The sequence below is a fragment of the Podarcis melisellensis genome (genome assembly GCF_964234715.1).
Source record: "Podarcis melisellensis genome assembly, chromosome: 15".
In the NCBI taxonomy this organism is placed as follows: domain Eukaryota; kingdom Metazoa; phylum Chordata; class Lepidosauria; order Squamata; family Lacertidae; genus Podarcis; species Podarcis melisellensis.
Genome location: NC_138532.1, coordinates 16,459,879 through 16,528,454, shown reverse-complemented (window position 1 = coordinate 16,528,454; position 68,576 = coordinate 16,459,879). Strand labels below are relative to the sequence as shown.

At 47.8% G+C, this 68,576-nt stretch overlaps 5 protein-coding genes and 1 long non-coding RNA gene across 8 annotated transcripts; 1 reads left to right on the top strand and 5 right to left on the bottom strand.

Moving 5' to 3' along the window:
- The first annotated feature begins 10,856 nt into the window (after positions 1-10,856).
- LOC309357624 (uncharacterized protein) lies at positions 10,857-17,429 on the top strand. Of its 2 annotated transcripts, XM_081889950.1 has the most exons (9): positions 10,862-11,148; positions 12,466-12,575; positions 12,694-12,830; positions 13,224-13,401; positions 13,748-13,955; positions 14,980-15,118; positions 15,890-16,075; positions 16,896-17,038; positions 17,161-17,429. In XM_081889950.1, exons 1-9 carry the CDS (start codon positions 11,099-11,101, stop codon positions 17,237-17,239), a joined length of 1,230 nt encoding a protein of 409 aa, XP_081746076.1. In that variant the 5' UTR covers positions 10,862-11,098; the 3' UTR covers positions 17,240-17,429. The 2 variants fall into 2 exon arrangements, with proteins under 2 accessions (XP_081746077.1, XP_081746076.1); XM_081889951.1 differs by lacking the exon at positions 15,890-16,075 and having other exon boundaries at positions 10,857-11,148.
- A 2-nt stretch (positions 17,430-17,431) lies between these two features.
- Positions 17,432-27,650, bottom strand: BUD13 (BUD13 homolog). 2 transcript variants are annotated; one of them, XM_081889865.1, is made up of 11 exons: positions 27,479-27,650; positions 25,295-25,391; positions 24,934-25,018; positions 23,656-23,713; positions 22,207-22,670; positions 21,727-22,079; positions 21,204-21,312; positions 19,947-20,085; positions 19,405-19,589; positions 18,836-18,917; positions 17,432-18,481 (listed from the first exon to the last, which is right to left on the bottom strand). In XM_081889865.1, exons 1-11 carry the CDS (start codon positions 27,625-27,627, stop codon positions 18,388-18,390), a joined length of 1,815 nt encoding a protein of 604 aa, XP_081745991.1. In that variant the 5' UTR covers positions 27,628-27,650; the 3' UTR covers positions 17,432-18,387. The 2 variants fall into 2 exon arrangements, with proteins under 2 accessions (XP_081745991.1, XP_081745992.1); XM_081889866.1 differs by lacking the exon at positions 27,479-27,650 and adding an exon at positions 26,541-27,197.
- A 2,372-nt stretch (positions 27,651-30,022) lies between these two features.
- On the bottom strand, positions 30,023-39,258 carry ZPR1 (ZPR1 zinc finger). Its single transcript, XM_081889939.1, has 14 exons — positions 39,015-39,258; positions 38,080-38,241; positions 36,690-36,780; positions 35,624-35,694; positions 34,762-34,848; positions 34,500-34,622; positions 34,268-34,321; positions 33,940-34,006; positions 33,575-33,645; positions 33,404-33,493; positions 33,207-33,317; positions 32,739-32,825; positions 31,342-31,407; positions 30,023-30,310 (listed from the first exon to the last, which is right to left on the bottom strand). Exons 1-14 carry the CDS (start codon positions 39,150-39,152, stop codon positions 30,176-30,178), a joined length of 1,353 nt encoding a protein of 450 aa, XP_081746065.1. The 5' UTR covers positions 39,153-39,258; the 3' UTR covers positions 30,023-30,175.
- Positions 39,259-40,705: 1,447 nt separating this feature from the next.
- Positions 40,706-43,838, bottom strand: LOC309357719. The gene is made up of 3 exons (XR_014163193.1): positions 42,709-43,838; positions 40,755-42,489; positions 40,706-40,720 (listed from the first exon to the last, which is right to left on the bottom strand). It is a non-coding gene; the product is annotated as an uncharacterized lncRNA (long non-coding RNA).
- A 24-nt stretch (positions 43,839-43,862) lies between these two features.
- APOA5 (apolipoprotein A5) lies at positions 43,863-48,506 on the bottom strand. The gene is made up of 4 exons (XM_081889983.1): positions 48,327-48,506; positions 48,024-48,087; positions 47,473-47,584; positions 43,863-44,910 (listed from the first exon to the last, which is right to left on the bottom strand). The coding sequence occupies exons 2-4, from the start codon at positions 48,070-48,072 to the stop codon at positions 43,977-43,979; spliced, it is 1,095 nt and encodes a 364-aa protein (XP_081746109.1). The 5' UTR covers positions 48,073-48,087; positions 48,327-48,506; the 3' UTR covers positions 43,863-43,976.
- A 4,151-nt stretch (positions 48,507-52,657) lies between these two features.
- Positions 52,658-56,451, bottom strand: LOC309357420 (uncharacterized protein). The gene is made up of 4 exons (XM_081889557.1): positions 56,322-56,451; positions 55,628-55,722; positions 54,542-54,668; positions 52,658-53,905 (listed from the first exon to the last, which is right to left on the bottom strand). Exons 2-4 carry the CDS (start codon positions 55,674-55,676, stop codon positions 52,948-52,950), a joined length of 1,134 nt encoding a protein of 377 aa, XP_081745683.1. The 5' UTR covers positions 55,677-55,722; positions 56,322-56,451; the 3' UTR covers positions 52,658-52,947.
- Between the last annotated feature and the right edge of the window lie 12,125 nt (positions 56,452-68,576).

Here is a 68,576-nt window from a genome sequence, read left to right as displayed (position 1 = left end):
TTGTTCCTGCTCAGTCACTGCCAGTTCAGACTCCATGGGTTTATATGTGAAATTATGCTGGATTTTCCTCCATACGCATCACTTTATGCTTGCCAACATTGAATGGCATTTGCCCTTTTTCCACCCGTACCATTCTTTTAGAGCTCCTCACAATCATTTTCCATTTTAACCACACTGAACGATTTGGTATCATTATCAAACTTGGCTACTTCACCCCTAAGTCTAGTGGGTTTTTTGGGGGGGTTAACAAGTTAAAAAGCACAGGCCCTGATCCTTAGGTAAAGGGACCCCTGACCGTTAGGTCCAGTCGTGACCGATTCTGGGGTTGCGGCACTCATCTCACTTTATTGGCTGAAGGAGCCGGTGTACAGCTTCCGGGTCATGTGGCCAGCATGACTAAGGTCCTTCTGGTGAACCAGAGCAGCGCACAGAAACACCGTTTACCCTCCCACCAGAGTGGTACCTATTTATCTACTTGCACTTTGATGTGCTTTGGCAGGAGCAGGGACCGAGCAATGGGAGTTCACCCAGTTGCGGGGATTCGAACCGCCAACCTTCTGATCGGCAAGTCCTAGGCTCTGTGGTTTAACCCAGCACCACCCACATCCCTCCTTTTTCAGTGGCAGGGGTTTATACATTAATTCACCTTGGAGAGTTCTGGGGCCTCGGTGCACTTCCTTTGGAAAACAGCAACTCTGGATAGGCTACCCCTTTGCCTTTGGCTCTCAGTCGCTGCTGCCGCTGCCACCCTCTCTAATAGCTCTTGCTGATGTCAGAGTCGGTGGCTCATCAGTCACTGTTGGGAGCAGATGCTCTACAATTACAGCCATGTTAGGGGGTGGAATGCTCCAGGTTGTCATCAACATATCAAATGAGCCTGTGAAGAAATAAGGGATGCTCCAGGAGGAAGATGGATGTTCTGTGTGGGAAGGCCTCCCAGATCTTTTAGGGGGTGCAGGACCTCTTTGGAAAGTTGATGCAGGTCTGGAAGAGCGGTGAGGAACTGGAAGAGGCAGTGGTACCAAATGTGGCTGCTCAGACCTCTCCAACTGGCCCCTCAGGGGTCTCCATGGGCCACACCTCCTCAGCCACATCCCCTCACATTAGCCTGACGGACAGGAGCGAGCCAGCAGTAAATCACACCAGGCAAGTTATTAGCAAAAACAGGCTCTGCACAGGAGTGTCAGTCCTAATGAGCACAGCAACTCCAGTTGGTCCTGCCTCCTTGCAGTCCCTACCTCTCCAGGGTTTTCCTCAAGCAATCTGAGACTGCGCCTGTGTGAAGCCACCTTCTCCTCTGCCCTTTTCATGCGTCTCCTGGTTCTGGGAGACCAGGGGGAAGGGGAGCTTGTCACAGCAGCAGGTGGAATGACATGGGGCTTTTCCCCAGCTTGACCTGCCTGTGCTTCTTGGCCGTCTTCCTCACCTCTGCTTCTGGACTTCTATCTGCTTCAGATGGGAGTCCCTCCTAGTCCTACCTGGAGATAACATGGATTGAATTTGGGACTTTCTGCATATGAACTAGGTGCTCTATTTCTGACCCATGGCCCTTCCTAAGGGAAGTTTTAACTCTTTTTCTTCCTGTCACAGTCATCATAAAAGCAGCCCCTCTGAAGCTGTTATTTGCAAATGGGAGCTGCCCTTGGATGAAAATAGCAGATATTATTATTATTATTATTATTATTATTATTATTATTATTATTTCAATTTATATACCTTTCTTTATCAAAAGATCCCAGGGTGGTGTATAGCATTAAGAACACATTTTATGGAACATCATTAATAAAACATAATAAAAAGAATTATTAAAAGAATAGGCAGTATAGTAAAAAATAAGTGTAATATCAGTCACTCCCCCCCCCCCGCCCCAACTTTAACAGACCATAAGTTATTTAATGCCTAAGAAGAGAAATGTTTTTGCCTGGCGCCTAAAGACATGTAATGATGGTGATTGGTCCTTTTATGACTGATGATTAAAGAAGAAGAGTGTTGGAATAAATGGACAGTTCTCCAAATGGAGGACGGGAAGAAATGCAGTTTCCTAAGGATGCGGGTGGTGCTGTGGTCTAAACCACAGAGCCTAGGGCTTGCTGATCAGAAGGTCGGTGGTTCGAATCCCTGCGACCTTTACCTTTACTGAAAAAGGGTGGATAGCAGGCCACTGAGCCTTGGCCAAGGCTTCCCTGTGCTTATTTCATGCCTGGCTATTAAGCCGATGGAAATACCTTTAAAAATATTAATCGGAGGTTGAGTCTAGAAAAATTCCACTGTATACACTTCACTCTGCTTCTTGAAGTAGCAGATGACCACTGTATTGCCCAGTGCATGCAACACCAGTCAATCTTGCTGGTCCAGATGGCTTGATGCGGTCATCCAAAAAGAGGACCGTTTAAATACTCTGCCATATTGGCTGCTGTTCTGTCCTTGTATTAAAATGTTTCTTCCTGTTTTCTGGCACAGTAGAAGCATTCCGACATCTCAGACGGGCTTCTTTAGTTTGTCAGTAGCAAGCTGACTTTCGGCCATTTGCTGCTGCTTGCATTTCTTTATGTCCCGGTAAGCTTAGACAGCCCTTTCTCTTTCCTCCTGCATGACCCTCTGGCGAGCAAGGGATGCGTGTAATCTTAGCAACTTGGGGGTTCTGTAATCTTCTCTTAACTTTCCTCTGGGATTTAGAGTAGGACTAGTATGGGAATGGTCTCAGAGGCAATTACACCAAATAAATATATTTATATTTTAAAAAATAAAAGGGCAAGACCAAGACAAGACCAGAACTCTGGGTGACAACATCATAGACAATATAGCAGAAACAGCAGCTACGCCGTCTCCCAAGGCAATTCCAAATCAAAGACAGTTCTCCCATGTTGCCATATAGAGTTCCCAATACAGTTTAGAGGTTCAATTGCAATTGAAACATTGAAACTGGGAGTCGCCCCAGACAATTCCGGTTGGAAGGCCTGGTTGAGACTAAGGGTGGGAGATATGTATCATTCAAAACTGGTCTGAAGTCCATATTGCGATATCGGTTTCATAGTTTTTGACCTGTGAAACATGCTGTTTGTTGGGGCTGGGCAGGATATAATCCAAAACCTGTTTCAAGTCCATATCGTGATACTGGTTTCACAACCCAGCAGTAATCATGATGTGTGTGTGTGTGTGTGTGTGTGTGTGTGTGTGTGTGTGATGCAAAATTCACAATGTGGGGAAAACCATGAAGCAAGTCAATGCCTCTACATAGCTCCATCCTTATTTCAGACATTGTAGTATATCAGTATATTGTGGTGTTTAGCTGGTGATCTACCATGATGATGAAAACCAGACATTGCCCAGCCCTAGTTGAGACCTAGGAAAGATGTAGGCCCAGCTGTCACAGCTAAGCTGCACATCTGGGCTGGTGGTCTCATCCCCCAAGTGTCTTCTCCTAGCTGAGGCACAGGAAACATCTGTTGTCTTCCAGGTGGTTCTGGGCTCTACAACTCCCAACAGCCGACCTGACTCAAGATCCAGACATGATGGGAGTTCTAGTTCAACAGTATCTTGGAGGACCTCTTCTGTCCCACAGCCCTGAGCTAGCTGGCAAGTGGCCTTTCCCACTGTGTCCTGCCTCCTGCATGTTTCTATGGAGGTGGTTTGGAGAAGGAAGATGGTGATGGGGGGGAGGAACTCTGGGCGATGTTGTGCACTGAGGACTAAGCCCTTAATCTTAACTAAACACATTACTGATGAGCTCATCAACAAAAATCTAATTATTATGTGTGAGGCCAAGCTTAATTGCTTGTCCTTGACATGCATAATGTACCACATAAGCCTATTACCCAGTGTAAGCCTATTATTATTATCATCCGGCTTCCTGTCAAAAGTATAAAAGTAAAACAGTTAAACATTGGGGGGCGGGGGCGGGGAATAATGCCACACAATTAGCAGCCAAGCCGTCATACAAGAGATCTCAATTCTCAATAGCGCCTGGCATCCCCTCAGGTGCATCAGACAAAATGAGGAACAGGAATACCCTAGAGCCTCTGTCATTTACCACACACACACAACCCCCAAAAATACAGAGTGGCCAAGGAGGTGCACTTAAGCTCTCACACCCCTCAAGTGCAGCAGAGTGATAAATCCAGGATGACATACCATCTCCTAAGTTCTGCACTAAGGCAGAGTAGAATCTACCCACAAACATGCCTAACTCCCTTCCTGATCGGATTACCCGGTTCTCAAGTGTACAGAAGTGTAGGCAAGGTGTATTGAGGGGCACCTAATCCACAACATGTGAGATGGGGCATGCACCTTAATGAGCTGTTGGCTGTTTTTCAGTCCCATCAAGTTGGCAGACAGGTCTTGATAACGGGACAGCGCAAGGGGGCTTGGGAAGAGGGAGGAGTTTGGGGAAATGATGTCACAATGGAGAAACAAGACCATCTTTGGTGGGGTGCCTCCAGTGGCGTAGCGTGGGTTGTCAGCACCCGAGGCAAGGCAAGTAATTTGCGCCCCCTAACCCGTGGATTTGCGCCCCCTAACCCGTGGATTTGTGCTCCCTAACCCCCAGATGTTGCGCCCAATGCGGCTGGCCCCCCCTGCACCCCCCACGCTACGCCACTGGGTGCCTCTTCTAGCCGAGAGGGTGGTTGTTTTGAGGTGGGGGAGCAGGTTGGGTGGAAAGTCGACCCTTGGCTTCCCCTCCTTCAGCACTTCCTGAGATAACCTCTTCCCTTTGTTTTAATAAAATTTATTTGGTTTTTCAAATTAAAGTTTTACAGAAATATATCAAACATAAATCATAAAAACAAGATTCCAAAGAAACTCCTAGACTTCCATCCTCCCCTTTGTGCGTCCTATTATTCATCCTTTCCTCCCGCATCTTTTATGATCAACCGAATCCTTTACCTCTTCCATTATGTCCAGAATTCAACCTTAAACTAAAAGTGATATTCCAATCTTATTACAGTGGTACCTCGGGTTAAGAACTTAATTTGTTTTGGAGGTCTTAACCTGAAACTGTTCTTAACCTGAAGCACCATTTTAGCTTCCGCACCGCCGCTTCCATAGCTGTCAACTTTTCCCTTTTCTTGCGAGGAATCCTATTCAGAATAAGGGAATTCCCCTTTAAAAAAGGGGAAAGTTGACAGCTATGCGCTGCACAATTTCTGTTCTCATTCTGAAGCAAAGTGCTTAACCCGAGGTAATATTTCTGGGTTAGCGGAGTCTGTAACCTGAAGCGTACAGGTACCACTGTAACAGTTTTAACTGTTTACAATGGTCTTTAAGGTAAGTTATAAATCTTCTCCATTCTTTTTTAAACTTCTGGTCTTCCTGATTTCTAACTCTTCTGGTCGTTTTAGCCATTTCAGCGTAGTCCATTAACTTCATCAGCCATTCTTCTCTGGTGGTGATAACCTCTTCCGTCCAGGCCCAGAAATCTTACAATTTGCAAATCTTACAATTTGCAAATGTGGACATTATTATACATAGATTGTAGGCTCAGTGGACAGAGGCTGCGTTGTCTCCATGTTGAGTACAGCACCGAGCGCAAAATTAAGAACCGTCACGTGACGGCTCTGCCACCTTCAAATCCCCCAAGCTTGCCACACCCTCTCCCTCCCATCAGCTCAGTCGCAGACACCCCTCCTTGACCCGCCACCCTCGCCAAGCCCGCCGCTGTGCCCACCATCCCTCTCACACTGCTTGGCTCCTGCTCATCACTCCCTAATTAAAGCGTGCTAATGAGACAATCAGGATGCCAGCGCCGGCTGCACTGCGTCCCCACCCGTGTGCCAGTGCCGTGCAGACTTATCACCACTCGCAGGATGTTTACAATAATTTTTAATTTGTACAATTATTAATCATTTTTCTATCTGCCTCATTTGCATAATGATTAGCCTGCTCAGTGTTTGCTATGACTGTGAATGACAGCATTTTAAATTAAATTAAGATTTTAATATCCTTTCCCCCACTCTCCTTCCTATGGCTAAGGCTAATCAAAGTCGACCGGCGACGCCGGTTTTGAAGGCAGCAGCTGCCTTTCCAAAAATAACACTCAAAGGGACATGGGTGGCAACTGGGCTGGCGGCTGGCGCATGGAAAGCGCAATGCCACCCCAGAGCCAAGGACTGGCAACATCTCTGTGCCCAGCCCAGGGACGGAGGAAGGGCGTGGGGGGTGCGGATCATCCCGGGTGTCACCACTGAGGGGGGTGACAAAATGCTGGGTGGCACTCACCGCGGGGCCTGCAGTGCGCTCGAGCTAAGCATCTCTCCTGGGAGAGATGTGGTGGCTTGGCCACGCACAAACTCTGCACTGCCCAAACGGTCCGCCCACTGCCTTCTCACCCCCCCCCCCAGCATCAGGGCGGCTGAGTGGGAGGAGGCAGGCAGACTCTGGAGGCCCCGCGGTGCACCTCGCCCCTATGGGAGGCTCACACCGCCCCTGGGCACACCGCCCCAGATGCCCAAGCAGCTTCCTCCGCCACTGGGCCAGCCTCTCTGCACAGGAATTTCTTTCCAGGGAGAACAGGGGACCGCAAGGCACAGAGCAAGCTGTCAAAAGTCATGCTACAGAATCAAAGGCCTCTTTCTTTCTTTCTTTCTTTCATCTTTGAAATCATTTTTATTTGATTTTACCAATACAAAGTTATAAAAATCCACATATATATCCATATACAGTGGTACCTCTGGATACGAACGGGATCCATTCTGGAGCCCCATTCACATCCAGAAGCGAATGCAACCTGTGTCTGCATGTCTGCCCATGCGCGATTCACCGCTTCTGTGCATGCACGTGACATCATTTTGACCATCTGCGCATGTGAGAGTGGAGAAACCTGGAAGTAACGTGTTCCACTACTTCAGGGTCGCTGCAGAGCATAACCCAAAAGCGCTCAACTTGAAGCAACTTCAACCCGAGGTATGACTGTACAGATATTTCTCCGAATCTCAGGACTTCCCCCATCCCACCCCCTCCATGGAGTCCCATTTTAAACAATCAAAACTGCATCTTCTTCCAAACTCTTAACTTAACTTTTATTTCAATCCATATTGTCCATAGTCATTTTTACGCTACAAGTAAAATCAAAATCTTGCCAATGTTTCCATCGGCTTACAGTGGCCTCTTAGATAACTTATAAATTTTTCCCATTCTTTTGTAAAGTTTTTGTCCTCACGGTTCCTGAGTTTTCCAGCCAGCTTTGCCATTTCAGCATAGTCCATCAGCTTGGTTTGCCATTCCTCTCTGGTAGGAGGGACCTTGTCTTCTTTCCATCTCTGGGCTAGTAGTATCCAGGCGGCTGTTGTTCTGTACATAGAAAGTCTTTTCTGGTCCTTTGGAATGTTGGTACCTGTAATTCCTAATAAGAAAGCTTCTGGTTTTTTAACAAAAGTTATTTAAAACAAAAGAGCCTCTTTCGATCCATACAGCATTTAGCACCAGGTAAGAGTCCATCGCTGTGGGTTAAACCACAGAGCCTAGGACTTGCCGATCAGAAGGTCGGCAGTTCGAATCCCCGTGACGGAGTGAGCTCCCGTTGCTTGGTCCCTGCTCCTGCCCACCTAGCAGTTTGAAAGCACGGCAAAGTGCAAGTAGATAAATAGGTACCACTCCGGCGGGAAGGTAAACGGCATTTCTGTGCGCTGCTCTGGTTCGCCAGAAGCGGCTCAGTCATGCTGGCCACATGACCCGGAAGCTGTACACCGGCTCCCTCGGCCAATAAAGCGAGATGAGCGCCGCAACCCCAGAGTCGGTCATGACTGGACCTAATGGTCAGGGGTCCCTTTACTTTTAAGTGTCCATCAGTAGCAGGTATGTTAAAGTCCCTGGAGGCAAGAAAAGATCCAGCCAAAATTGCATTCCAGATGAAGATCCAGCCCTACCATTGGGCAGAGTGGGGCAATCGCCTCAGGCGGTAGATCTTGGGGCAGTGGTGGCAAGCCCCCTCCTACAGCTTTACTTCCTAATCCCCTGATTATGGAGCCCTAACAGAGGGAGGGGAGACTGTGACATGCATTCAGCCGTCTTGTGCTTTGTGGTAAAACCTCTCTCTTCAGTGGCAGTTCTGGCCAGGAGAGTCAAGATATCCACCCAGGAAACTGAAACTGGAGGGTGCAGAAGTGCAGCCCCAAAGTTAGGGGGGAAGTCTGTGGCATCATCATACTTCAAGACACCATGCAAACCTGCGCCCATGCCCCTTTCCCTCTGCCTCCCATCACTTACTTGGTGAAAGCAAAGCTGTAAGTTGTTAAAGTTAAATAAATAAATAAATAAATAAATAAAGCAATAGTAATAATGGTGATTGATTGCACTTAGTTCAGCCAAGGCTGCCAGCCGCCAACTCCCTCCCACATACAAAGCATGCAGAGATACACAACGGTGAAGAGAGCAATTCCAAGGTGAGCTGATGGAAAGGAAAAGAAACACACATTTGTTCATCTGCCGAGTATTTGGGGGCCTGACGGAGGGAGGAAAAGGTCTCTGAATACGCCCTGAAAACATATTGTCAGGGGCTCAGGAGCAGAGGCACAGGAGAGGGAGGAAATGGAGAGCGAGGGGGAGGAATCCGAGGGGAGCATAGGCGATGACAGTGGTCTGAGGAATTCCCTGAGTCTCTCCAACGAATCGGAAGATTCACAGAAGGGGGCGCCGATGGCCAGGGCAAGGGGGGTGCCAAGGGGGATACCCCAGAAGGAAGGGGCCAGCGGGGATTCCCAGAGCAGCAGTTGGAAATCAGGACCAGCTTCCCCACCAGAGCGCAGTGGGGGGGAGGAGTCCCAGGGACCAGTGTGCTCACCACCAGCGAGAGGAGATGAGTCAGGATTGACCACGCCTCCATCGGAGAGCGCGGAAACGGTCAAGAGGAAGGTTGCCGGCTGGGCGCGCGTGCCAAGTTCAAAAGTACAGGCGAGCGGCACAGCAGGTAGCCCGGATAGGGAACCAGGTCCTAAAGCCCGCCAGAAGGAGGGACAAGAGTCAGGGGGGTCAGCATCAGAAGAGTCTAGAAAGGAGGAAACCCCGGGGGGCAGACGGACCCAGAGGAGGAAAGAACAACGGAAGAGGTGGAGTAAGGCTAGAGTCTTAAACTGGTGTACAGGGGGTGGAGACTCAGACGGAGCTTCGCCGGTCTAGGTTCTAAGACGTAGAGCTGCACACTGCGGCTTGGAAATGGAAACCGAACTTCAATAAAGACTTTTGTACATTATCACAGACTAGCGTGGTCCTCTGTGAGCTGGGACCTAGAGGCAGCTCTGACACATATGCTCCCAGATGTCCCTGTTTGGGGGGATGTAACCCTGGTCAATCCACACACGTTTAACATTTGACACCTGTAAGCATGCTACAACCGTTGTTCCCAAGGGTCTCTTGCAGTTTCTTCCAGGCAAAAATGCATCTTGGTTTCCAGAGCATATGCCACGGATATGCATGTTTGCCTATGAACACGGAGGTATGATGCAGTTCACCACCTGCTCTTTTACACGCAGCAGGCAAATTTTAACACTGTTGATAACAGATTCATAGGACAGTTGGGTTCTTCTTCTTCTTTGGCGATCACTAGTAGCCGAGTCAGATTGTCTTCCATAAACACGGTTTTAACAATGAGTCCATAAGTGACCGTGGAGGCCAGTTCTGGATCCACACGTCCTTCCACAGTGGGGACATTGGTTTCTGGGCGGGAGTTGATCACAATGTGGATCTGCCAAGCATGCTTTCCTCCTAGCACATTTCTCCCTTGCACCCTGAGTTTGAGTGTCTTCAAAGCCCATGACACCTTTGGTAAAGGCTGTTCTCCAACTGGAGCGCTCGCAGGCCAGTGTTTCCCAGTTGTCAGTGTTTATACTACTATACAGTTGGGTTCACAAACATATGGACTCTAGGAGGGCAATGCCAAGTGTTAGCCGAAGACATACTACTGCCCAATGTAGACCTCAAACAGCACCGCTCCCCCAGTTCACAACGCCTGAAGGAGGCCACTTCACCCCATGCTGCATAGCAGGGCCGGCCCTCTGCAGGAGGAGCAGGTGCCTTCCACAATGTGTGGTTTGATTAGCGAAAGGGGGCTGTCAGGAAGCGATCCTTGGCACAGGGACTGGGGTGTAGCAATCAGGACTTTGTATTTTATTTTATTTTATTATTTTATATATATATATATATAAAATATATATATCCTGGTTTCCCCAGCCATTCTGGGTGGCTTCCAGCAAGATATAAAAACATAAAAAAACATCAAACATTAAAAACTTCCCAATACAGTGGAACCTCAGGTTAAGTATTTAATTCGTTCCGGAGGTCCGTTCTTAACCTGAAACTGTTCTTAACCTGAAGCACCATTTTAGCCAATGGGGCCTCTTGCTGCTGCCGTGCCGCCGGAGCACGATTTCTGTTCTCATCCTGAAGCAAAGTTCTTAACCCAAGGTATTATTTCTGGGTTAGTGGAGTCTGTAACCTGAATCATGTGTGACCTGAAGCGTATGTAACCCGAGGTACCACTGTACAGAGCTACCTTCAGACTTCTTCTAAAAGTTGTGTAGTTCTTTATCCCCTTAACATCTGAAAGGAGGGCATTCCACAGGGAGGGTGCCACTGCCGAGAAGGCCCTCTGCCTGGTTCCCTGTAACTTCACTTCTTGCAGTGAGGGAACTGCCAGAAGACCCTTGGAGGTGGATCTCAGTACGACATACTGGACATACTGTATCGGAGGAAATGCAAACATGGTGTGTCCAAACTTAAGGAAGGCAGAGCATGCAGCACAAGAGAACCAGTTGCAGAGTGAAGGGCCATAAGACTAAGACCAGCTTCCAAGAAGCACACAGGCCCTGCCTGCTTTGTGCTCCAGCTGTGCCACGCACTGGGGCTCTGAGAAATTCCACACCTCTGCTGGCAAATGCAGAAGGCCTCTTGGGGAGCAGCTTTCATATTCAAATCACCCTTGGCAAAGAGGAGGGGGGAGAACAAAAGGAGGGATTTGTGGGCCTTAGCAACCAGCACAAACCCCTTGAGTTGAGTTCTGGCCAAAAGCAAAGGACAAGCCTCTCCGTACAGGAATACGAGCAGCTTCAGTTCTCTCTACAGAGCTCGGCCACAGACTCTGCAACGGTGAAGATCTCTCACACACAACATGGAGAGCCCTCCTTTTAAAGAATGCCTCTGCGAACTCTGCGACTGTGGGTAAGTGCAGTTCCTCTAGCTCATGGGTAGGCAAACTAAGACCCGGGGCTGGATCCGGCCCAATCACCTTCTCAATCCGGCCCACGGACGGTCCAGGAATCAGTGTGTTTTTACATGAGTAGAATGTGTCCTTTTATTTAAAATGCATCTCTGGGTTATTTGTGGGGCATAGAAATTCTTTCATTTCTTTTTCAAAATATAGTCCGGCCCCCCACAAGGTCTGAGGGGCAGTGGACCAGCCCTCCTGATGAAAAAGGTTGCTGACCCCTGCTCTAGGTTTTGCAGGTTAAATGGTAGCCAATGACAAGGAGCAGCTGGCGATGCGTAGACCTTTACCCAGGCCCTGCATTCCCCCTTCCTCACTTCCAGGGGGCGGGTCCACTCAACCCAAACCATTTGGACCAGGTGTGGTCAACCTGGAGCTATGAAAAGTGTTGTTGGACTCCGCCTCCTATCTGTTCTGACAGCCAGTGTGGCCAATTCTCGGGAATTGTGCAAGTTGTGGTCCACCAGCACTTGGGGGGGGCACAGCTTCTCCACCCCTGACACACACCTTCCGTTGCTGGAAATAGATCTGGTTTGGCTTAAGCAAGCCAGCCCATCTACATACAGAAGAAGAAGAAAAACAGGCAGCAAGCAAGCCCAGCTGCATTGCAGCACATTGCAGAGAGGATAGGCTTGGATTTTTAAGGAATGCTCTGTTCCCAAAACCCTCACAGTGGTACAAAGCCTGGTGTATCCTGCCCACTGCACCTTCCATTTTCCGAACCAGGCCTTTATCTATCAAGGCGGGCAGAGAATGTCCATTACAGAGCAGCCTATAAAGCAGTATATGTAAAGGAAAAGGTAAAGGGACCCCTGACCATTAGGTCCAGTCGTGGCCGACTCTGGGGTTGCGGCGCTCATCTCGCTTTATTGGCCGAGGGAGCCGGTGTACAGCTTCCGGGTCATGTGGCCAGCATGACTAAGCCGCTTCTGGCGAACCAGAGCAGCACACGGAAATGCCGTTTACCTTCCCGCCAGAGCGGTACCTATTTATCTACTTGCACTTTGACGTGCTTTTGAACTGCTAGGTTGGCAGGAGCAGGGACCGAGAAACAGGAGCTCACCCCGTTGCGGGGATTCAAACCGCCGACCTTCTGATCGGCAAGCCCTAGGCTCTGTGGTGTAACCCACAGTGCTACCCACATCCCGCAGTATATGTACAAATAACAAAAAAAAGTATCCCTTTTCTCCTTGGCACACAGAGCTGGTGCCAGAGAGACAAGTCCCTTTGATGCCACCTAGTTCTCAGATGCTTGCTTGCTTCCCATGCAGCCGCCACAAGCACCACAGGAACTGCCGAAAGCAACGGGTGCTGTTGGCGCAGCCAAAGACTGGGAAGGGCTGGCTCTCTCACTACAAAGCAACTTACACTTGCCCACCAGGTAAGGGGGAAGGGGGGCCCAGCTGGCCTGGGAAAGGGCTGGGTCAGTCCCTTCGTTTTCCTGATGTCAACCATATCCCAGCACTTAACTGCTGTTCTTTCCCCCCTGCTCCAAACAGCTGTGCACCCGCGCAGCAGCAAGAGGCCCCCCTGCACCCCTCCACATCCAAATCCTCCTCCCATGGACCTCCAGACCACCCAGAGGGCAGAGTTTGTCATCTGGGATCCAGGCAAGAGAACCGAGCATCCCACGAAGGTAAAGACAAGGGGAGGAGATCTCCTGTCACCTGGGGTGAAGAGGAGCTCCTAGTTCTGCACGCAAATACCTACTTAATTTGCCCTCTTGCTTTTAGCACATTTCAGGGGGAAACAGCTTCAAATACCTTGAAGGGAAGAAATGGGAGCTTTTGGTTGGAATTATTTCTGTTAAGGAAAGTGGGAGGAAACAAGGTTTTCTCCCCCGCATCTCTGTACAATACCCTGCACAGGCCAAACCTTGGTTCAGGGTTGCTTGTACATTTGATAAAGCACCCTGCACCTCAATGTAACGTCATCACAGCACTTCACAGTTTTATGAACACACAGGTGGAAAATGAGAGGCGTGCAGGTGAGATTTACTGAGCAAATTGTGGGGCCATCTGCTTTGCAGGAGAGGAGAGGCCAGCACCCACAGGGACCCTTCCAGAGCCAAGCTCTCTGCCGCCTCCCCTTCCCACCACGAGCATCCGACCTCTCGCAACCTCCAAGCAAGCTCCAGCCCTGCAGCCCTGCAGTCAAGAACAGCTCCAGAAGCAAGGGGTTCAAGAGGGAGCTTCCAGACCAGCCAGGTAAAGCTAAAAATGAAGAAAGCAGCAGCACCAAAACTAAGCTTGATAAGGGGACATTCAACTAACCTCAAATACAGTATTGGTTCTACCAAATCAGAGCTACGCTGGGGCAGGAATGGGAAGCCTAGTTGCACTTCTAAGTTGGAGGCTGCGTCAGGTGTTTGAGCTAAAACAAGCAACTGAAATGTTTCCTCTCTTCCTGTATCTGCCCCCACCTGAACACAGTCCAGGTGAGTTTTTCCTAGGATTAAAAGCAGCCTTCCATACAGGGGGAGTTGCAAGGCTGAGAATCTGAACTCTTCACACCAAAATAAAAAGGTATCGTTCACCATTTTCTGCTCTGCAGGAGTAAATGTCGTCACCACCCCCAGCCACCCCTTGAGGAAGGGGCCATTCCTTCAAGAGAAGAGGGCCATCACAAAATCCTCAGAACCGGCAGCAGCTGAATATGTGACCAAGTACCAAAGCGATTTCCCAGAACAAAGGGCCTTCCTTGGCCAGGCTGCACCTGCCCTTCCTCCTCTGGACAACCTGGCAATTAACCCAGCTTTCAGGTGAGCATCACAGGTGCTGGGGAACGATTCTGGTTTGGGACTGAGGAGAGACAGGAGCAGGGACTTCACATGTCAGTCTGATACCAACAAAACAAAACCACAAAGAGGCCAACGGCACCTTAAAGACAAAGCCATTGATTATGGCGTAAGATTTTCTACATTGGGCAAATGTGCCAGCACCAATGGGAAAGAATAAATGCACAGAAATAGGATTTCAGAAAGGAGAACATTTGGACCTACCAGACCACTTTGCTGTTGATCTTGGGGAGGCAAAGGGCCATCCTCAGAGAAAGGAACTTCAGTGTGAATCCGCTGGATTGCGACTCATCAGTAAGTTCAATAAGGTTCATCTGAGTCTGAATAGAGAGCATGGTTTCCTGTCCAGCTATAGGTGTTAACATAATTATCTTTGCAGTGCTGAGTAAATGATCACAAATTTGCTGTGTCAAGGGTTCCTGTGCCTGTTTAACATACCCTCTAAACTCTAACTGAATGATCACTGATGGTACTTTTTGCATCTCATGACTGTTCAACTCCCACCTTGCATTTTTCTTCTTCATCTACACCCGTCAACTGAGATATCACTTCATGCATCTGATAACATGTGTTTTGGTCCATGGAAAGTTATGCCATAAATCAATGAATTTGTTAGCCTTTAAGGTGCCGCAGGACTGACTTTTCTTTGGCAAGCGGTTTAAAGTCCCAAGAAAGGTTCCCTTTCATCCTCTCCCAGGACCCCTCTGCCCATGAGAAAGTGCAGCATCTTCTTCTTGGGTATTGTTACATGAGCACAGGTGTACCCAGGGCAGTTTTCATTGGCCAACCATGAAAAGGTCAGCGAGGTAAGACCAGGCTCTTTTGAGACTCTAAAAGCAGTTCCCAAGAGGACTGAATCACTATTCCTTCACAATGAGAGAACAAATACTGCTGCATGGTGCAAATGGCTTAAAGGCCTTTCGGTAACCCGAGACTTAACAATGGGACTATTCACTGCAGATTCTCACACGCCATCACTTCTGCACAGAACCAACTTCCAGACGGTCCACAGAGAGAGCTACCGTAGCTGGAATGCCTCTGCATACTCTCGTGCCAAGCTCATCACGCTGAAAAAGAAGCGGGGGGCAGAGGAAGGTGGGAAATTTGAAGGAGACGACGTTGCCAAGGTAAGGGTTCATGCCAGCAGCAAAGGAAGTTGGTAAGAGAATGAGGGTAGTACTTTCCTGCTTGAAATTTATCTCCCCTCGCCCCTAAGGCTTAGGGAGGGAAACAATGGAGCCCATTGAATTTCAAAATATGAGGGTCCCACTTCCTATTGGCATCATGTCCAAGACCTTCAGGCTTCACTTATAGGGTAGCTTCAAGTCCTCATTGCTCCCTTAGCTCTACTGGAATGAAGCCTAGTCACATCCCAACCCAGTGTTCCACCTCTAACGTGGGTCAGCTAGTTGGGCAAGCAGATAATTCCCTTCCCTGCCTCCTTCACCCACTTCTGCAGCTACTTTCTGAAGGGTTGCATGTGGCACTGTGGTCTAAACCACTGAGCCTCTTGGGCTTGCCAATCAGGTCGGCGGTTCCAGTCCCCGCGACGGTGGTGAGCTCTTGTTGCTCTGTCCCAGCTCCTGCCTACCTAGCAGTTCAAAAGCATGCCAGTGCAAGTAGATAAATAGGTACTGCTGTGGCAGGAAGGTAAACTGTGTTTCCGTGCACTCTGGTTTCTGTCACAGTGTTTCATTGTGCCAGAAGCGGTCTAGTCATGCTGGCCACATGACCCGGAAAGCTGTCTGTGGACAAACACCGGCTCCCTCAGCCTGAAGCAAGATGAGCACTGCACCCCATAGTCACCTTTGACTGGACTTTGACTGGACCATCCAGAGGTCCTTTACCTTACCCTTTACCTTTACCTGTATCCTTTTTGCATTCCTCTCCTCTTGCAGCTTCCTTATCACCTTCCTGTCCTCCTCAACCATGCGGAACCCATTAAACATCCCGGCACAGCTCTGAAATCTCTGACTGCCCAATTTGACAACTCCACAGCACACAGGTTCTTCTTCAGGGACTGGGGAGCTCAGCCTCGTATTCGATATGGAGACCCTCAGGAAGGAAGCTGCACCCACTCCTTGGTAAGGGACCCTTTGAGCAGAGTGTGCTTTGGGGCAGAGCCGTAGCTCGGGGCAAAGCCATCACTGCACCCTGGAATCCTGCCTAGTCACATCCTGGAATACTTATAAGGCTCCAGGTCCAGTCTCTGGCATTTCCGGTCTAAAGGTGATCAGAAAGATGCATCCTACCTCAGCCCTGTCAGTCACAACAGACAATACTAAGATAGACAGAGAAGTGGCTTGATTTGCTGCAAGGACATTAGAAAGAGGGGTGGGAAGGCTGTCCTCTTCATGGGTCAGGGAAGAAAAACTTGCCCCAAATATATAGCTTCTGTGAAGTAGAATCACCAAAAAGGGACATGTTGCAGGCAAGAGCCTAAAGGCATCAGTAGCAAACCCCAATGTTGCTCAGTAGCTGAACAGAGGTGAAAAAGGCAGACCCCCACCCCCCAAAATTCCTGTTCCCAATCTCTCAGGGCACTGGAGATTTCCCAAGGGAAATGCAACTGTTGTTCAAGCCCAAGGAAGTAGGAGTTGAAATTGGATCAGCTCTTGAGTGAACAAGATGCACGCACAATGCCTAGCATCATTTTCAAATTTCCTCAACGATCTACTCCACTCTCAGTCCTTCCCATTTCTAGTTAAACTACCTCTTCTGCAAGTATATATGAAGCAGATGTGAACGTGGTGGATTGGGCTGCTCTCTCACAGGAAGCCCTTTGTCGGCTCCTCTCATGGCTGTGGCTTAAGTTGTCAGACAAAGGACATTTTAATGCTGTATCCCATCTCTGCCAACGGACACTGAAAGCATCTGCTGCTTGTTTCTGTTTTGTTTCAAAAGGGCCATTTTGGAAGCCAAACCACAACATGCAGCACTTATCTGCTGAAGAGAGCGGAGAAGGCCAAGAGCTACAAGCCAGAACTGAAACCCATCCAGACTGAGGGAGGGCAAGATTTTGCCACCATCCACCGAGAGGCTTACAGGTATCCAGCCAAATAGTGGCCAAGGAAAGCCCCAGGGAGGCATCCAAAAGTTTGGCTGGGATGTTGCAGGGTAGAGATTGGAACAGCAGCAGCTTAAGCAAGCTCTGCATTCTCTTTTGCAGGCATATTCCACTCCCTGTCTGTCGACTGCAAATGTACCTAGCCCAGCAACAGAAGTCTAGGAAAGAAGCAGACGACTAAAGTGTGACTGTGCCAGAAGGGTCAGACCTCAGGGACTAATGGCTGAACATCGTGGATTTTAAAGGGGGCTGGAATCTATGTTCCTTCACAAATTATAAAATTGTACTCTCAAGTTCTGTTCATGTTTGGATATTGCCATAGCAAAAACATACTTGTGTTCAATAAAAAGGAGTAATATAAACTCAAAACAGCTCAAGCCCAAATCTTTCTTGTTCCCTGGTACAAACATGGTGGTAACATAACATTACAAAATGCATACAACCAAATCGGAAAAGGAAGTTGTTATTTACAAACTGTACATCAAAAACACAAAGGGTTGTAAAAAATTTAGCTGCAGAGAATCCCATTTCCTGTGACAAAGTCTTTGCATTTAGCTTCCCTATGTTTTGCAGGAACCGAAGAGACTCCTTCAGTGACACCAGCAGATGCTTCAGGGGAAATGCAAAAGAGTTTCAAAATCTGCACGTTGACTTCCCAACTAGCTCCTTGAGCTGCTGCTGGAGGTGAGTTTATTCTCAAATACAACAGCTGGTCCTTTTAGGAAAAGGTTATGGGAAAGCATTCTCCCTGCCCAGACAAAAACTGCACAGTCCAGAAGTGTGTGCACTCAACAGTGCAAGACAGAAAACACAGGAAGATGTTGTGCTTATGTACACCAGGATGTTCAGAGTCACAGTGGTTTCAACCATGGCCAGCAGCTACAAGAAAACACAGTCAAACCCTTCAAAGAAGCAGAAGGAACATTATTCAATGAAGGGAGTCCTCCTTAACCTTGTCTCTTGCTGCTCCTTACCCAGAAAAAGCACCTGAGGTTTCAAATACAGCTGCAGCAACCTCAACTGCTCCATGAGGTTAATATGGAAGAGTCCAGTTTCTTCCAGCAGTGGATTTCCAGAGGTTTCCATCTGAAAAGGACTTGGGGCTTCTGCACCACGGGTCGCTCTCTCTCACTCCTCCTTGCCCAGTCCATATATACTGCAGGAATTCCATTAGTCTCGCCTTCTGTCTGGAAACGGCAAGCTGCCTCCAAGCCCTTCCAAAACCACCTGGAACAGTCTAGATAGGTGGACCCCTTTAACCCTGTTGCAGAGGAGATCCTTCCATCTCCAGCACTGTGAGGAGGTTCCATCGCATCTCAGGATGGAAAATCACATGTCCTCAACACTCCACTTGTATGCCAGCTCCTGAACTGCCTTCTTGCTTGAGATCCTGGCAAAGCGCTTCTGCTCAAAGCCGTTGGACCTACAGGAACAGAAACAATGTCAATAAGGTGAACCAACAATAAACTGGGGCAGGCAGATTTCTTGGAGGAGCTGGGTGGCCTTCACGGTGAAACCAAGTCCTTCAAATTTCCCAGCTCCAAATCTTGGTCATGAGAAAGTTGCCAACAGCAGCTGAATGGAGATATCCCACCCACCCGCAAACTTCACAAAGAAACCCCACTAGGGATGCTGCTTAAGCGTCATGATCAGGGACAGAGGATGGATGTGAAACCAGAAGTTGTTTCAGTAATAATATTGCATGTAGGAAATGCCACATGGGTACAGCACATGGTTCTTTGTAACTGGAGACCATCTATTACCATTACTAGCTTACCTGTCCACTCCATCCCAGCGATACCCAGGCCAGATGTTGAATCTATTAAGTGGGGGTGCTGGTCCATTGTATCTTGGCTTTTCTGAAGAAGGGGAAGGAAAATAAGCAAACAGTTTCAACAATTATATTTTTTCCAGTGAAGCCAGGGAGTTGTGCTAGCACTGACCCAAAACACATAGAGGAAGTCAACAGTGGTCCTCAAAGACCGTGTGATTTACGGGGAAGACATGGTGCAAGGCACAGGGTTCACAGGAAGACAGAGGCAAGGCAAGAAAGCAGAATGCCTGATATGCCATCCATCACAAAATGCCTTCCTAGAGGAAGCAGCCCTGAACAACATCTCCCCGCCCCCCTCTACCCCAGAAAGCATCCTTTTCAAAAGGCATTGCTGAAAATTCCATTTAGGTGCATCTCTTAGGATCAAAGTTATTTCCAAGCTGAACATTCCACCTCTTAGCTGTAACAGATCAGAAATGACCTTTGGGAAGCATGAGAATTAGCAGTGCTTCTTCCTGTCAACCACAGCCACCCTCCCCACCGCCACAAACCTGGAGACCACAAGTGCTGACCTTTGGTATCTTTCTTCTCCTTGGCCTTCTTCTTCTTAAGGAAATCGGCCATGGGGTCCCCTTCACGCTCCTGCTCCCGCAGCATCTTGTCCAAGTCCTGGTCATCAATGTACCGGGCCAGTGGCTTCTGCATTTCTTTCGCTGCATCTTCCACATTCTGCTGCTGCTGCCGGCTCTGTGTGAGGCTGCAAGGAGAGGCACAAATCAAAGCAGGGCATAAGCGGCTGGACTCAACTTTTTTTCTTGCCTTTTTTGCACAAGACACTACAGGAGGTTTGGAAAGAGAGAAGGGTCACCTGCTGTTGCCCAAGTCAGCAACACACCAAGGAAGGCTTGACACAGCGGCTCTTCTTTTAGGGGGATGATTGTGGCTCAGTGCTAGAGCCCCTGCTTTGCAGGCAGGAGGTGTCAGGTTCAATCTTCTGAGCTGGCGTTAGGACACCTTCCTTTCTCACTGTTAAGTGAGTTTTCCCATCCCCATTTTTCAGTGGTCTGATAGGGAATTGGGATTCTGCCCTGAACACAGGAACCATCCAGCTTACCCCTTTCCCCATTTGGCATACTGCTCATCTCGCTCGGATTTCTCCTCTGCTTTCTTGCGCTGTTCCAGCAACTCCTGCTTCAGGTCCCTCTTGCGGCCCGACTTGTCCCGGAAAACCGTTTCAGCATGTCGCGATTCAGCTGGGGGAGGGAAGAAGGAGTCAGGCATTCAAGCTAGCCACAACAGGGGGCTGAAAAATGTTGCACCATCAAATCTATCTGTTTGGTGAACTCAGCACACCCAGTAAACATTTGATTATTTCTGTAGAAAAGCAAAGCTGTAAATGATAAGTTGAACTGGTATTTTTCTGCTTGCAGGAAATGCGGGTCTCTGGACTGCAGAACTTTGCTTTTAGACTTACAATGAGCCAAGGATGAGACAAATCGTATGACTCACCACCACTACTGCTAGCAGCTCTTGAGTTTCACAGGTGAAAGGTCTATCTGCATTTCCTTTCAATCTGCTGGGTGCTAACTTCATTGGGTGTGAACAATTAGACTCCAAATATCTGTAAAAGGCAAAGGGACCCCTGACCAGTAGGTCCAGTCGTGACCGACTCTGGGGTTGCGGCGCTCATCTCACTTTATTGGCCAAGGGAGCCAGCGTACAGCTTCCAGGTCATGTGGCCAGCATGACTAAGCCACTTCTGGCGAACCAGAGCAAAACAAGGAAACACCGTTTACCTTCCCACCAGAGCGGTACCTATTTATCTACTTGCACTTTGACATGCTTTTGAACTGCTAGGTTGGCAGGAGCAGGGACCGAGCAGCGGGAGCTCACCCCGTCACAGGGATTCTAATTGCCGAACTTCTGATCGGCAAGTCCTAGGCTCTGTGGTTTAACCCACAGCACCACCCGCGTCAAATATCTGTAGGCTTGCACATTTTTCAATCATAGCCCCTCACATCCGTATGAAAGGACAGTGGTTTGCTTTAGAGAATGCAGCAGCTGCAACTACCCATTCCTGCAACTAGCAGTCCCAGCTTATCACCCCTGCATTTGCAGGAGGACCTGCCCAAAACTCTGGTGGGCCCTGCTCCACTATGAAGGGTCACAGCCAAACACTTCCTTCTGAAAGCCGCTTTCATTCCTGCTATGGTAACCCAGTCTTGGCAGGGATGACATGTCCTGATGGGTTTTAAACAGAGGTGCCCATACAACCCAGGGGATGAGGGCTGGATTCATTTGTGCCATGAAGTCACTGTGTGACCCTGAGAAAGTCACATTCTCTACCTCTGCCTCCCACCCCACAGCTCACCTTCCAAATGTTTGCTGCTGCTTTGATGTTTCCTGAGCTCATGCTGCTCCTTCCTCAGTAGCTCAGCTGACACTAAGCCAGCTTTGCCCCCCGAAAGCATCTGAGGGCCCTGCAAGCCAAAAGCAGCACAACAGCTGTGTCAAAAATAAAAATGCTACCCTTGTGCCAGTCCCATACAATTCCAGTGTAGCTGCCTCTGAGGGAAGTCATTCCCCATAGCACTTGGGGAAAGCATACAGGAAATCATTACAGGGTTCCACAGCTCCTTACTTATTTATTTAGAGCATTTGTACTCTGCTCTTCAGCCCAAAAGGCTCCCAGAGTAGTTTAGATATAATCAATTAAAACAAGACATCCCTGCCTGCAGATTTACCATCTATTAAAAAACAACAACACAACACACAAAGAGAAAAGGGGCAGGGAGAGAAGAAGAAAAAGCAAAGTCTGGCAGCAGTTCTTATCATGGTTGTCACACTTACAAAACAGAATCAGCACATTTACTGCTGAATAACGAAGTCCTCACCTTTTGGATGCCATCCTTCCCTTTGGTGTCCTTGGCCCGTCGAGGTGGTGAGAGGTCAGGGGGGCTCTTGGATCTGTGGGCCTTCCTCCTGCCTTCTTGACCTCTTCGGGGAGGGGACAAATCAGAGTCTGAAGACTTGCCCCGTGATCTTCTGGGGGGAGAGAGGTCGGAAGGAGAGCTCGGGCGCTGTGAGTGTGTACTGCGAGAGGCCCGTGGTGGGGAAAGGTCCGAATCTGAGGAGGTTTTGGCACTCCTTCTGGGTGGGGGAGAACTGGAGTCGGATTCAGAATCATGTCTCTGGCGCTTCCTCGGTGAAGGTGCTGATGAATGGGACCGTTTATTGGCTTCAGAGTCTGTAAAGTGGCATACAAGCATCAAAACAAATTACCAAATGTGACTGGATGTTTACCAGGACTTCCAGTAACTCACACTCCCAAAACATACTCCTCTTTGGAGAAAGGCTTCCAGAAATCTACTCACCTCTGGCATTGCTTTGTTTTCCTAGACCTCCAGTGGGCAACTGTCGTTTCTGAGACAGCAACGAGCCGACATCAGAATCACGCGTCTTCTTTTGGGGTGGTGACAGGTCAGAGGTAGCTTGCCACCCTTGACGGGCTGAGGACTTGTCAGCGTAGTGTTCCTGTCGGCCTCCATGCGAGCTTCTGGTATTATTTTTGCCTATGTCAGAATGATGCCTTTTAGGTGATGGATCTGGTGAGCCACGGCGGCCCCTCCTGGGCGGGGACAGATCTGGTGAGTCACGACGGCCCCTCCTGGGTGGGGATTGATCTGGTGAGTCACAACGGGTCCTCCTGGGCGGTGACTGGTCCGGCGAGTCACGGAGGACCCTCCTGGGCGGTGATTGGTCCAGAGAGTCATGACGTCTCCTCGGCGGTGACTGGTCTGGCGAATGCCTTCCTCTTTTCTCTTTTGTGGCGTCTGAACTGGAAAGAAAACCAAAATGCACATTAGTCAAAGCTTCAAACAGGCAAGTCACTTTCAGTAAAATTTTGCTGCCTTATATGGTTTTGACACAGCAGGATGGCAGCAAGCAGGGAGTCGCAATCCTGACCAGGGAACACCCAGAGGGCTGACTCAGCCTCCTGGTGTTGACACTTGAAACTCGGCCACTGCCAGTTTCTTTGCCAATACCACCAGAGTCAGAATGCCAACTGTCCACCATGTGTGCTCTTTCTTTGGAATCCTGTGACAATTAAATATTTATCTTGACACCCCTCTTATGCCGCACTACGGCCAGCCCAGTTCTAACTATGGTCATAAAGATGTTGGGAGGCTTACTGTGCCCTTTTCAACTGTGCAGAGCCTACACAGTCGGTTTTCAATGAGCCTGCAACAAGCTTTGTGCCTTAGCTTCAAAGATTTCATAGAGCTGGTGTGCTACAAACATGAAATGCTAGTCATTCCTTCCACTCACAAACTATGTTAAATAGCTACTCCAATCCAGGAGGTTAAAGCCACTGTCACAGCAGCTGTTAAAATCATCCTGAAGGAGCTTTTCTTCCTCCTCCTCCTTTGGTGATCCCTCGTAGACAAGTAAGATTGTCTTTCATGAACACTGTCTTAACAGTGAGTAAACAACACTGTCTTAACATTCAGTTGGATTTGTGGCAGAGAAGTTGTGTCTTGCTTGTTGGTGCAGCATTTTGGTTTTTGGGATGTTGAGCGATAGGTCAAGCTTTTCGTAAGCTTCTTCAAAGATATGTAGGATGGTTTGGAAATCATCTGAGTGTGCACACACTACATTGACATCAGCATACTGAAGCTCTATGACAGAAGTTATGGTAACCTTACTCTTTGCTTTCAGCCTACTCAAGTTAAAGAGCTTTCCATCTGTTCCTCCTATACCACAGATGTGTCCTAGTCAGGAAAACATGAGCTGTTAAATGCTCAACTAAATACCCTCCTTACCTCTTTGTTGACTTTGCAGTCACAGAATGATCAGATTCTTGTGACTCTTTCTTCTGATCTGAAAAAAGAACGCAATTCAAGCCATGTTTATGTAGACCTCTGAATTGTCTCCATAACATTATGAGAAGATGCAAGTTTTGTGGCTTTTGCAATGGTCGTGCAAAGGACAGCAATGTCTAGAAAACTAACCCAGGAGCGGTGATGTGGAGCGGAACATGTTCCAGTGCTTTATCTTTCTGCTGAATGTATTCCATCTCATATGGTAATTAGTAACAATGAACACCAATTAAAAATACAGTGTTAGGCAAGTCAGACAGAGTCAACCTTTCTAAGAGTTGTTTACTAAATATAAGTAAAATAAACACACTAGATTAGATCACCTTCTAGAGCATCAGAAAGTTTTCCAATGCAAATTACCCCAATTGAAAAAAAATTCTGGAAAATTCAGATTACTGTCCAGGAAGACAGCACATATTTTTCCATGCAAAAGATCCCAGGGATAATACCTGGTGTCTCAAGGTGGGAGAAGAGACTCCTGCTAGTCAGTATCTATAACACTGAGCTGGATGGATCAAAGTCTGACTTGGCATAAGGCAACTCCCTGCATTCCTATGCTCACCCCCTCCCTGAGCAAAAGTAAACCCCCAATAGGCTTTTTTGGCAACCCACAAACTTCTTTTTCAAACTCCACTTCCCACAAACTGTTTCACCCTGCAAATACTGCTGGACTACAACTCCCACCATCCCTGAGCATTAGCTATCTGGCTGGGGGGTGATGTGAGTTGAGATGTCACTGAAGGGTCACTGTTGACCAACTTCCGTAGCATAGTCATGAAAAACGGATTACACTCGATACGTCATAGCAAAAATGTTCACACTAGCTGAATTCTACATGAGATGCCATTACTGACACGGTTTGCATTCTTATGACTCGTAATGTCTTATTTTGTTAAGACCCCAACGAACCTCTACACTGCCTAAACACTAATAAGTAAAGTGTATTTATTTTCCATCTTCATTCTTTTTTGCGCAGTAACCGCTATCTCTTGGTTACGCTTCCATAACATTTACTAAGCTACTTCTCTGTTCACCTAACCTCTCTCTTCTGCCACGCCTACAGAAAGAGAAACAAAACTACACAAAAGAACCCCCTCACTCCTCCCTCAAAAGAAATTTATGCCCATCTTGGCTGTGTGCCTACATGCAGCACTAACCTGATGCAAGTATCTCACAGAGCACAAAATAATCATCCCAGTAGAAGAACTACAGAACACTAACCTCCCAACAGCTTCCACTTGTTACTGGTTCGGAATTCTTCCATCCATTTAACTTCATCTGGCCTCTCATCAATAAACTCAGCCACCTGGAAGGAAAGACAGGAGATCTGGGCAATCCCAAGAGGTACGTCGCACTGCAAAGCCAAAATCTCCCCAACTGAGCAACCCTTGTTACAGTGTGTACTGAATGCATCTGTGCTTGTCTGAACCCTCCAATTCCAATGAGTAAAATGGAAATTATATTGACCTTCACTACACACGACTGAGAAGAAAAGATGATGTACTACTCAGAGAGTTAAACAGTTTTAAATAAGTGATGGTACAGCTAAGCACTTTGCTTCCAACTGCCTCCGAATACTCACCACAGGCAAGTCTCCATCATCCCCCTCCTCATCCTCTTTTTCCTGCTCAATAGGGATATTTTTCCAGCTCGTGTCATCATCATCCACTATGCGAATTCTGGATGTCAAACAGATAGAACAACATGATCAAAGATCAGCATATTGTTTAAATGTATTATCTGAAAAAAGAGCAGCTCTCTAGAATAAGAAATCACATTAGTATCACAGTGTAGCATCTTACAAACACTTCAATTTATTAAGCCATCATACTCATGAATAAATCTTCTAGATGACTGCTAGACTGTTAGAATGTAGTTTTGTTTATCATCTTGCTGCCATAATGAGCCTGTTACAACCCAATTTCATGCATGTATTCAATGGGGCAACCTTAGCCCCTAGAGCAGAGCTTTCCAAATTTTTCATGTTGGTGACACACTTTTTAGACATGCATCATTTTGTGACACAGTAATTGTTTTACCAGCAAACTGGAGGTTAAACAAACCCCTTTCAAACCCCAGGAAATGTTTGTGCGACACACCTACACACTGCAGCCAACACACTAACATATTGCGACAGTTTGGAAAGCTCTGCCTTAGAGCAAGGGTGGGCAAATGCTGCACTCTGCCTAATTTCATGTAGGTGGTAGAGAGGGAAAGATGCCATGCCCCAGACACATTAACCCCTCCCCCAAATGTGGGTCTGAACAGGAAAAGACTCCAAGGTACCATAAGAGGAGAACAATTGCATAAATCTACCTAGTTATTGAGGGACGTGGGTGGCACTGTGATCTAAACCACAGCCTAGGGCTTGCTGATCAGAAGGTCGGTGGTTCAAATCCCTGCAGTGAGCTCCCGTTGCTCGGTCCCTGCTCCTGCCAACCTAGCAGTTCGAAAACACACCAAAGTGCAAGCAGATAAATACCTCCAGCGGGAAGGTAAACGGTGTTTCCATGAGCTGCTCTGGTTTGCCAGAAGCAGCTTAGTCATGCTGGCCACATGACCCGGAAGCTGTTCGCTGGCTCCCTCAGCCAGTAAATCGAAATGAGCGCTGCAACCCCAGAGTCGTCCACGACTGGACCTAACGGTCAGGGGGTCCCTTTACCTAGTTATTTGGTTTCCCACATCCAAGCCCAACATTCTGACTAGTCTGTTAGAAACTCAGAATGCAAAAGTGGGCTGCACCCTCATGTTTCTTATTATGTGGTGTCCACTGCTTTAAGAGCTGAGTAGCATGCTAAAGGCTTCTATGGGCAGCACCATCAATGTACTTGCCATTTTGTAGGATTCTCATACAAAGACCACAAACTGCTGCCTTCTAGGACCTTACAATCTGAAAGCTATAGTAAACTCCTAGAAAAGACGGGGGGAATAGAATGAATGTCAGCCAATGCTACTGAATGATTCTGAGGCTTGGTTACACAGCTGGAGAGAAAGAGGGGAAATGGAAGATTGGTGGAGGCATAAAAAGACTCACATTCCAGCATTAATCTGGTAGGAATAGGAAACCAGAAATTGCATAGACAAGGTCATGAATGCCACAAAGATGATGTGAGCAAGCGGGCTGCCTGGAACGCTCTGTCGGGTGGTCCGGTGGGAAAGAGATAATTGGACTTGTTCACCTTTGTCGCATAGAAGGAGAAATTTCACAGGTACGACATAATCCCAGCATGAAATGCAAGCAGGCTTCTAGAGAGAAGGAATACTCTCCTCCACCCCACCCAGCCATGCAATGCTCCATCCCTCCTCTGCCGCGTTTCAACAAGCAAATAAAAAAATGCTGCAGACCAGTATATTTGGGCATATTTGCAAGGCTATTAAAAACACAAATGGGCGTTGTGGGTTGAGAAGCAGAGCAGACAGTCTGACCAAGCAAGGCTGCCCTGCAGTGAACTTTGGCATTCCACCGTCATTTAATCATTTATATCTCTTTCTTTTTGGCCCCCAAAGAAGCTCAAGGAGGGCACACATGGTTCTCCCTTCCCACAACAACCCTGCGAGGTAGGAGAGGCTCAGAGGCCGTGCGAGGGGATTTGAAGCGCAGATATTTCTATGTGTTCACAACCCTGAAAAGGAGGGGGAAAGGGAGGAGGGTCTCCTCGTCATGAAGGAGGAGAAAGAAGAGGAGGCGGCCGCGGCGACAGAGCCAACAACCACCCCCGGCCCTCCATCCCTCCATTCCTCTTCCCTCCCTTCCTCCGTCTCCCACCTTCCCGGCGGCAGCTCCTTCGCCGCCTTCTTCTTCTTGCGCCGCTTCCTGGCCTCCGAGTCCGCCTCCGGCCCGTCGGCCTCCAGGTAGCGCCGCCGCAAGTATTCGGCCTTGGACAGGCCCGAGGCTGAAGCCGAGGCCGCCGCCATCTTCCTCAGGCGGGAGGAAGCGGAAGCCAGGTCGGCGACGGAGTCAGAACCATAGAGAACGATGCTCTTTTTTCCTCCTTTCTCTATGGTTGGAGCGGCTGGGGCCGTGAAGAGCGCGGTAGCATGGGGCGCCCTCTAGCGGCAACATCTCTGCGCGAGGGATGGAATGCAATACAGTGGTACCTCGGATTACATACGCTTTAGGTTACAGACTCCGCTAACCCAGAAATATTACCTCGGGTTAAGAACTTTGCTTCAAGATGAGAACAGAAATCCTGCAGCGGCAGCAGGGGGCCCCATTTGCTAAAGTGGTACTTCAAGTTAAGAACAGACCTCCAGAACAAATTAAGCCAACGTACCACTGTACTGTAATCCCATGCCCACCAGGCGACCGGGCAAGCGGGGGCGCAGAGCAGTGACCCTTGTTTATTATTGCAAGCCTATCCACACCTTTTCCTTCAGGGTGCTCAAGGTGAATGGCCTGACAACACTTGTAGTTTAATGGTGAATTTTGGATATAATGAAGATGTAAAAAAAAATGAATTATTATAAAAGATGCAGAAGGAAATGACTAACAATTGGACTCATGAAGGGGAGGAGGGAAGTCCAGGAGATTCTACGCAATCTTGTCTTTCTGTTGTGTGTTGGATATGTGATTGTAAAGCTGTAATTTGTAAAACCAAATAAATTATTTTATTTTATTTTTAAAGGTGAATTGCCTGGTTCTCTTCCTCCCCACCACAACCCTATGAGGTGGGCTAGGCGGAGGATACAGGAACTGGCCCAAGGTGACTTTCACAGCCAAGTGAGTGGGGTGGGGAGCAGAATGGCAGAATTGTAAAGTTGGAAGACCCCAGGGGTCATTCAGTCTGACCCCCTGCAAGCAGGAATCACACCTGAAGCATCCCTGATGGATGGCCGCCCAGCTTCTGCTTAGAAACCTCCAATAAAAAAGTATGCCACTTTCCGAGGGAGCCTGTTGCACTATCAAACAGCTCTTAGTGCCTGAAAGTTCTTCCTAATGTTTAGTTGGAATCTCCCTTCTTTTTTAATCCACTGCTTTGGGATAGTCCCAAGAGACTGCAGTAGTAATGCAGTAAAGAGAGAGGAGTGGAGAGATAAGAGACAGAAGCAGACCTACCACCTATTTTAGGATCCCTCATAGGGAGGCATAGGCGCAAACTACCATATTTGAGGGGGCCAGGGGGCCCCAATGTTGATGGGCATTGCTACTCAAACGATGTGCGTGTGACACGTCTTGTAATGCGGGGCAGAGCTTACCTGGCCTCCCAATATTTTATTCAAGTTGGCACCCATGTAGCCCCCTGACCCTCGCCTCTCAAGCCTCTCAATACTATTGCCAGGCTGAGAGGCTTCCACATTTCAGGAACAGAGCAATTCACCTCCTCCCAACTGTGGATTTCCCAGAGGCACTGGGGTGGGGGGAGCACCATTAGTGTGGGAAACAGGACAGCAGGATATCTATGGTCTGATCCAGCAACCCATTACTGTTTGGTATTCTCTATCCACTGCAGCACAGGCCAGAGAGCCAAGAACAATTCCATGTATACACCTTTGGTCAGGTAGAAAATATGATCACAGACACAGATCTTCAGAAGCCCTGTAATTTACAGGAGCCTTTGTCTACCTGGTACCCTCAAGATGTTTTTAGCAGTCACTCCCATCAGCTGCCCTTTCCACCCACCAGGATGATCATCCAAAACAGCTGGAGAGCTTCAGCCTGGCAAAGGCCAATTTACGCCAAGACACCTAGGTGGAGAGGACTCCCTTATACAAACCCTATTACAAGTGTGCAACTTGTCAGCCTTGACAAGTGTTTAGAAAAAAATGCCCAGCCTTAGCTAACACATGAAGAGGAAAGCAGGCTACACTTAAAAGCCCCTACCCTTGCGAAGCAGAAACAATCAGTGCTGCTTGTGTGAAAATACGATTCTTTCAAGGTCAGGTACCAGCTTTTAGTTTAAGAGGGAACTAAGGTCGATGACATCCCTACTGTTCTTCAGGACTTGAATATCCCTCATTTTTCTCCTAAGAGCAGAGTGGCCCTAGCAGAGGGCGAGCAGGAGTTGTCTTTTCACACACCTCACTTTTATTGCTCTGGGGGGAAACAAATGGAAAAAAACCAAACATCCGCAAGGGAACAAAGGAGAAGAGAAGAACGACAATGTTGCCTCCCTTACTGAAAATGCCAGACACTATTCATGCAGGAGGCAGCACTCAATACAGAACCAAGTGCTGAAGATCCTGGGCAATGATATACCTGGGCATCTAACTTTGATGGGCCAGTTGGGGGAGTAAATCAAGCAGAGGGTGGCCTGTGCCGTTTGCGCCAACAGAATCCCAGGCCATAACAAAATGAGCCTCAAACCAGAAGCAATGCTTTTGCTTTTTATGAGAAGCCCTGCTAGCAAGCTTTCCGTGGGTCAAATTCAATCCAGAGAGTCACAAGCCGACCCTTCCTTCGCCAGGCAGGCGGAACTGTTCGTCTTTTTCTGCACAACACTGTCCTGGCCTCTGTGTGGCGCTGCTACCGCTGGGAAGAGCCGTCTGCTTCGTAGCCCTCTGTTTTCATGTCGTTGAGGCCCAGCTCTTCGTTCTGCTCAAACTGCCGCTCGTAGTGCTCCACTCGCATCTCCGGGTCTTCCTCAGGAGCGTAAACGTTCTGCGGGCAGCAAGAGGCGGTTGTGTTATGCGGGGATACGACACAGAAACCCTTCCTGCACAGCCCACAAGGGATAGAAGGGCACCATGGCCTGCTCCCTGTTTAGCTCATTTTAGGAAAGGGATCACATGGCTTGCGCAAGGGCCAAATCTAGAGCAGGTGTACATTGAGATCAGTGACATGGAACATGCATATGGATGAGAGCTATCAGCCAGCGCAGCAGGTGGTCTGGGATGTTGAGAATTAAGTCCAACGTTCTTCTGGAGAACACCAGGTGCCCCATCCCTGACTTGTATACACCTCTCTCTGTCTCTCTCTCTCTCATACTTTTCAAGGCATGCAAAGCTGGGCTTGAGCACAAGCATACTTGGATTCTTCGGCAATATGTTTGGAGGCAACTGGATATCCGATGTTTTTCCCAATCTCAAAACTCCCCACTTCTCCTCAAAATCCAAGATGCTAAGCCAAAAAGATTACAACCTGGCTCAAGCCATTGTCAACACTGAGTGTGTTAGCAAAGGATTCTCCAGCATCAAGCCCCCAATGCACTAACCAGGCCCCTCAAACCCCAAATTTAGGCACTTGCTCTGTTCCTCATCCTGTGTTCTGTTCCTGACATGGGTAAGGAAGGTACAGACTCCCCTGTGGCCCTATAAACATCCCTGTTGTAACCTCCACTCCTCCGGCATTACCATCCCCAACTGTCCAGAGGTCTCCAACTCTGTCAAATGACTCTGCCCTTTCTTCCCTTGCTGTCCCGGGTGCTGAGCTGGGTCACATAATACCTGGGTTGGTGCCATCTTAGCCTGTTCTCAGCAGTGTCAATATCTCGTCATTGCCATTATTTTGTGCTCTTTCTCCCCAAGCACTTTGAAACTCAGCAGCCAGGCACATACATACACCATAGCCTGTCTTTTTTAAATGGGCCATTCTCAGAACTTTCCTGTTCTCAGGAACCAACATGGCCAGCACTTGCTACAGAACTATCTGCTAAACAACCCCTTGTTTCTTCTGCCCCAAGTTCACTGTACCTGGAGGTAACTGTTCCCTGCAGGGTCATCCAGGACAAAATGTATCCTCAACTGCCCATCCACTACCTGGAGAGAAACAGAAAAGGCATTCCCATCAGAGAAGGCTTCACAGCCTCTCGTTGCGGCCATAAAATTAGCCCAAGTACAGGAGAAGCATCAAGCCAAAGAGCCCAAATGCCCTTCTCATCATTTATTTAGCTTATATACCACTCGATATTAGCAGTCTCAGAGAGAGACCTCAGAGAATATAGTGGGTAGCTCAATGAAGGTGTCAACCCAGTATGCAGTAGCTGTGAAAGGGGCAAATTCCATGCTAGGAATCATTAGGAAAGGAACTGAAAATAAAACTGCCATTATACAAATTTATGGCGCGACCACATTTGGAATACTGTGCACAGTTCTCCACCTCAAAAAAATACAACAGTCGTACTTTGCTTCTCGAACGTAATTGGTTCTGGAAGTCCATTTGACTCCGGAAACCATTCAAAAACCAAGGCATGGCTTCCGATTGGCTGCAGGAGCTTTGGACGTTCAGCTTCCGAAAAACGTTCACAAACCACAACACTTCCAGGTTTTCGGCGTTTGGGAGTCAAAACGTACAAGTATCAAGGAGTTCGAGAAGCAAGATACGACTGTATTGTAGAGTTGGAAAAGAGTAAAAAAAAGGGCAACCAAAATCATCAAAAAGAGGTGGAGAAACTCCCCTATGGGGAAAGGTTACAGAATTTAAAGTGAATATGAGCAGACATTATAGAAATGTATAAAATTTCTCACGGCACGAAGAAATTGGACAGAGAAAAAAATTCCTTCTCTCATAACGACAGAACTTCTGGACATTCAATGAAACTAAATATAACTCACACAGTAAACAGCTCACAAATATGAAACATAACTAAAAACCAGTAGGTAAAAAAAGGTAAAGGACCCCTGGACGGATAAGTTCAGTCAAAGGCAACTATTGGGTTGTGGTGCTCATCTTGCTTTTAGGCTGAGGGAGCCGGTGTTTGTCCACAGACAGCTTTCTGGGTCATGTAGCCAGCATGACTAAACTACTTCTGGCGCACAGGACACTGAGGGAAACCAGAGCGGTACCTATGTACCTACTTGCACTGGCGTGCTTTCAAACTGCTAGGTTGGCAGGAGCTGGGACAGAGAAACAGGAGCTCACCCCGCCACAGTGATTTGAACCACCAACCTTCTGATTGGCAAGCTCAAGAGGCTCAGTGGTTTAGACTACAGCACCACCCACATCCCTTTTACTAAAAATCAGTAGGCATATATCAATAACACCATAAAATCCAGCAAAATTTAAATTTACAAGCTACTGTAAAAAAAAAACGTACAAAAAACCAGAATACCATAGATTGCTGAGTTAAAGGCATAAAGAGGCACCAAACCTGTTGCAGCTTCCTGCCAAATGCACAGAGTTTTTCTGCTCTGTCTGATGTTGAGCTGTCCCCCAGAGTGAATGGGTTCTTTGCCACCTGTAAGACACAACTCAGAATTTAGTCCCTGTTCAAAAGCAGGTCCCCCTCCCTAAGCCAGCCAATGACTCTGCTCACATCCAGCAGATTCAGTCTTCCCATTCTGTAACATTATTCCTGTCTCCTGTCCCTCCAGAGACCAATACCTGTTGGCACCTGCTGGCAAGATCCACACCTGTCTAGAGGAAGGTCATTTCTCCAGCTGAAGTGTAGCCAACAAGCCAACTCAAATTTGTTTTGAGTTCCTATTGGTTTAAGGTGTCCCCACCCCCCTTAATTTAACAGCTTCCTTCCAATATCTTTTTTCATTAAGTGCAAGACATTTTGTGACGGCTTTACCTTCAAAGGTGGGATATACATTTATTTTATTACAAAACTCACCAGAGTCTGGATATCCTTTAGTAATCCTTCCAGAGTCGTGAATTTCCCACCCAGGGCTCCCATTCCTAGCTCAAATTCAAGCTCTGGAATCTCCACTCTGCAGGTTTCGGACTGCGGAAGAAGGAGGACATTTCACTTAGTTTCTGGAGGCAGAAATTTGCAAGAAATGGGCAATGGCAGAGAAAAGAGCACCACACCTTGAGGATGTCCCTCGTCATGTCTGATGGGTCAGTCACATGAAGGGTTATCTTGGTCCCCAAAGGCTCTATGGCTCCTCCAGATTTAACCTGTGGACAAGTAGGAAAACTGTAAACCGGACAGAGTTCATCCGAGGAAACATCAACCCTGCCAGACCAAAAGCCGCTCACCTCGTTTGTTCTGTGCCCACAAGCATCACAGTTTGTAGCCATGATAATGACTTCTTTGAAATGAGGGATCTCTGGAGAAGGAGAAGTCAAGGAAACCAACAAACAGCTAAACTCACATGCCTGTTTTACTGATACAGATACAAGACCCACTTCTTTGCTTTGTCAGATCTCCTCATTGTCAGAATCCCAGCACTCCAAACCACCCTTGGCACAGTTCCTTCACCACTAAAAAAAGGAATAAGGTATGTTTGGTTGAACTGCACTCTTTGGTGAAGAGTGATGCATCTGCACGCACACACTTTATTGGCCCCCCATGACCGGCCTGGAATGTGACATGTTCCTTGTTCACAGACTCAAAAGGATACGCACCAGCTTCATGTTTGTACTGGCCGGAGCATTACATTCGGGGCAATTGGTGCCAAACTGCAGCAGCTGGAATACAGGAGAGGGCCACAGTGGTTAGCTCAGTCAGCAGAGCATGAGACTCTTGATCTCAGATTCCTGCACTGCAAGGGGTTGGACGAGATGACCCTTGTGGTCCTTTCCAACTCTACAGTCATATGATTCTAAGTCCCTTTCTGTAGAGTGATCCCTGCTGGGAACAGGAACCCTCCAGAGGGCGCAAGCCAGGCCTAAGCAGGCCACTGAGTGTTCCAGAAGACTCTGCTTAAACCTCAAGGGCAGTTTACTCACTTCATTCCGTAGGTCGTCCACAGAGTCAGTCAAGTCCTCCTTGGATTCCTCAGCCTAAGAAAGAACAGAGATGTTGGAATTTGTCTGCTGCACACTCTTAGGACCTGCAGCACGGCTCAAAGGTCAAGCGATCGACAACAGTGGCACATGAGCTAGAACGCCATTGCCTAAATACTAAGTTACGGAGCCTTCATGAATCCACTAAGGCCAGACACCCTCTAACTCAAGCTACCTCAATTCCAAGCAGAGCAGCCTGCTGAGCGGTTCTCCTGTAGTGGGTCACCACCAGGGCTTCATCCCTCCGTGGGGCATGAGGGTTTTCCACAAAGCTGTTGCCAGAGGGGTCATCTAGGATCTGGCAAAGAGAAAGGAAGTGGAAGGGAAGAGCCATTAGTGGCCTCTGTTTGCTTCTGCAGGGAATAGTTGGGTGCATGCCAGGATAGGCCAAGACTCCCCACCCCACCTAAAGGCAACCCTGTCCTGGTGGTACTTACAAAAGTGAAGGCTGAATCCACATCTTTCAAGCGCTTCAGCTTACAGATGAATTCCTCGATCTTCTCTGCAACGTCTGGGTGGGTTTCCTGAGTCCAGAAAGCAGAAGCAGTTGCTTTTAGCCTCTATTATCCAGACCAGCTTGGAAGAACAACTTGGGAGTCCAACAACAGACTTAAAATCAAACACCACAGGCCACAACTCCCACCACCCCTTGCAGTCAGCAGGGCCAATGATCAGAGAGGATGAAAGCTGAAGTCCAACAACAACCGGAGAACCAAACGTTCCCCTTCCCTGCATTACAGCAAAAAATATCAAACAAACACAGAGAAAGCTGCCTTATATCCTCTGCTTTAGGACCAAGCTCTCTGTTACTTGACCAGCATCACTTGTTGCATGTTATTGCCAGACATATTTAACAAGTGAGTCTTTGTTTACCAAAAGGGGGGCAGGTAAGGTGTTAGCCACCCATATTCTGGACTTCTGAGGCCTTTAACAACACTGCTAGAAATATTTAGGACCAGCTTTACTAGCTCACAGGACTGTGATAGAGCTGTCCAAACCAATAGGGTGTTCAGTGCTTCTAGGCCATTCACAAGTTCTGCTTCCCGAAGGGGGACTTCTAAACCTAAAGAAGCCCAAAATTCATTTAATATACTGGCCATGCGATGAGCACTGCCATAGCACCTGCCAATGCCAGGTATCTTGTTCAATAAGCAAGAAATCATTCAGCAGCTGATGTCCCCAACACATGCATCTTTCCCCCTGCCAGCTGACCGAAAAGCCCCATGAAATGACAGCTCAGCCCATACAGACAAGAAAGTGCTCCCCCCACCCTCTGCGGAGCCCTTGCAAGCAGCTTACCCTACGGAATGACTGGTCCTGCTTCAATCCTTCTATGGCTCTCTCAATTAACCCTTCAATGGTGGTAAGAGCTAGTGAGAGGGAGGTAGAGAGAAAGGGCAGACACATCATTACCCAGCAGTCCAGACTCCACCAGTTATATTCTTCCACACTGGCACGCAAAAGTAACTGTTATTACTAGAAATAATGGGGTTGGCTCCTTTGCTGGCTCTCGTGGACTGATATCAGTCCACCCTGCCAGCGACCAGATCCTCTGCAGTGAGCCAAAGACTGGGTAGAACAGGGAAGGGAGGCCCCAACTTCTGCTTTTCAAAAGGCAGCCTGGCAACACAATTCCTTCTCTGCCTCGTACCCCCATCAATTCCATTGCCCTCCCCCCGCCAGCTGCCCTTAGAAAATAGAGCAGATGGAACTGGCACACTGGCAACCACTGCAGGTGCACAGAACACAGGGTGAGCTGGCATTCCCAATGATTTAACCAAGGAGCACCACTACTTTGGAAAGCAGTCAGCCACCAACTGGGATGGCTTTAGACAAGGGGTAGACAAATTAACAGAGGACTCTCCGTGGCTACCTGCCGCGGTGGCTATGTGCTCTCTCTGCTCTCAGAGGCAGCAAGCCTCTGCATGCCAGTTGCAGTTGCACTCAAGTCCTGCTTATGGGCTTCCCAGAGGCATCAGTTTGGCTGCTCTGAGAACAGGGTGTTGAATGAGACGGGTCTCTGGCCTGATCCAGCAGCCCAACAGTTAATTCTCATGTTAATCAGATCAGGAGGAACATGAGAGCAGACTCTCAGAAAGCAAGAAGCAACTTAGTGGAGATCTGGATTCTATAGGCTGACTGGGCAGGGGGCTTGAGCAAGGGGCTTTCTAGCCCTCTTGTTCAAGCCAGTACAACAAATGCCTCTTCCACACACCCTTTAAAAGCCCCACAGTGGAAAATGTTCCTTTTCACACCCTCAAACAGCAGCTCCTCCTGCGGAACAGGTCGTCAGGAATGTGCTAGTAGCTTCTTGCATCCCAAAGACCAGCTGCCCAAAGACATAGTGAAACGACCATATACCCACCTCCCTTCTGAGAAAAAGCAGGGATTTCAAAGTCTAGCTCGGGTACTCTAGCTGTGGCACAGTCAGTCTTCACCACTTCCCTATTCATATCCTGGGGAGAATGATTTACAGGAGAGATTATACCAGTCTAGAAACCCGGCAGCCCACCTGGTTGGGTGAGGACAAGGACATGCCCAAAGCACACATGAACTAAAGGGAAACACAAGCTGAGTGATAACACCTCCCCAACTAACCCAAACCAGAGCAGGGGTGGGGGAAGAGTCGGCTCCAGCCCACCCCATTCCTTTTGCCTCTTCCTAGAAGCTTGTGCCCATGTTACCATTTATTCCTGGTAACCAGAGATAAAAGGGTGACCAAAGCCAACCTTTAAATGTGCAATGGAGACAGGTGGCAGTTAGTTACCCCACAGAAAATGGAACCAAAACCCAAATGCCTCTTTCAGCTATTTGCAAACAGATGTCAGCAAATTATCTCTTCCAAAGAGCAAGGAAGCTATTTTCCCTTCCAGTTTCAGGATTCCACTTTGGAAGAACGTTTAGAGACCGACCACTGGCCCTACATGTTTGTATGAAACCCCGCCGTGGATGTCACACATTCAAAGGTTGCCCCCCATCCAGTTACCAGTTAATTCTAAAGGACAAACTGGACCCAAGTTCCGATCCAGAGCACACACACCCATTGACTTTGCATGCATGGTTTGACTGAAAACTGTGTGGGCAAAGGAAAACAGGTCACCTGACACGATGACATCGGGTGACTGACAGGTGGGTGGCCCCATGCACCTGTCGAAGTTGGCCCATGGGGAGTGGGGGTGGGGAGTGTGTAAGGATCTGGCTGCTGGCTGGATCCAGTTCCCAAACCCTGCTAGATGCCTAAGTTATGTTTTTATGCAACCTGGGGGGGGGTCACAGACATTTTTGAACTCTGTACTGGAGGAGGGGTGTAAAAGGCATCTCTTTTGGAATGGCAGAGTAAGTTTCTGACAAGGATTGAGTGGTTTTCTATATGTAATCTGGGTTATGGCTTCTACACCGCCTTGAGTCTTGGAAAGGTGACTATTAAATCTTTATATAACATAAGATCACACCGAGGGACCTCAAATCTGGATTTCTTTAGTCTGATTTCTGCAACGTGACATAAGCAGCCCAGCCCACCTACAGCCACACACTGTGCTGCCTTTGTACTATGACAAAGTAAGCTTAATTGATTGAAAGTTTACTTCTCTGCCAATTGTGGTTTCTCAAGCCAGATCAGCTTTACAGCGAATCAGTTCTGTGACGCAGTGGATCCAAACGGGCAGGGATAGTGCCAAAACCAATCTTCAAAGTTACCAAATTTGCTTCTAATGCAAAATCAAGGTCCTTAAGCTACAGCAGACAAACCCACTCACCTGCTTGCTCCGCACAGTCAGCATATAGCATACACCTTGATCCTGGATCCGGCCAGCCGACTGGATCTCTGAGTTGGTCGAGCCACATCTATTGCAGGCGAAGGAACTGACAATGATCTCTTTGAAGAAGGGAATCCTAGTCAGCAACAACCGAGTCACCCCCTAGGTAAGGAAAAAGAAGAATAAAGGCAAAGTGCAAGGGCTCAGCATCCCAAACATCTGGGCTGCTGCCCAGTCACACTTTGCACCTTTCCCCTTTATACAAAGACACCCCAACTTCCCCCTCTGCACCAAAGCTCTGTAACAGACATGCCTTATCCCAAACAAACAGTACCTGCTCCTATAACCCCAACGCTGAATGAGGGTTGTATACGATAGTCCGACTCGGAGTAGACCCACTGAAGTCAATGGGCATGATTCAATTAGGGGCACTATTTCCAATGGGCTTACTCCAAACCGAACAAAGAACAGTCACCTATCCCCCCTCCCCACCTTAAATTTAATAATGATTTTTAGAAACTATATGGCACCATGGGTGGGGGTTTTTTTTGGGGGGGGAGAAGTCCTTGCTCACAGGGCAGCCGATCGGGGGCGGGGGGGGGGAGAGAAAAAGCAAGAGAGCAAGGCCTGAGAGGGGTCGCCCTGCACAAGAAAGGGGTTTCTCTCCAGGGGCAAGTCCTAGAAGAGGAGGAATAGGAAAGGAAGCGATGGAGGCGGCGAAGCGGGGCTCCCATCTTGGCAGAGGGCGCTGTCATTAGAAGGAAAGCCTGCGTCTTAGCAACCCGCCGCGAGAACCCTCTCGCCCCCCTCTTGAGAAGCTGCCCGGGGGGGAGGACGTGTCCCGCCACCCCCGGAGGACGGTGAGGCCCCCCAGCCAGGGGCGGAGAGAGAGAAGGGACCAGCAGAGTGAGGACTAGCATCTTGGGGAGGCTCACGTTGGCGTGACAGGCCATGCAGAGGGACTCGATCTCGGTCGGCAGCTGCTCCTCGTCCTCGGCGCTAAGCGGGCGGAACAGGGCCGGGGTCGCTTCCCCGCCGCCCCGGACAGGGTCCAGGGTCCCGATGGCCGACATGCTTCCCTTAGCAGCAGCAACAGCAGCAGCGACCCACGCACGCTTCCGGCAACCCGGAACTTCCACTCAAGGCATGCGCATTCTCACCCACAACGCCAGAAAAGAGGGCAACCGGCTTCGGGTGACGTCACAGGCGTCGTGTGACCGAATCAGTGCGCAGTACTCCCACGCGGGCTCGCGGGCTTTTCCTAGGCCTCGGCGGACTCAATAAGAGGGCCAGCGGGAAGGCAGAAGTTCAACAGGGGGAGAAATAAGAGGGCCAGCCGAGAGGCAGAAGTTCAGCAGGGGGGAAATAAGAGGGCCAGCGGGGAGGCAGAAGTTCAACAGGGGGAGAAATAAGGGGGGCAGCAGGCGGGCAGAAGTTCAACAGGGGAGAAATAAGGGGGGCAGCAGGCGGGCAGAAGTTCAACAGGGGAGAAATAAGGGGGCAGCAGGCGGGCAGAAGTTCAACAGGGGAGAAATAAGGGGGCAGCAGGCGGGCAGAAGTTCAACAGGGGAGAAATAAGGGGGGCAGCAGGCGGGCAGAAGTTCAACAGGGGAGAAATAAGGGGGGCAGCAGGCGGGCAGAAGTTCAACAGGGGGAGAAATAAGGGGGCCAGCGGGCGGGCAGAAGTTCAACAGGGGGAGAAATAAGGGGGCAGCAGGCGGGCAGAAGTTCAACAGGGGAGAAATAAGGGGGCCAGCAGGCGGGCAGAAGTTCAACAGGAGAGAAATAAGGGGGGCAGCAGGCGGGCAGAAGTTCAACAGGGGGAGAAATAAGGGGGCCAGCGGGCGGGCAGAAGTTCAACAGGGGGAGAAATAAGGGGGCAGCAGGCGGGCAGAAGTTCAACAGGGGAGAAATAAGGGGGCAGCAGGCGGGCAGAAGTTCAACAGGGGAGAAATAAGGGGGGCAGCAGGCGGGCAGAAGTTCAACAGGGGAGAAATAAGGGGGGCAGCAGGCGGGCAGAAGTTCAACAGGGGAGAAATAAGGGGGCAGCAGGCGGGCAGAAGTTCAACAGGGGAGAAATAAGGGGGCAGCAGGCGGGCAGAAGTTCAACAGGGGAGAAATAAGGGGGGCAGCAGGCGGGCAGAAGTTCAACAGGGGAGAAATAAGGGGGCAGCAGGCGGCAGAAGTTCAACAGGGGGAGAAACCCTGGGATGGAATTTCTGTCCACGTGGGCATACTGGAAAGCCAGGCTGCTAGATCCTGTTGCTGGCAGTTAGACCTCAGAAAGGGAAGTGTTCCCCTCCCAATCCAGTGGCAAAGGAACCACTTGGCCGGGTAGGGAGACATGTCTTTGCCAAGGTGAGCCTGGCCAGGCTGCAAGCCCCTGGGAAATGAGAGGCCTCAATAGAACCTCCAGAGCCAGGAGAAGTCTATCTCTGGATACCAGTTGCTGAGGAGGAGCTGCTTGCAAGCATCCTAAAGGGTTGTGCATGTCCAGTGTGGGTGGGAACCTGAGTGCTTGGCTAGACAGGTCCACCTTGGCCTGACCCAGGAACCAAGTTCTTCAAGTTGGAGGTGTGTGTGTGCACAAGGATGGGGTGGGTCTCTACTTTAATGCCTGGACCAGAGTTTTCAGCCCTCTCTTTGCACTGTGGTAGACCACTGCAGATTCAGACAAAACAAGAGGCAGGACCAGTGGAAATGTTACTTTATTACAGACAGTCAAAAAGCCATTTACAATGCAGGACAAGGAAGCCAAGTTTGATGCAGAAAATGTATCGGCAATGCTTTGTTCACAGATTCATACCGATCAGACACACACACATTTATACACAGTCAGTGGGGTTGGAGGGAGATTGGTAAATAAGTGGTGCAAAACTACTTTGTCGCAACCAAAGCAGAGCTTGGTAAATATTTTGTGCTTAGTTTTGCAACTATTGGAAGGCAATTGAAACCTAGAAGTTCAGTTGTTTTGCAATTTTAGTCCATGTTTTCCATTTAAAAAAAAATAAATTTCTATACCACCTTTCATCCAAGGATCACAAAAATGCATATAATAAGGAAACAAGAAACAATAACACTCCCCCTACGCTATTTAAAAGGCCAAATTATTTAATTAGCCAAACGCCTTGGAGAAAAGGAATGTTTTTGCCAGGCCTTTGGGCAAGATGCAGTTTGACTTACTTTCCTTTGTATAAAACAAGCCCAAAGGAGGCCCCCAACCCACTCACAGGTCTTTGTATGACCAGTGGAAACAGTTGTCCTGGCAAGTATTAACCACCCTCAATTCCAACCTGATAATTGCCACCTGCCCAGATTTTAACTTGTCTGAATTAATTTTAAGATGTATTTTAATAAATTGATGGCTGTTTTAATGTATATTGTGTTGTTTTTATGATGTTAGCCACTCTGATCCCAGCTGGGGAGGGCGGGATACAAATAAATTATTATTATTATTATTATTATTATTATTATTATTATTATTATTGTTATTATTATTGATATGTAATGAAGGCACCAGGTGAGACTCCATGGAGAGAACATTCCACAAATAGGGAGCCACTATAGAAAAGGCCCATTCCCATGTTGCTGCTCTCTGGACCTCTCATGGAGGGGACACATGAAGAAGGGCTTCAAATGATGGATGCAGTGTGCATATAGGGAGAGGCGGTCCTGGGTGTATTGCGATCCTGAGCCATTTAAGGTTTTATATGTCAAAAACAGCACTTCACATTGGACAGAAACTGATTGGAGCCAGTGCACTTGGGCCAAGATTGGCGTTATATGCTTGAATAAGCAACCTGGCCACTGAAATTTTGCATTAGACCACAGTCATAAATTGGGTGTGCAAACTGGAGCTGAGGATTCCACAGCCATTTCTCTATTACCTATTCCATTGGCATAGTGGTTCTGCTAACATCTACGAGAAGAAACAGTGGAGGAGAAATTATGTATTTACATAAATGGAGCACCAGAAGTGGCAAATGGTAGTAGTTTCATTCATTGCTATCTTTCAGTCTTTCTGGATCCTACTGAGCACAGTAGCTAAAAGTTGGGTGTCATGGGAGCTGGTTGAACCTTGTTTTAAACATGGCAAAAATGTTTAGGCAAAGTTACCACATGTGCTCACATGATGAATATAAGCCTTTGGAGGTTTCAGTTTTCAGTGCTTCTCTTGATGTGGCAATTTCTCTACCCATTTAGAGTGTATTTAGATGCATTCAGAGTGAATGCAGAAGTGACTAAAATTTGCACTGAGGAGGCACAGTGAACACGAGAGTCTGGCCTCTAGTGAATAAAGCATGGGATGGTAGGGTGCAGTTTATTTATATACTGTACCGCTTTTTTTAGCCAGAGGCCCCCAAAGAGGTGAACAACATGAATGCATATTATTACAAAATGCAGTCATACCTCGGGTTGAAGTAGCTTCGAGATAAGTATTTTCGGGTTACGCACTGCGGCAACCTGGAAGTAACGGAGTGCGTTGTTTCTGGGTTTCGCCGCATGCGCAGGCAGTCAAAATGACATCATGCGCAGAAGCGGGGACGCGGGTTGCGTTCACTTCTGGATGCGAACGGGGCTCTGGAACGGATCCCGTTCGCATCCAGAAGTACCACTGTATATATTTACAGCGTTACTACAGTATATATATACCTACAATAAAAGTACAATACAGAAAACAGTGGCAGGATTTTTAATCATCAACATTGCCAGGGTGGGGGGTGGGGGGTAAAATGTTCTGCTAAGAGATCCAAGGAGGTGCTCCATATCAGAAGCAGCCTCTTAACACTCTTAAAACATGAGTAAAATTAAGATGGGAGCCAGGTCTTAATCATTCTAACAGAGGGAGGTCCAATTTTTCATACCAAGTGGGGCACATGTGTGCTTTGAAACACAACCCATGGGGGACACACTGTCTTGCCACACAGGAGAGAGGAAGGCCAAAATTTTATACCCCCCCCTTGCCCCCCCCCCATGCTGCCTTCCCAAAGCTGGCTAAGAGATGCACTTGGGGACTTTGAGAAGAAGCCACAAGGGCTCTGGCAGGGTCCTAGAGCCCTCTCACCTCCCCAAAGCTGGGGAAGCATTCACTAGGTTTGGGAAGGAGAAAGGAGGACTGTAAGACCCTGTCAGAGCCCTCACATCTCCTTCCCAAAGCCCAGCACCTTCCTTACCTGGCTTTGGGAAGGCTGGGTGGGTGTCAAATGTTGCCGAGGTCCACACTTTGGACCACCCTGTCCTAGCATAACCTTCAGCAAACTCAACTGCATGGGTGAGGAACTAGATGATCTGACCCACTGGCCAGATTCAAAACTCACTCACCTTCTGTGTGCCACCTTTGACAGGTGAGTAAGCCCCACCCTCAGCCCCCGGCAGCCAATGATTCCTTTTCAAGTTGCAATTCGGCACAATTGTCCTTTTTTTTTTGTCACCGCAAAGTACCAAGGTAAAAAAAGTACTGAATTGCAACCAGCGTCTGGAAAGGCAGAACTGCTGCTGGCATCATAAGTTGTCAGGTGATGGACAGGTGGACATGGTTTGGACACACAAACACCATGGACCTAATTGGGATGTGTGTGATTATGCCTGCAAGGTGAAGGTTCCACACCACTGCTCTCAGGGCTGTAGCCTCCTATTTAAATCTTTACCCCCTACCAAATAATAGAGAAAAGGAGAGGGGAGAAAATACTGGTTGCCACAAGAGATGATGTATTGAGCTTAGCTGTATCCAATAATTCTAAGGTCCTGTAATTTTGAAAAGGAGAGCAACGTGCCCAAAAGTCTGATGTGGCAGTCTAGGGAAACCACTACTGCTCAGAAGGGTTTGATCTCCCCCACCCCAAAAGTAGGTTATTTCAAAGAGGCCTCCACTGCCTAATTTGCCTGGGCACAAAACTTCAGTATAAGCTGCTGCTCGGCTCATTGAGACTCTGGAAAATATCCTTCCACAGGGAGTCTAGCCTGGCATGCAAGTCTTCCAGTGGCGTGGAGTTTTCCTGGAACTCTTCCAAATATGAGGGTGTGGGAGACAGCTTGGACTTCATTTCTTCCATCTCCCTGTCCGTGGTCCTTCTGAAGTTGTCTATCTGAAGGATTGTACCTCTCCTGAACTCCTCAATTCTCTCCTGAACCTCCTGAGCCATATTTTCCAGGTCCACAGACAGCTGGTGGTTTTCTTGGCTCCTGTGGGAAGGATGTGCAACCCAGGTGTTGGGGTGAAAGCTCAGCTGCACCTTGAGTTGCTCTAGGTTCCTTTCAATTTGGAGATGGAGAACCTTCACGTTGCGGGTGAGCTTGCCGGAGAATTCTTGTAGATACTGACTGAGTCGCTGGCCCATAACCGCAGTGTGAGGTGTTGTGCTTTTGTGGAGTTCTTCCATGGTACGGTGGATCTCAGTTGCCAACCTGTCAGCATATGGGAGGAAAATCTCCTTCACCTGGTCAATAAAGGTAGCTGCCTTTTCAGCATAAGAGGCTGTAAACTTCTGGAACGCACCTGGAGTTTCCACCAATGGAGCCCCTGCGCTTAGGTTGGGCCTGAAATGCTGGTGCAATTCTCTTGCACATTGCGAGACCTGTTCCATCAGCTGCTCTGTGAGGGGAGTCAGGCGGAGACGGAGACCTTCTAAGTTCTGGCTGATTTTTTGGTGCACCTCATCCATATAAGGAGAAAGTTTCCTCCGGAGGCTTTCGACCTCCCTCTGGATGATCTGCCGAAGTCCATCAGCATCTTGGTAGAACTGGGGTTGGAATCCCCTGTGTACTGGGGTCAACTTCTCAAGGGCGTGTCCCACGTAGTTGGCGCCATCTTGGAGACTTTCCTTCATGTTTCTGAACAAAAGAGAGAATGCACACATTTGCAGAGGGGACACAGACCTGAAAACACAGTCTTGAGTCTGAGAGCCCATTAGTAAATGCCTCGGGTTACAGACGCTTCAGGTTACAGACTCCGCTAACCTCGGGTTACAGACGCTTCAGGTTACAGACTCCGCTAACCCAGAAATAGTACCTTGGGTTAAGAACTCTGCTTCAGGATGAGAACAGAAATCACACAGCAGCAGTGGGAGGCCCCATTAGTTAAAGTGGTACCTCAGGTTAAGAATAGTTTCAGGTTAAGAACGGACCTCCAGAACAAATTAGGTTCTTAACCCAAGGTACCACTGTATTAGGATTGTACCAGTCCCAATTATTGTATCTCATTAAACAGACAAACAGGAATGCAAGTACGGTGGTACCTCGGTTCTCGAAAGTAATCTGTTCCAGAAGACTGTTCAAGTTCCAAAATGTTCTAAAAAGGTGGTCTGCAAATTTGATTGAGGAAATTGAGAAACACACAGTGGAAGCCGTTCAACTTCCAAGGTGCATTTGAAAATGGAAGCATTTACTTCTGGGTTTTCGGCGTTTGAGTTCCAAAACGTTCATCAATGGAGACGTTCAAGAACCGAGGTACCACTGTATATGTTCCACACAACACTGATTATTTCATTTCATTTATTTATTAAATTTGTATACCACCCTTCACCCACAGATCCCAGGGCAGTTCAAAGCACAAAAATACAGGATTAAAAGACAAAATACATAATAAAAACAATAACCCCACCCACCCACACTGCATTTAAATCCCCTCTCGCCAAGTCACTGTCTAGCTGCCTCTGTTCCAAATATGTCCTCCTCTGCAGATCCACCAGGGGTGCCAACTTGAATAAAATATTTTGGGGGTCCAGGTAAGCCCCGCCCTGCATAATTGAATGGAAATACCCATCAACTTTGTGGTGACCCAGCCCCCTTAAATATTTTATTGTGGGGGCCAAAGCCCCCACAGTCCCTAGGAGTTGGCTCCTAGGCCAACCACATCAGCAATGATGCTGTCTCCAGCATCTCCACGTATTGAGGCTGCAAGATACCTTCCCACACCCAGGCCTCCTAGTACCCATTACCTATTCCTGCATCCTTCCTAGCCATTATAAGATAGGCAGCTTCAACTTCACTGAGAAAGGATGGAAGGAAGGGATGGTGGACTCTCCTTTACTTCTATGCTGCTCAGAATCCAGGCAAGCAGTTAAATTAATGATTAAATAAATACGTTGCTATGTATTAGCAAGCAGGGTTTCGTCTTGTTTTAAACGTATTTGTTGTTTTTGTGTTTTAAGCTGTTTTTAATTATCTTGAGATGGTGGTTTAGAAGGCGATTAATCAATCAATCGGGACACAGGTGGTACTGTGGGTTAAACCACAGAGCCTAGGACTTGCCGATCAGAAGGTCGGCGGTTCGAATCCCCGTGACGGGGTGAGCTCCCGTTCCTCGGTCCCTGCTCCTGCCAACCTAGCAATTTGAAAGCACGTCAAAGTGCAAGTAGATAAATAGGTACCACTCCAGCAGGAAGGTAAACTGCGTTTCCGTGCGCTGCTCTGGTTTGCCAGAAGCGGCTTAGTCATGATGGCCACATGACCCGGAAGCTGTACGCCGGCTCCCTTGGCCAATAAAGCGAGATGTGCACCGCAAACCCAGAGTCGGCCACAACTGGACCTAATGGTCAGGGGTCCCTTTACCTTTACCTTTACCTTTACCTTTACCTTTAATCAATCAATCATCATCGTCATCCCCTGTATGTTGATGCACTGGGAGGCCAAACAACAGTGGAAGCCTCTACGGGTGGTCAATAGGGAAGACTCCTTCCCCTTGCTAGTTAATATTAAAGGCTGGTGAACCCTCTCACCTCCCTCTTACCCAAGAACCATTTCTACCTGTGGGGTGCAGATGCACAGTACTTTCTGTCAATTGAGAGGATGTTACAGTGGAAAGGCAGGATACTGTATAATCTTTCAAAATAAAAACTTTAGAAGATCCTGGCTGCTGGGTCAGGCCAATGGAAGCCTATCTAGTCTAGAATCCTGCTCTCACAGTGACAGGCAAGAGGCCCCATTGGAAAACCCACAAGCAGGACCCCATTTCAATCAATGTCCCCAGCACAGTTTCCTTAGGCCTGATCAGGGGCTAATCCTGTTGGCTGTACTTGCTTTCTTCTGCCAATGCATCAGATGATCTCTCCTCATAATGGTTCCCACCCCTTCCCCTACAAATCAGGGAATGGAGGGGTGGATAGGAAAACCCACCAGTTGTGTCCTTTGTTCTGTGAGAGCCAGTGTGGTGTAATGGTTAGAGTGTCAGCCTCTAGGACCTGGGAAACCAGGGTTCAAATCCCCACTCAGCCATGAAGCTCACTGGGTGACCCTGGGCCAGTCACTCTCAGCCTAACCTACCTCACAGGGTTGTTGTGAGGATAAAAAAAATAGGAAAAGGGAGAACCTCCTTAGAGGAAAAGGTGGACGATAAATGTCTGAAATGAAAAAGCACACAATCGTACTGATAAGTTTAGAGTGAATCAGACTCACTTGACCCCTTGCCCTCCTTTCAGCTGCTGGGCTTGCTCCGTGCTGCCCTTGTCATGAGTCAGTTGGCTGAAGTAGTCCCAGACGTGGCTCCGCTGAAGACTGGCTGGAGAAGCTGTGCGGATGAAGCAAAAAGGACAAAAAGAAGAAAGTCTATGGAAAGCCAACTCACTTCCAACTAACAGAGTTCTCTCACGTTGGTGGATTATCATACTGAGAATGTTGCACAACAGTGCAGGCAACCAGGGAGGTCACCTCTGCAGCTCAGGGTCGTTCCTGCTCTTTAATGTGGCTGCTAAAGGGGTCTCCAGGAGGGGAAAAAACCCTCTGTGCCCAGGTGTCCAGAAGCTGAATCTATTTGTCACCCTGCTGGCAGCTCTGATTGGGACTTGTGACTAGACGCAGAGCATTGTAAGCACTGTGTTAAGGCTGTAGCCCACAAACACATGCTCAGAGGTCACTGAGCTGTCCCTAACACAACCCAGAACCTCCCCACTCTCTAAATGCACCTGTATTATTATTATTATTATTATTATTATTATTAGGAGCCTAACCTGAAAAGGTGGCCAGCAGCACTGCTAGGAGGGCAGCTTTGATGCACATGATGAAGCAAGGATTCTGCAACAAGGCATTAAAGGGACATGTTAGCTGTGCAGCCGCAGCAAGCAAGGATCTCCTCCACTGTCAGACTCGGCTGAGGATGGATGATGCTCCTTCCAGGCTGTAAGATGAAGTCCATCTGCATGATTATCCCTCATTTCAATTTAAAAACAGAGGAATTGGTTGAACAGAAAGGTGTACTTTATCTGCTTAGAACCCAAAGTTCACGTGCCAGATTGTAACCACTTTTGCCTTACCTTATTCCTTCAGGTATTTTGCTCAGCTGCTCCCAGATGGTGGGATTGTTCCCCCTGTGTCCTCCTACCTGTATGCTGGGCACTGGTCTCCTCGGGGTTGGCTCTTGTAGATGCCCTGCTGCCGCACCTTTTATATATGCCAGGCAGCATTCGCTGCCTTGCACACGGCTGCAGAGCCAGCCAGCCTGGCCCTCGTTCCGTGTAAACACAACACAAAGGTTGAAAGACATTGACAAAGAGATGACGTCTGCATCTGTCGTGAGCAGAGGACAGAGGGCTTACTTTGATCGGGGGGAGGTGGTGGTTTCTGAGATAAGGGGGGTCTCTTTTGATCGACCCAGCTCTCTATACTTGGGGCGCAAGCAGGAATCTCCGGTGGCCTTTGCCTCCCCATCCCAGTTATTCAGTCTTCTGCAACTCCTGGCCCAAGTACAGGGGAAAGCATCATGGGACAATTAGTCCAAACTGGGTGAGAGTTCAAGGAAAGGAAAACAGAGAGAGTGAACCCTGCGGGGGGTGGGGGCGAACTGCATCCCAGGCAATGCCACCCTGGCCAGGGGAGCGTTGAGATGCAGGAAGGTGAAGCTGGAGAGGCTTTTTTTCGTTGGTGTTGCTCTGCCTTGTTCAAATCTTTTGTTTCTTCACTTCATGTAAAACTATCCCACCAATGAGGCTCGGTGGTTTGCAGTCCAACTAGGCAGGAAATGGCTTTGAAGGAGCAAGCTCAACTCTTTCCAAAGGAGGGTGTCAGCATTGTGAAGGGGTGAGCATGGCCTCTAGCAAGAGATGCATGTAAACCGAAAAGAGGTTTCTTACAAAACATGAAGCAGGGCATAAATTAAATAATAATTACCGTAGTTATCTGTGTATAAGACAATGCTTTTTATTATAAAATAATGTTAAAAATTCGGGGTCGTCTTATACACGGATAGTGCTGAAGGGGGGCGGGCGATTGTTTGCAGCCGCGAGCAGGAGATTGTCACTGGTGATTGGGCAAGTGATTCGTGGCTATGGCAAGGCTTGCTGTTGATTGGCGGCGGCAATTGGGCGGGTGATTTGCGGCTGCTGGCAACTAGCGGACAGACAATTGGTATCCTTGGCAGCACGTGTGATTGTCTGGCGGGGGGAGCAATTTTAGGCAACCCCTAAAATTAACCATTCTGGGCATTTTCTTAATTTGGAGTCTCCAGAATGGTGGTCATCTTACACAGGGGGGAGTGTTATACACGGAAAAATATGGTACCCTGAGCAGGATGGGCAGAGTTACTGCAGGGTAAGGTGATGCTGAGAACCAAAGCTGATACCCTCTCTCCACTGACCACCATAAAAATGCATCTTTCAGGCCATTCTCTCCCGACATTACTTTGAGTAAATGACTTTCCTACACTACAGCTTTATGCCATTTTTGGACTGCCATGGCTTCTTCCCTGACAACATTGCTGTAGATCTCCTGCAGTTCCCCCCAGGGTTCTCCAGGAAGAGGGAACATTGCTTAAGCCAGTTTAAATCTGTAGTGTATTCATGCAGGCATGGAAAGCAGCCTCAGAACCAGATCTCCATCTTGTACCAATGGCTGGGCTAAAGTAGCAGCCCCCCAAAAAGGCTCAAGCAGAGGGAAGAAAGGGCTTATCCACACTTCCTCTTGCAGGTGTGCCAGGTTCTGCCCAACATTGTGGGCATCCAGCATGCATGTGTGACTTCACGCACGCCATGTATGACATCACACACTAGGAGGAACCCCGGTGTGCCCTCCGAAAGGCTCAGTGGGGCCTGCTGCGGCTGCAATGGGCCCGTCGGGCCCACCCGCTGCTGTGACAGACTATCAAAGTCTGCTACTTCAGCGGAAGGGCCCATCGGAGACCGCCTGGCTATAGAATATTGAGGGGCCCTGGCCCCCTCACCGAAAATTTTGTGGGTACTTGGGCACCCACGGCCCTGCCAAGATGGTGCCAGTGTCCTATTGTCCCCAAGGTAAAGCGCTCTTTAGCACTCATTCAAAAAGCACAGGATTGCTGTTTGTTCCCACTGAAAACTAAAGAACAGGTTTTCCCAAGAAGAGGAGTGGGACAATAGAGAAACCAGTCTGACCTGAATTTTCTGGGCATGAGACAAATGGGAGATGAGTGTGAGCCCTAATTCAATGTTCACATGAGTTGCCCTGGCACCAAATTTGTAAATTGACAGGCATGTGGGGAGAAAGAACTGCTTTGAGAGAAAACAATCCAATGACAGCAACCCTCCCCCACCTCTTCCATGTCTGTAGGGAGTTTGGGGTGCACCCCTCTCCAATCTTCAGCCATTCAGAACACATCCCTGGCCAAGGCTCTCAATGACCACAGAGCTATTCCCAGCAAAAACCTCCGTGCGAATATTCAGAAGAGGTCAGAGTGCGCAGAGCCAGCCAAGGCCAGCTTGTGGCCAGGGGAAGTTCCAAGCAGTCATTGCTCCCAAGCTGGTATCAAAGGGCAGCCCAGCCAGCCCCCAATTCTCCCCAAGGGAGAGGCCTCTCCATATGCAACTCACCCCCACCAGCAATCTCTAGCCCATGTCTTCTTGGGCAGAAATGCACTCCCTGGTGCTGAAGGGGAGGTATATTTTCTTCCCTGAAGATGACCTCTGACCTTTCCAAAAGTGGTTTCAACCAACAGATTCAACTTACAAGAAAGAAGATTGCAAAATAAACACTAGGAATAACTTTCTGATGGTGAGAGCCGTTTGACCGTGGAACAAACTACCTCAGAAGGTGATAGGCTCTCATTCATTGGTGGGTTTTAGGCAAAAGTTGAATGATCATCTGTCAGGTATGTTTTAGTTGAGATTCCTGCATTGTATGCTGTTGGACTAGATGACCCTTGGTGTCTCTGGCAACTGTACAATTATATGAGTCTATAGCGCTCTACATGGTCCAGCTCCTTTCACTAAAGCAACCTTCCACAACTTGGTGCCCTCCCTAATTTTTAGACTCCATGTTGGCTTGGGGGTGAGGGAGGGTTGATAGGAACTGCAGTCCCAAACATCTGGATGTCATCAACTTGCAAGAGGTCACACTAAAGGCTGAAGCACCTCAAAGCTCCTTGTGTTTCATCTCCCCACTTTGTCCTTCCCATGGTCTGTAATTAGCAAACTCCAATCTTGCTAGATCAAAGCTATGTGCCTTGCAAGGTTCCTCAAAGGTTTCCATGCTGCTAGATCAAAGCTTTGCTCTCATCTGCTGTCAAGTCAGCTCAGATAATCTTTGCTAAAATGGAGTCGTTAACTGCGGACACGCAAACCTAGTGATAATTTTGCCTTTTCTACTAGCGAGCCAAAATTCTTATTTGAAAACAGAGAGGAGTCTTAAACCTGCTGTTCAAATGCACATCGCAGCAAAAGGAGCTATTTGAAAGATGTTGCTTGTAGCATGGGACATTTTAATACTTTTGCCCATCCATCCACCCATTTCTTTAAAAACTCTTGGATAGATGCCATCTGGACCGAGTTCCTGCTCCCCAGTTCCCCACCCTCCAACCATTGCTGGTGGGAGCACCATCCCCACTCCAATTTTCTGAGGTCCAGCGCCGAGGGCCTCCTGGCAGTTCTCTCGCTGCGAGAAGCCAAGTTACATGGAACCAGGCAGAGGGCCTTCTCGGTAGTGGCACCTGCCCTGTGGAACGCCCTCCCACCAGATGTCAAAGAGAAAAATAACTACCAAACTTTTAGAAGACATCTAAAGGCAGCCCTGTTTAGGGAAGCTTTTAATGTTTAATAGGTTATTTTATTTTAGTGTTTTGTTGGAAGCCGCCCAGAGTAGCTAGGGAAACCCAGCTAGATGGGTGGGGTATAAATAAATTATTATTATTATCATTATTATTCTGCTGAAAGTACATAGATTCTCCCTCTCTAACTCCCATGTAAGCTTTTTCTCCCACCCAATGTGAAAATTTCATTTCAGCTGAAAGAACCTGCACTGTGTCAGACATTGCTATAGTGGCTGATACCTTTCCCTCTAACAACTGAATGCTTGTGAACATTCCTTGGCATCACACTCAATCAATGGTGCTGCAGTGGGGAGGCATTCCCAGAGGGGCAGGTGACAATCAGGTTGCAACCTATTTGTGTAACAGATTTTTCCCAAAAAAAACCACACACCTGTGAATTTATCCTTTTTGCCATTTTTGCAATAAAAGTCTCCCTGGGTGAGGGGATGCTCAGTTCCATCCCCTCCATTCAGCCAAGGGCATTCCCATTTTCCTCTTCAAAAACACTTTCATTTGGGATCAGATTCCTCCATCCCACCCACCCCTTCCCTTCCAAGGTGGACCAGGCATTAAGAGACAAAAGAGCAACTTGCGGGTATTGCTAAGGTGTTCGTTTATTTCAGCAGAGAGAGTGTGTGTGTGGGCACACAACAGTGCATGGAGATTGTTAGCAGCAATGGACAGAGAGGGTAATAGAAATGTGGCCGCCAGCACTGCCCCAAACATTCAGGGGCATTGGGGGCTCCAGTGGGTCACAGCCAGTTCCTCACCCATTTATTCTGGGCTGCAGCATCCTGAATCTTGCCAGGAGTCTTGTTTTCGGTGGTGGCTTCAAGCAGAAGACACGCTGGGGCTGTGGTGTCAGAAATATAAGGTGCCTTCTACTATTCCTCCAAAGCGGGGAGAAGGGCCTTTTCATTGGCCATCTGCTTGAGGCTGTCGAAGAAGGAATTGAACCTGTCCCTCACATCTTTCTCCAGGAAGCTCAAGTGATCCTCTGTCTCACCAGCGTAAGGCTCCAGCTTCTTCTTCATCTCCTCCACCTTCTGCACCAGGAACCTGTTGAAGTTCTCTCCATAGGGCCCCACCACCTGGCGGAACTCCTCGATTTGCTGGTCAATCTTTTTGTTCAAGCCTTCCACGTAGAGCGTCAGAGATTCATGCATGTCAGCGGCGTCCCCCTGCAGCTTCTCCCTCAACTCCTGGGCGAGAGTGCTCAGCTTGAGCCGCAGATCCTCGGACCTCTCCAAGAGCTGGGCCCGCAGATCCTCAATGCTCTTCTTCATCTGGAAAGACAGTCCCTCCAGCTGGCGGTTCAGCTGCTCTTGGGCGTCCTGGGTGTAGGGAGTCAGGCTGTTCCGCAGCTCCGCAATGGTTTGGTCCACCTTGGCCTTCAGCTCATCAGCAATGGGCGTCAGGCTCCCTTTGATGTCCTCCACTTTCTGGTTGACCTGCTTCTGCAGCTCATCGGCGTAGAGAAACAGGGAGGTCTGGAGGCTTCCCATGTTCTCCTGCAGTTTAGCCTGCACCTCCTGGGCCAGAGACTCCAGCTTCCTGTGCAGCTCTCCAGCATTCTGGTTCACCTGGGTCTTCAGCTCATCTGCATGAGGGGCCAGCTTGGCTTGCAGCTCTTGAATGTTCCTGCTGATTGCTGAATGGACGTCGCCGGCATGAGGGGCCAACTGGTCTCGGAGCTGCTGTATCTCTTGCTGGATTTGCTGCTTCAGCTTCTTGGAATCTTCTGCCAGCCGAAGGAACATGTCTGTGGCAAAGGGGACCAGCTTGTTCTGCACCTCCCCAGTGTAGGTGTTGAGGGCTTGGAAGTTGTCCTGGAAGAGGGTGCTGTGGAGGAGCAGGAGGAGAGAGGTGAGCAGACAGACAAGCACTCCTTGGCTCCCAAAACGCTTGGGAGTTTCAGCATTCCTGCTGCTGTGGATTTCCCTCTGGCGCCCAGTGGCCACAGTTGCCCATCCAACTCCACTGCTGCACCACGCAGTGCAGCAGCCGTGACACTTTCTCACCAGGACACCCCCCCAGTGCTTGTGTCCCAAACCTGAGGCTTGTTCCCAGGCTGATGCTGTCCCTTCTAAGCCAGTTCTGGAAGGACAGCAGTTCAGGGCTTGCACCCTACACCAAAGGTGAGGAGCCTCAGGCCCGGAAACTCAATGCATGGTCCCCCAGGCCTATACACCTGGCCCTCAAGAGCCAATGTTCAAAATTAGCTGGTCACCAGGTACATTTTGAGAGGAAGTGAAGATGTTTGGTTGCCAGGTTTGGCACCTAACATCTCCATCTGGCTGGCTGGCCTGCGTGGCTGCGATACCACACCAGTCAGCTGATCTGCGGGGCAGCGCAGCACCCAAAGAGGCATGTCTTTTGGTGCTGCATGAGACAGTGATTCATGCAGCAGTCCCTAAGCCCAGTCGCCATCATGAGCACTCCCCACCTCCGCCGGCCCCAGAGGAAACAGCTACTCACTTGAGCCGCTTGCTGATCTCTGACTGCTGGACTTGTTCCACCGTCTCCTTGGCATTGTTGCCCATATCGGTGAAGTACTTCCAGATGACGTCAGCCACCTGGTCGGCATTGATCTTGGCCTGGGCGCCTGCAAGGATGAGGAGGGAGCAGGTTGGTGCTGTGTGTGACCCGGCTCACAGCCTCCCATCCCAACTCCTCTGCCACTTGCCAATGTCCCACGTGTCTGCAAAGCCACAGCTGAACTCCCATAATTTCTGGAAATACTGGGAGAACCACACAGACCCTTCCCTTTAAGAATGCATGCACCTATCCATCACGTCTGGGTAGGACCAAGACTTCTTCAAACAGATGAGGCATCTCAGCAAGTCTGCCAGGTTTAATGTATGTAGCCAGCCCAGCACAGAAAGGCTAGCCACATGCTTCTTTCTACGCTGCCCAGATTTGCCAGTACTCCTTTGTGTTTCAAGAAGACACCCTGTTTCAGCCTGATCTGACTCCCACTCTGAAATCCAGTCTCTCGGTTTTCTTTTCTCCTGGCCAGTTCATTGAGGCTTCTCAAACAATGTTATTGCCAGGCAGAGGACCTTCTCAGTAGTGATGCCCTCCCTTTGGAACGCCTTCCCATCAAATGCCAAGAAGATAAAGAACTACACAATCTTTAGAAGACATCTGTAGGCAACCCTGTATCAGGAAGTTTTTAATGTTTGACGTTTTGTCATGTTTTTATGTGTTGGGAGCCACTCAGAATGGCTGGGGCAACCCAGCCAGATGGGCAGGGAATAATAATAATAATTGTAACAACTGGGCAAAGCGCTTTAGTAAAAAATCATTCTGCTGTGCGCGACTCACAAGATTTTAGGTTAATCACACTGATTTGCTGAACCTGAGCTGCAAGACAACCATCGCTCGGTACATTCCGAGATCTGAGCTATATAGCATTTCTCCAGCTATGCCTTGGCCAGCCAGCGCAACAAGAAATGAGTCAGTGAGAATTTACAAAGACCGAACAATATTTAGAATTCAACAGTTGGAAATAGGAGCAGAGTGAGTGCAGATAACAGGATCAGCAGAGCCCTTCTGGGTTACCTGTGATAGCCAAGAGGCTGAGGATCAAGGCTGCTGCCTTCAGAGTCATCTTTTGCGGCTCGGGGTTTGCAGACACTGCCGTTTAAGGGACAGATCTGCCAAGAAGAAGAAGAAGGGTCAAAACTAATCAGCGGCATTCCCATAAACACAGCCCCCTGATCTGACTCTCAGCCTTGTTCCAGCATCCCCTCCAAATTCCTGTCTCAGCCCTGTCCCCCTTCCGCATCCCCATCTCCCATGGCTCTTAGACATATTTTCTACATCACTTAGACCACCAACCTGGGGCCCTCCAGATGTTGCTGGACTACAACTCCCATTAGACCTTGCCAGGGTTGCATTGACTGATGGGGGATGTAGTCCAAGAACATTTGGTCGGCAAAGGCAGAATTAGGCAGCTGAAGCTTCACTGCTTAGCCCTGAATCTGAGCTGTGGGAGGTGGGAGAGAGAGAAGAGAGGGGAGAACCACCAGATTAAAATTGGCCAGAAGTTTCCCCTTCTAAGTAGGATAGGAATAAGGAGATCACAAAGGCAGTGCCCTCCCCCTTCAAGTTCCAGTAAGCAAAGCAGCACAAAACCTCCCCTGCTCCATCGTCCTGAACCAAACAGGGCTCCCAGCCCAGCATGAGCACCTTCCAGATCAATGGAAGAGCAGTGCTCAAGCATGGACCCTGCAGGCAGCTCAGCTCAGCTCACCTCTTCTCCTTGCGCTGTCTCCTCAAGGTGGCTCAGCCTGCTTTGCCCATCCAAATTTATAGCCCTCCGAGCAGCTTCTTCCTGCTTCCACGCAGGCTGCTGACACATCCTCGAGCTTTTGGACTTTAGCAGGAGCGCAAACGTGGACGAGGGCTGGATGGCAGCAAGGGTGCCCCCGCGCCCCCCCCCCGTCTTATCTGCTGGGCAAGCAGGGCTCTTAGCAGAAACACCCATGCCAACCTCTGACAGAAAGGCAAAACAATGCTTTGGGGGGGGAGCGCTGGAGTGCACGCTCACACAAAAGATAGATAGATAGATAGATAGATAGATAGATAGATAGATAGATGATAGATAGATAGATAGATAGATAGATAATACTTTATTCGGCTATAAGCCCATAAGGTAAAACAAATCAATAGATAAAATAGCATCTTACAATCTAAAATATCAACTAAAATATTTCAACGCATAATCTCCTTCACATTACTTACAATCTCTAGATGTACCGTGTTATGGCCTTGAAGATAAAGATGGTTCATAGAGTTTACTGGATTTTTAATAGTCATGCAGCATTCCATGAAGTCTTTTATATGAAAGAACTGAAATCAGGAATCTAGCAACCTGTAATGTTCTATAAGAGTCAATGTCCTGGAGTAGATAAGCTAGATGTAATTCAGGTAGTTTAGCAGCAATTTCCAGAATGATTGAACTCAGGATCCTTGATCGGGGAACAATGTATAAGGGGCAATTAAACAAGATATGATAAAGGGATTCTATTGATTTGTTGTCACATGCGCATAAAACAGAGGTTTTACCGTTAGAAAATCTATTGCTCAGCACATTTGAGGGGAGCACATTAAATCTGGCTCTAACAAATGCGAATCTATGCGATGCATCCGATAAAGTAGACAGATATCAAAGTATCTGGGACATAGATGTAATGCCCTGATTTATCGGGGAACATGTACCTCCACCTGTAGTAAGATTTTGTTGCAAATCTACCTCCTCCAATCTTTGTTTGATGACCTTTTTAGCTGTAATTAGATCTAAATTAAGTATATCGGAAGGAGAGATTCCATAAGACAACAGTTTGGAATGGATTTTTGTTGCCCATGGGCTGGTAAATTCATCTCTCCAAAGGAACTGAATAAGATGGTAGTTTGGCAATTTATGCCAAAGGGACAGCCAATAATTAAAGGCATGTCTCCACATCAGAATCTCTAGGGAGGGGGTCTTAAGTTCTAAGCGAATGGCAGAGTTGCTTACACAGGAGGGTAGTTTCAAAAGGTGTCTTAGAAAAAGATTTTGCAATGTCACTAGAGGCAAGAGGTTTACAAAGGCGCCCCATAAAGGGACCGCATAGGCCATAGTTGCAACCACTTTTGCACTACAGTGGTGCCTTGCAAGACGAAATTAATTCGTTCCGCAAGTCTCTTCGTCTTGCGGTTTTTTCGTCTTGCGATGCACGGTTTCCCATAGGAATGCATTGAAAATCAATTAATGCGTTCCTAGGGAAACCGCCTTCAGACCAGGTCCGGGGACAGTCTGTCCCCCGACCTCTTCTGAAGGCTGGGGGGGGGGGGGACAAGGGCTTTTCTTCCCACTGCCAGCCTTCAGAAGGCTGTTCTGAAGGCTGGCGGTGGGAAGAAAAGCCCTTCTTCCCACCTCCCGCCCCGCAAGCTCCGGGGACAGGAGGGCTTTGCTGCCGACCGCCAGCATTTTAAAAGCCCCTGCTGTCCCGGGGCGATTTTAAAATGCTGGCGGGCGGGAGCGAAGTCTCCGCTGCCCCGAGGAGATTTTAAAATGCTGGGGGTCGGCAGCGAACGCTTCGCTCCCGCCCGCCAGCATTTTAAGATCGCCCGGGGCAGCGGAGAAGTCTCCGCTGTCCCGGGAAGGCAGGCTGGGGGAGCAAAGACTTTTGCCCCCGCCTGCCTTCAGAAGAGGTCCAGGACCTCGTTCCGATGCCTGGCGGCGGGGGGAGAGGTTCCCGCCCCACCGCCCGGCATCGGGGCATCGTTCCGATGCCCGGCGGCGGGGTGCGAGGTTCCCGGCCCCCCCCCGCCCCGCTTCGGAGCAGCGTTCCGAAGCCGGGCGGCTGGGGCAGGTGTTCCCGCCCCCCCGCCCCGCTTCGGAGCAGCGTTCCGAAGCGGGGCGGCTGGGGCAGGTGTTCCCGCCCCCCCGCCCCGCTTCGGAGCAGCGTTCCGAAGCGGGGTGGCTGGGGCAGGTGTTCCCGCCCCCCCGCCCCGCTTCGGAGCAGCGTTCCGAAGCCGGGCGGTGGGGGCAGGTGTTCCCTCCCCCCCGCCCGGCTTCGGAGCACCGGGAGAAGCGATCTCCCCACAGCCCCTTGCTTCAAAAGAGGTCCGGGGGCAGCGGGGAAGAAGCGCTGCGCTTCCCGCTGCCCCCGGACCTCTTTTGAAGCAAGGGGCTGCGGGGAGATCGCTTTTCCCCGCAAACCCTTGCTTCAAAAGAGGTCCAGGGGCAGCGCGAAGCGCTTCCCGCTGTCCCCGGACCTCTTTTGAAGCAAGGGGCGGTGGGGAGAAGCGATCTCCCCACAGCCCCTTGCTTCAAAAGAGGTCCGGGGCAGCGGGAAGCGCTTCCCGCTGTCCCCGGACCTGGGGCTGCGGGGAGAAGATCGCTTCTCCCCGCTGCCCCTTGCTTCAAAAGAGAAGACCCGCTGTCCCCTGGGCAAGCTTCGTTTTGCGAAGCAAGCCCATAGGGAAATTCGTCTTGCGAGGCAACTCGAAAACGAAAAAACCTTTCGTTTTGCGAGTTTTTCGTCTCGCGAGGCATTCGTCTTGCGGGGTACCACTGTATAAACTTTTAAGGCGGATGGAACATGCATAGCCCCCTCAGTAAAGAAGAAGCGTAATAGAGCGTAGATAAGGGCTTTAACCTTATTTTGTAAATATGTGATATGCGCTTTCCATCCCATATTATACTGGAAGTAAATTCCTAGATATTGAAATTTGTAAACTTGTTCAATTGGCTTCACCTCGAGTTCCCATCTATATAGTTTACGACTCCTGGAAAAAATTAGGACTTTAGATTTGGAATGGTTAATAGTAAGTAAATTTGTTTGGCAATATAACGCAAAAATCTTAAGGGCCCTCCTCAAACCGATTCTTGAATATGAGAGGATCACCGCATCGTCAGCGTACAATAGTAAGGGGCAGCGATAGTCTGCAAGCCTGGGTGCATGAATGGAGGTTTGGGCCTCAGCTAGGGGCGTTCTCATGTCACTAATATAGAGGTTAAAAAGATAGGGGGCAAGGATGCACCCTTGTCGTACCCCCTTATTTATTGGTACAGAGTTAGTGAGATCGCCCTCAGGTGTTAACCTCACCCTAGCGGCCGTCCCTTCATGTAATTTAATCATAAGCCACAACAGCCTTTTATCTATGCCCCACTTTGCCAGTTTTTCCCATAACAGCTCTCTAGAGATACTGTCAAAAGCCGCCTTCAGGTCTATAAAAGTGGCACATAGAAGACCATGAGTAGGGGAAGAATACTTCCGCGCCAAATGATATAGAATTATAGCATGGTCAATAGAAGCGCGATTTGGTCTAAACCCGACCTGTTCATGGCCTATCAGATTGGAATCTTCGGCCCATTGGGTTAGTCTGGTTAGCAGGAAGTGAGTATAGATTTTCCCGATGATTGATAGTAAACTGATGTTACGATAGTTTCCTGGGTCCTCTGGTGGTCCTTTTTTATATATAGGAATTATGATGGACTCCTTCCATGATCTAGGTATCTGGCCCGTGGCATTGATTGCATCAAAGATTTTTGCAAGAATTTTAGCCCACCATGTTGGGTATTGTTTAATAGCTTCCGTTGGGATCAGATCGGGCCCTGGGGCTTTATCAGTTTTCAGTTTAGCAATTAAATCTACTATTTCCTCCGGGTCAGTATCTGGCCATATGGGCAAGTGACTTGAAAGAGTATCAGATTGAATGTTAGAGATATCTGTCTGGGAGAAATATTTTCTTAGAAATTGTTCCCATGTCGGGGCTGGGATAACCGTCAATGGGTATTTCCTCAATCTTTTGTTGATTAAATTCCAAAAACCGTGAGAGCTGCGAAGCTTAGAGGCAGCAATCAGCGCTTGCCAACGTCTTAGCTGCCGCTTGTGCTTGGCTGACTTCTGTGCCTGTTTGTAAGCAATTTTGGCCTGCAAGTACTCTGGGGGGAGAGTTTCAGCTCCAGAAGATTTATATCTGTTGTAGATACAACAGAGAGAGAGTCTAGCTTGCTTACATTTGGCATCAAACCAAGGTGCACCAAACCTGGGTTGATCTCGGTTAACCAGGTGAGCCGGCATCGTAAAGAAGCTAGTTAAATCTGCAGAGAAGTGGGAGAACCACTCCAGTCTCCTATTTGGTTCAGACGGCTCCGCCAATGAAACAATAAGGGATTCGGAGATATTCCTCTGGAAGAATTCTGCATATTTTTGGGCCTGTTTCATAGACCATTTAATGCCTCTTACTTGAGCTGTGGCATTTAAACCTACATGAATTGGGTGTGTACCACTAACCGGGTGCCAGTCAAGCATTAGCTTGGCCGCTAGAGGTAGGTGGTCACTGGATTGTACATTATCTACTTTGAAATAAAAGAAGTTTGAAAATAGGTCTTCTGAAACTAGAAGATAGTCTAGGACACTATTTGATGTTGTGCCCAAGTGAGTGAATTCACCTGGCACGTCAGGAGGGCAGTTGCCATTTAAAATGTTCAAATTCATACGAATGGCCAATTGATAAAGAAGGACTCCCGCCTCATTCACTCTGTTGTCCTTAGATCTTCTTGATGTAAAAGAGATTAAATCAGATTTTGGGTAGGGGGGGGATACCCACCACTTGGCCTTAATTATCCCATTCCAGTTGGCGGCTGCACGTGCATTAAAGTCACCACCCATTATCGATGGAATATTGGGGTACATAACATAGCATGCCAATAAATGATCTTCCAGAGAATCCCATCTATAATGGAGGTCTGATATAAGACCACCTGGAGGAAGATAAACATTGGTGATTAATAGTGAGAATTTTTCACTTGAAATCAGACCAGTAAAAGCAAAAGGAGGAAAAGTCTGAACTAGTGAGAGTTTAGCTCTAATTTTAAGCGATACGGCGATTGCAAGACCGCCTCTGGACCGGCCACCTTTCTGGGAGGGGATAGCTGGAAGTGATATCAGTTCAAAGCCATTTATATCTATTTTATCTTCTTCCCATGTTTCTTGAAAAGAGTTTATATAGGACAGAAATTCGGGATCTAATCTTTTCCTTTTCCAGCCAGCAATGTTCCTACTTAGGACTGCTAGCTGAGGACTTCTGTGTTGTTCTTTTAACAGTCAAAACGGGGGGGGGGGCAGACTCTCTGTTAAAGACAGAAGGTGTAACAAAAAAGTCAGTTATTTTACTTTGGGAAGATGGAAACTGTGAGGAGCCCTCCAAATTAAAATTTTTAACAATTTGGTTCGACTGTTGGCACACCGTGGATGATCCACTGAAAGTAGATCCCTGAACAGGAAGTCTCTTCATTTCGAAATTCTTGGTACAACTTGACAGAGAAATACCCAGGGAGGGAGAAATTGAGTCCATCGGAGGAAACCCTCTCGCAGATTTATCACCCGACATTCGGATGATTTTATTGATGCGTCCCATCGGGTCTTCAATCGTTTCCGACGGCGGGTCCCGAGGTGTAACATTCGCAGTTTCCTTTGAAGAAGGTAACTGAGGGGGCATCACGGGGGCGGGAATTGCAGAAGGCTCTCTCAGGGGCATCACTTGTGGACTACTTCTATATCTGGTCGAAACTGGAGAAGATTCTAGCTCTGGCATAGATGAGTGAGTTAAAGAGGGATTTGAGTCAAGCAGGGAAATCAGAATTTCGTCCTTAGGTATGTTGGTCGATGAATATAGATGAAGGTTCAGTGAGGATGGCAGAGCCTGGTCGTCTCGTGATGTAGCGCACGAGGCAGGAACAACTTGAAGATTTGAGTCTTGCCGGATGGTTTTTGTTTTCAGAGTGGGGCTGAGCTGAAGAAGGTCAACCACTTCTGTCCGGTGAGCCCAAGTGGGATTATTTGAGACATCGTTAGTATCTTCCCCTCTATGTTGGACTTGCAAAAGCTGAGATTTAAGCGTGTCAAATCTTTGCATCATCACCGACTGTTCTTTCAGAGGGAGGGCTCTGAATGAATCAATAAGTTCCCTTTCGTCAAGGGCAGACTGCAGATTTTCGTCCTCATATATGGCTGTTTGAGAGGGTATCGAGTTTGGTCGAGGATGGCACGCTACAGAGTCATCGCAGTGGGGCCTGACAGTATTTTGAAGTAAGGCAGAGTCTCTTGTCCTAATGTCCTCACCGCCAGGGCACCTATTCAGAAGGGGTTTGATCTTGCTGTCTGCAAAAACCCTCGTTGCTACGATGTCGGCCATGGACAAAAGCGTTTTCCTCCTAACAATAATAGATGGTATCTTTTCAGAGTGGAACGCAAGTATCACCTTCAAGAAGTTGGTCTGCCGGCGAAGGGGCATCACAGCATATAGGTCAATCTGATGTTTCTTAATTTTTATTTTATTTTTTTGAAAATTCTTTTTATTGCTTCATTCCATGAAAGAGATAAAGACTAAGACACAGTTAAACAAAAAAGAATGTTACACAAACAGATAACAATAGAAAAGGAAAAGAAAGATAAAAAGAAGATACACAAAATTATAATTTTCACATCAACAGTGTTACATAATCTTCCCTTTCGAGGCTTCCTTTAGCTTGCCTGAAAATCATTCGAAGTAATGATTTAGGTTACACATTTCTTGTAGAAAACTTTTGAATCAGAAAACTGACAGAAAACTTTTGAATCGGCTAATAAATGTGGGAAGCTGCTAGCTTGGCAGTTGAAGAAAAGACAAAAACTAAACACAGTTACAAATCTTGAAGTGGATGGCAAGAATATACAAAATCCACAGGAAATTAAAAATTGCTTCCAGAGATACTTTAAACAACTCTATGCACAAGGGCCACAGAATGAGGTTAAAATTGATCAATTTTTGGAAACTAATGGATTACAAAAAATCTCTCAAGAGAATAAGTTATTATTGAACTATAGAATTCTGAACAAGAGGTGGAAGGTGCCATTCAGAATATGCAACTGGGCAAATCTCCAGGACCAGATGGGTTAACCTCCAAATACTACAGAGTCATGAAAGACTACTTAATTCAACCTTTAAAGGAGGTCTGCAATGAAATTATGGAGGGGGGGAAAGCGCCGGAGTCGTGGAAAGAAGCCTATATCACGCTTATACCGAAAAATGAGTCGGAAAAGACACAACTTAAGAACTACCGCCCCATATCCCTGCTTAATGTGGATTATAAAATTTTTGCAGATATTTTGGCTAAAAGATTGAAAAAAGTATTAGCTGAAATGATACACAAAGATCAAGCTGGCTTTCTCCCTGGTAGACATTTGTCAAATAACATGAGGAATATAATTGATATTTTGGAAAAGCTACAAGTTAATATCAATTCAAAAGCTGTTTTGATATTTATAGATGCAGAAAAAGCCTTTGACAATATTTCTTGGAGTTTTATGAAGAAGAATCTTCAGGGGATGGGGGTTGGAGAAAAATTCGAAAATGGTGCGATTTATTCAGAACAAAAGGCAAAATTAATAGTTAATAATACAGTTACAGAAGAGGTTAAAATTGAAAAAGGGACACGACAGGGCTGCCCAATTTCCCCACTGCTTTTTATTTCGGTCCTGGAGGTTTTGCTGAACATGATTAGAAGGGACCAACAGATTCAAAGTATTCAGGTCGGGAACAAACAATATAAACTTAAAGCTTTTGCAGATGACCTAGTCTTGACATTACAGGAGCCAGTTTCTAGCACTAAAAGGGCTTTGGAACTAATCCAGGATTTTGGTCAGGTGGCTGGCTTCAAATTGAATAAGTTAAAAACTAAGGTATTGGAGAAAAATTTAACGCCAATAGAGAAAGAGAAGTTTCAGAAGGAGACAGATTTATTACTGGTAAAGAAAGTAAAGTACCTGGGGGTGAATATGACTTCAAAAAATGTTAACCTATTTAAAGATAATTATGAGAAATGTTGGTCAGAAGTGAAAAAAGATCTTGAGATTTGGTCAAATTTAAAGCTTTCCTTACTTGGACGAATTGCTGTCATCAAAATGAATGTATTGCCAAGAATGTTGTTTTTGTTCCAATCATTGCAAATTATAGACAAGATGGACTGTTTCAAGAAGTGGCAAAGAGACATTTCTAGATTTGTCTGGCAGGGCAAAAAGCCCAGAATTAAATTTAAGATACTTACAGACGTGAAAGATAGAGGGGGATTTGCCCTGCCGGACCTTAGATTATATTATGAGGCGGCAGCATTTTGTTGGCTTAAGGAATGGCTACTTCTTGAAAACATGGATATTCTTGATTTGGAAGGGTATGATAATGTATTTGGGTGGCATGCGTATTTGTGGTATGGTAAGGTTAAAGCACATAAGGCATTCAAAAACCATATTATCAGAAAAGCATTATTTAATGTCTGGATTAAATACAAAGATGTATTGGAAAATAAAACCCCAAGGTGGTTATCGCCAATGGAGGCAAAGGCCATGAATAGACTTAACATGGAGACCAATTGGCCAAAGTATTGGGAAATTTTGGAGCAGGAGGGTGATAAATTGAAATTGCAGAGTTATGAGAAACTCAAAGACAAGGTGCGAGATTGGTTACATTATTTTCAGGTAAGAGAGGCCTATAATTTAGATAAAAAGATTGGCTTCCAGGTGGAAAAATCAAAACTAGAAACCGAATTGTTAGAACCCAATGCTAAGATACTATCAAGAATGTATAATTTGCTGTTGAAATGGAATACTGTGGATGAAACAGTAAAATCTGCTATGATCAAATGGGCACAAGATGTTGGACATAACATTATGTTTGCTGACTGGGAACAGTTATGGACCACTGGAATTAAATTTACGGCATGTAATGCCTTAAGAGAGAATATTATGAAAATGATGTATAGGTGGTACATGACCCCAGTCAAGCTTGCCAAAATTTACCATTTGCCTGATAATAAATGTTGGAAATGTAAAGAAACTGAAGGTACATTCTTTCACCTTTGGTGGACGTGCCCAAAGATTAAGGTCTTCTGGGAGATGATCTATAATGAATTGAAAAAGGTATTTAAATATACCTTCCTGAAGAAACCAGAGGCCTTTCTCCTGGGCATGGTCGGCCAATTGGTGTTAAAGAAGGATAGAACTTTCTTTCTGTATGCTACAGCAGCAGCAAGAATACTCATCGCAAAGCACTGGAAGACACAAGATCTACCCACCTTGGAAGTGTTACGGAAGGGGGGGGGCATGTCTTCTTCACCTTCTTCTTCGCTACAATATATCAATTTATTTCCAATTGTCAATGTCAAAAGGGACTAAAATCTATAAAATTCATAGAAAATCAGCGTGCCAGTTTGCTCAATTACCCCAGGACTCCATCACATTTCCCCTGTCCAGCAAAATCCCTCAAGCAAGGTGTCAAGACCCTAATCCTTTCAAATTGCTCTGATCAGCCTTTCCTCCAGACAATGTCAGGTGGCAGACTATGCATATTTGGGACTATTGTTTTCTCATCCCCAGGAAGTGTTTATCTGTGCATATCTCCAGCTCTGCATATTCCCCCCTCCCTCCTCCTTATGTTAATCCGGTGTAGCTCTGCATATTCCCCCCTCCCTCCTCCATATGTTAATCTGTGTAACCCAACCTCCCTTTAATATATTCATGATGTAATCTGTGTAACCAAACCTCTCTTTAATGTATTCATGACGTGTTTTGCACTGTATTCTGGGACATGGAGGGAGTTTCAAAAACTCATGTCACCCCTTTCTCACTGTTCAATCTCGCCTTGAACCTGTTGCGCAATAAACTTGGATCTTCTGCAGTTTGCTCCTGTCTCCGGCTGAGCTCATTTTCCTCCGCAGGGACCCACGGACTTAGTCCGATGAGCTGGGTGGCAGAGCAGCCTCGCACCCAGATTTTTGCCGTAACAGTTGGCGCCCAACGTGGGGCATGCGGTTCTCCCGCGTTGCTGACCGGGGGCCCCGAAATCTTCAGCCGGCACCAGGCCATTTTGCCTGGGAAGATCCTTTGGACCCCCGGCCATCTTCCGGGCGGTAATCGAAAGCCCCAGGAGTTCAGCCGGGGAGCAAAGAGGGATCCAGCCGGCTTACTCATCAATCCCGGGATCATCATGGAAAACACGTGAGTATAAGGAAAAGGAAAAACCCAGTGCACTGGTGGGAAAGGGGTGGAAATCTCCTGGCAACTGAATTCTCTGCCCTCCTCTCTATCGCTCCTTCTCGCCTGTCTCTTGGTCCAGTTGGTGAGAGAGACCGTGGACTGCTGCTCGACCCGAAAGGGGGGTTCTGAGCTCTATCTCTTTCTCTAAAACCTCTCCAGCCAGCCGCACCAATTGGGAGTCCGAAAGTAAGACGGAGAGACCCGACTTGAAAAACAGCCGACTCTCCGCAACGGACGTCCCAGTTGAAAGCAAGGGGTTGGAATTCTTCTTCCGAACTTCCCGAGCGTCCTCACCGAGGGGGCAGGAAGGGGTCTGGCTTTCTATCCAATCCCAGCCGCACTGGTCGGTGCCACGTAACACGTGTATCGTGCGTGAGCCCGCTTCCAAAAGCAAGGGGGATTTTCGGTTCGAAACTCTATCCAGGGATCACCCGATCTGGCACCGCACGGCGCGGGCGTTCAGTAGGGCCTCTTTTCCTGAGATTGACGATAGGTAGGAGGTTGCCAGGAGGGATAGCCCATGAGGAATTGGGCAGGATCGGCAGAGTGGAAAAGGACCCCAGGTTATTAAATAGGAAATAGGAAAGAATAGGGAAAGGAACCAAGTGGGTAGAGCTCGTTAAAAACATATAACTAAGAAATAAGACAGGAATAGGAAGAAAAGGAACCGAGTGGGTAGAGCTCGTTAAAAACATATAACTAAGAAATAAGAAGAAATAAGACAGGAATAGGAAGAAAAGGAACCAAGTGGGTGAAGCTCGTTAAATTGTTAGGAAGTTGCCAAGCAACAAGGAAAAGAAAAAACCCTAAATAGCCCCTGTACAAGTTACCCAAATCTAAACCAACCCCTCTCTTTCTCCCTTCTCTATCCCAGAAAAAAAAAGAAAAACCAACAACAAAAAGCAACAATAACAACGCATGCATATATAAAGGGGTACCCAGTCAACTAAGCATTGTGAGCCCTGCCAGTTTGGTTAACTGGTTGTGTTTGAAGAGGCAAGGAGGCTCTTAAAACCATGTGGGACCTTCCTACTAATTTCACTTAATGAAGCCAAAGGGAGAGGCCCAACTCCTTGCAATAACCAACTAAAAAAATGAGAATATATATGTTTACATGTTGTCTGTTATGAGTGTTGTCTGTTAATACATATATGAAAATATGTATGTTTACATGTTGTCTGTTATGTGTGTTGTCTGTTCCTTCTGTCTCTGACAGACTGCCTTTCTTAAGTGCGCATAGTTTAAACTGCAAGCTTGCTTCAAATTTAAATCTAGGGAAGCCATGCTGGACCCTATCAATCTTAAACAAGTCAAAAATGAGAATGTAGTGTTTGTTATTTGTTATGTTTTTATATATATAAATGTTTGTTATTTGAGAGAGGCTCAAAAGAGTCTTCCTCCTTGTATGTACTTCATTAAGAATATGCCTATGAAAGTATGGTCTTCCTTCTAAGGAAAATATCTGAGTCCAGTTTTAACTTTGATTTGGTTGGACAGAAGAGTTATTGTAAGGCTCCTGATATCAGTCTCTATAAGACTTCCTGGCCTCTTTTCTTAGAAAATGCCCCCCTTGTTTCATTCTGTCTCTTTCAGTTTTTTTCCTCCCTTCTTGCTTCTGTGCCAGGTAAATTTACTCCCGAGTAAGCATCCTTTAAAGGAAACTGCAAAGAGGGGGGAGCAATCTTTCCTAAGGTACCCTGCATCTCACTTTCCTATGTGTAGTTATTTAATAATAATAATAATAATAAACTAAATTAGGCTTACTATTCCTCTGCAAATTCAGGAAAAACTGTCACTTTTGTATTCCTTTTAAATCAAAACTATGGCTGTTTTAACTATGCTTTATAAGAGATCCTCTCCCTCTTAGGAAAAATGTTCACTTCAATCTTCCTTTAAAGATAATTTCTCTAGGAACTGGAAGGAAGCAAACTCACTCAAACTAT

Coding starts and splice junctions, on each gene's coding strand:
- APOA5 (XM_081889983.1), bottom strand. CDS start 48,072: ATGTGCATCAAAGCTGCCCTCCTAGCAGTGCTGCTGGCCACCTTTTCA. Junction 47,585..48,023: donor GCTGCTGGCCACCTTTTCAG/GTTAGGCTCCTA, acceptor TCATCCGCACAG/CTTCTCCAGCCAGTCTTCAG. Junction 44,911..47,472: donor AAAGGAGGGCAAGGGGTCAA/GTGAGTCTGATT, acceptor TCTTTTGTTCAG/AAACATGAAGGAAAGTCTCC.
- ZPR1 (XM_081889939.1), bottom strand. CDS start 39,152: ATGTCGGCCATCGGGACCCTGGACCCTGTCCGGGGCGGCGGGGAAGCG. Junction 35,695..36,689: donor TGCTTTTTCTCAGAAGGGAG/GTGGGTATATGG, acceptor CCCTCTCACTAG/CTCTTACCACCATTGAAGGG. Junction 34,849..35,623: donor AGGACCAGTCATTCCGTAGG/GTAAGCTGCTTG, acceptor TTCTGGACTCAG/GAAACCCACCCAGACGTTGC.
- LOC309357624 (XM_081889950.1), top strand. CDS start 11,099: ATGGAGAGCCCTCCTTTTAAAGAATGCCTCTGCGAACTCTGCGACTGT. Junction 11,149..12,465: donor TGCGAACTCTGCGACTGTGG/GTAAGTGCAGTT, acceptor CTTCCCATGCAG/CCGCCACAAGCACCACAGGA. Junction 15,119..15,889: donor AAGGAGACGACGTTGCCAAG/GTAAGGGTTCAT, acceptor CTCCTCTTGCAG/CTTCCTTATCACCTTCCTGT.
- LOC309357420 (XM_081889557.1), bottom strand. CDS start 55,676: ATGACTCTGAAGGCAGCAGCCTTGATCCTCAGCCTCTTGGCTATCACA. Junction 54,669..55,627: donor CAGCCTCTTGGCTATCACAG/GTAACCCAGAAG, acceptor TCATCCTTGCAG/GCGCCCAGGCCAAGATCAAT. Junction 53,906..54,541: donor GAGATCAGCAAGCGGCTCAA/GTGAGTAGCTGT, acceptor GCTCCTCCACAG/CACCCTCTTCCAGGACAACT.
- BUD13 (XM_081889865.1), bottom strand. CDS start 27,627: ATGGCGGCGGCCTCGGCTTCAGCCTCGGGCCTGTCCAAGGCCGAATAC. Junction 25,019..25,294: donor ATGATGGAGACTTGCCTGTG/GTGAGTATTCGG, acceptor CTTTCCTTCCAG/GTGGCTGAGTTTATTGATGA. Junction 23,714..24,933: donor CAAGTGGAAGCTGTTGGGAG/GTTAGTGTTCTG, acceptor TTCTTTTTTCAG/ATCAGAAGAAAGAGTCACAA.